Genomic DNA, 64,596 nt, shown 5'->3' on the forward strand with positions numbered 1-64,596 from the left:
AAGGACACGTCTGAGAACTGGCAAAGGCTCCTTCTCAACCCACTTCCACGCACAACACTTCTGCTTTAGCCAAAAGCCCTAATGAGCACGATCAGGTGATGGAAGGAACAAAAGAGGCAAACACAGCCAGCACGTTCGGCATCTCTCTTGAGCAGGGCTTTCCAAAGGGGATGAAGTACTCCTCCCCAATGCAGAGGGAACCGAGGCAGGAGAAATACATCTCCAGACTGTAGGTCATAAGGGAACCATTTGACATGAATGGATCCAGGGAAGCAGGCTAGGAGGTGGAAAACACAATCCTCACAGTGCCAGTCTTGTAGGATTTCAGAGGACTGCAAGCAGCGGGAAGCTTTACTGCTTTGTTCTATTAATCCAGCTGGGAGGTCAGCTGCAAGGAGACCCAGGACATTAGCTGACCTCACTTTGTCCCAGCACTAACTGAACCATTTGTCTGCAGCACTGGCATGTCCAGGCCCAAGGTGCAAGCATGTGGCAAAAGCAGCAGCAAAGGGAAAGGAGACCAGACATCATTGATCCAGAAGAAACTCATTGCCCCATCCAGAACAGCTACCTCCAAAAACCAGGAAATGTCATCATCTCCCCAGGAAAAGTCTTTGTTATCCTTGTGCTCTTCTGCTGCTGCTGGCAAGACCCCTAACAAAAGACGTAAGAGGCATGTCATTACTCTGAGGGCTTATTTCACTCTGCTTTCTCCCCAGCCATGTCACCCCAGAGAACTTTACAAAGGTAACCATTTAGTCCCTCTGAAATTACCTTTGCCATGCTCCACTGCAACAGAGTGCGCATCCAAACTCTTGCCCACTGCAGCACGAAGTGTCAAGTTGGTCGACACTTTCCCTTGACCTTTGGAATCAGTCTGCGTAATTTAAAAGACACGTCGGAGAACTGGCAAAGGCTCCTTCTCAACCCACTTCCACGCACAGCACTTCAGCTTCAGCCAACAGGCCTAACGAGCGGGATCAGGTGGAGGAAGCCACAAAACGGGAAACACAGCCAGCACATTCGGCATCTCTCTTGAGCAGGGCTTTCCAAAGGGGATGAAGTACTCCTGCCCAATGCAGAGAGAACCTAGGCAGGAGAAATACATCTCCAGACTGTAGGTCGTAAGGGAACCATTTGAAATGAATGGATCCAGGGAAGCAGGCTAGGAGGTGGAAAACACAATCCTCACAGTGCCAGTCTTGGAGGATTTCAGAGGACTGCAAGCAGCAAGAAGCTTTACTGCATTGTTCTAGAAATCCAGTTGGGAGGTCAGCTGCCAGGAGACCCAGGTCATTAGCTTGACCTCACTTTGTCCCAGCATTAACTGAACACTTTGTCTGCAGCACTGGCATGTCCAGGTCCAAGGTGCAAGCGTGTGGCAAAAACAGCAGCAAAGGGAAAGGAGCTCAGACGCCATTGATTCAGCGGGACCTCACTGCCTCCTCCAGAGAAGGTACCTTAGTATCCCAGGGGGAGTCATTGTCTTCCTTCTGCTCTTCTGCTGCTGGCAAGGCCCCTATACAAAAGGTAACAGGCATGTCTTTGAGTGCTTATTTCACTCTGCTTTCTCCCCAGCCATGTCACCCCAGAGAAGTTCTCAAAGGTAGCCATTTAGTCCCTCTGAAATTACCTTTGCCGCTCCGTACTAACACAGCACGCGCGTCCAATCTATTGCCGAATGCAGCAGGAAGCAGCACATTTTTCGACACATCCCAGGGACCGTCAGAATCAGTCTGTGTAATTTAAAAGACACGTCGGAGAACTGGCAAAGGCTCCTTCTCAACCCACTTCCACGCACAGCACTTCAGCTTCAGTCAACAGGCCTAACGAGCGGGATCAGGTGGAGGAAGCCACAAAACGGGAAACACAGCCAGCACATTCGGCATCTCTCTTGAGCAGGGCTTTCCAAAGGGGATGAAGTACTCCTGCCCAATGCAGAGAGAACTGAGGCAGGAGAAATACATCTCCAGACTGGAGGTTATTTGACATGAATGGATCCAGGGAAGCAGGCTAGGAGGTGGAAAACACAATCCTCACAGTGCCAGTCTTGTAGGATTTCAGAGGACTGCAAGCAGCAAGAAGCTTTACTGCTTTGTTCTACAAATCCAGCTGGGAGGTCAGCTGCAAGGAGACCCAGGACATTAGCTTGACCTCACTTTGTCCCAGCACTAACTGAACACTTTGTCTGCAGCACTGGCATGTCCAGGTCCAAGGTGCAAGCGTGGGGCAAAAGCAGCAGCAAAGGGAAAGGAGCCCAGAAGCCATTGATCCAGCGGGACCTCACTGCCACCTCCAGAGCAGGTACCTCAGAATCCCAGGGGGAGTCATTGTCTTCCTTCTGCTCTTCTCCTGCTGCTGGCAAGACCCCTAACAAAAGATAACAGGTTGGTCATTACTCTGAGGGCTTATTTCACTCTGCTTTCTCCCCAGCCATGTCACCCCAGAGAACTTTACAAAGGTAACCATTTAGTCCCTCTGAAATTACCTTTGCCGTGCTCCACTGCAACAGAGCGCGCATCCAAACTCTTGCCCACTGCAGCACAAAGTGTCAAATTGGGCAACACTTTCCCTTGACCTTTGGAATCAGTCTGTGTAATTTAAAGGACACGTCTGAGAACTGGCAAAGGCGCCTTCTCAACCCACTTCCACGCACAACACTTCTGCTTTAGCCAAAAGCCCTAATGAGCACGATCAGGTGATGGAAGGAACAAAAGAGGCAAACACAGCCAGCACGTTCGGCATCTCTCTTGAGCAGGGCTTTCCAAAGGGGATGAAGTACTCCTCCCCAATGCAGAGGGAACCGAGGCAGGAGAAATACATCTCCAGACTGTAGGTCATAAGGGAACCATTTGACATGAATGGATCCAGGGAAGCAGGCTAGGAGGTGGAAAACACAATCCTCACAGTGCCAGTCTTGTAGGATTTCAGAGGACTGCAAGCAGCGGGAAGCTTTACTGCTTTGTTCTATTAATCCAGCTGGGAGGTCAGCTGCAAGGAGACCCAGGACATTAGCTGACCTCACTTTGTCCCAGCACTAACTGAACCGTTTGTCTGCAGCACTGGCATGTCCAGGTCCAAGGTGCAAGCATGTGGCAAAAGCAGCAGCAAAGGGAAAGGAGCCCAGACATCATTGATCCAGAAGAAACTCATTGCCCCTCCAGAACAGCTACCTCCAAAAGCCAGGAAATGTCATCATCTCCCCAGGAAAAGTCTTTGTTATCCTTCTGCTCTTCTTCTGCTGCTGGCAAGACCCCTAACAAAAGACGTAAGAGGCATGTCATTACTCTGAGGGCTTATTTCACTCTGCTTTCTCCCCAGCCATGTCACCCCAGAGAACTTTACAAAGGTAACCATTTAGTCCCTCTGAAATTACCTTTGCCGTGCTCCACTGCAACAGAGCGCGCATCCAAACTCTTGCCCACTGCAGCACGAAGTGTCAAGTTGGGCAACACTTTCCCTTGACCTTTGGAATCAGTCTGCGTAATTTAAAAGACACGTCTGAGAACTGGCAAAGGCTCCTTCTCAACCCACTTCCACGCACAGCACTTCAGCTTCAGTCAACAGGCCTAACGAGCGGGATCAGGTGGAGGAAGCCACAAAACGGGAAACACAGCCAGCACATTCGGCATCTCTCTTGAGCAGGGCTTTCCAAAGGGGATGAAGTACTCCTGCCCAATGCAGAGAGAATTGAGGCAGGAGAAATACATCTCCAGACTGGAGGTTATTTGACATGAATGGATCCAGGGAAGCAGGCTAGGAGGTGGAAAACACAATCCTCACAGTGCCAGTCTTGGAGGATTTCAGAGGACTGCAAGCAGCAAGAAGCTTTACTGCATTGTTCTAGAAATCCAGTTGGGAGGTCAGCTGCAGAGGACATTAGCTTGACCTCACTTTGTCCCAGCACTAACTGAACACTTTGTCTGCAGCACTGGCATGTCCAGGTCCAAGGTGCAAGCGTGTGGCAAAAACAGCAGCAAAGGGAAAGGAGCTCAGACGCCATGGATCCAGATCAATGCCCCCTCCAGAGACAGCTACCTCCTCCAGAAAAAGTATCCTCCCAGGGGGAGTCATTGTTTCCTTCTGCTCTTCTCCTGCTGCTGGCAAGGCCCCTATACAAAAGGTAACAGGCATGTCTTTGAGGGCTTATTTCACTCTGCTTTCTCCCCAGCCATGTCACCCCAGAGAAGTTTACAAAGGTAGCCATTTAGTCCCTCTGAAATTACCTTTGCCATGCTCCACTGCAACAGAGCGCGTATCCAAACTCTTGCCCACTGCAGCAGGAAGCACATTTTTCGACACTTTCCCAGGGACCTTCAGAATCAGTCTGTGTAATTTAAAAGACACGTCTGAGAACTGGCAAAGGCTCCTTCTCAACCCACTTCCACGCACAACACTTCTGCTTTAGCCAAAAGACCTAACAAGCGGGATCAGGTGATGGAAGCAACAAAACAGGCAAACACAGCCAGCATGTTCGGCATCTCTCTTGAGCAGGGCTTTCCAAAGGGGATGAAGTACTCCTGCCCAATCCATAGAGAATGCAGGCAGAAGAAAGAAGTCTCTAGACTGTGAGTCATATGGGAACCAATTGACAGTGACTGGAGTGGAAGATGTTTGCGGTATGATAGAAAATCAACAATCTTCACCAAGCCAGTCTTCTAACAGAAACTTTACTGCTTTGTCCTTTTTTAGAAATCCAGCTTGGAGGTCAGCTGCAAGGAGAACCAGCTGAACCTCACTTTGTCCCAGTCCTAACGGAACAGTTTGTCTGCAGCACTGGCATGTCAAGGTCTGACTTACAAGCATTTGGCAAAAGCAGCTGCAGACAGTAATGATCCCAGAAGCCAGTGATTCAGAGGGACCCCACTGCCTCCTCTAGAGAAGGTACCTCAGAATCCCAGGAGGAGTCTTTGTCTTTCTTCTGCTCTTCTCTCACTCCTGGCAAGACACCTAACAAATATGAGAAGAGTCGCATCACTCCTTGGAGTGCTGATTTTCCTCTGCTTTGGCACCTCCCTCAAGACATGCATCACACTGGTGGGTTATCATTCTCCTACAGGCCACATTGATTTTTCCTTCTTACCTCCTTGATAGCGAAGAGTCTTACATGATTCTGGCAATGCAGGTGTATTTGAGAGAATGTCAGCAGTTGTCCCAGAGCAAGAGCTGTTAATTTCTTCTGTGCCTCTGGCAGAACATTGTCCCTTCCTTTCAGAGCATTCATATTCCTCTCCTTCATTAGCAATACTAAAGATAGAAAGGGAGGAAATGCAATAGGTAAAAATGCCCCCAGACTTTCCTGCACTTTCCACGGGAAGAGCAACAGCCATGCATGTGCCATTCTAACCGTATTCATAGACAGCTGCTAAAGAGTCACACACACACAAAACATACTGCAGTCCTAGAGTAGTGGAGACTAAATCCTCACTACAGGCATGCTCATGCTACAGGTGCCTATTCTATCTGTGGAGTAACTCACCCCTGCTGGCTACTGTCTCATCTGATAGACCCCCTCTCCATTTCAAGGACCAGGGAGATTAACTGGCCCCTGGCCCCCAAAGCCTCTTCCTCAGCTGGATGTTATACTACCGACCCGCCGCTGAGCAGGGCCGAGTCCATTGGGGAGGGTGTAGCTGGGATAACATAGGAAGGGGGGGGGGGGGAACAGCGCACAACAGCAACTGCAGACGGAGAGAGAAGTGAGAATATGTGACAGAAACAGCCCTGAAGACCCCAAGGTCAGTGAAGAAGGAGGGGAAGGAGTTGCTCAGGCAACGGAGCAGAGATTCCCCTGCAGCCCGTGGTGCAGATCATGGTGGGACAGCTGTGCCCCTGCAGCCCAGGGAAGCTCATGGTACAGGAGAGCTCCACCTGCAGCCCATGGAGGACCCCACGCTGGAGCAGATGGATGCCTGAAAGGAGACTGTGACCTCGTGGGAGGCTCGTGCTGCAGTAGGCTCCCAGCAGGAGCCTGGAGCAGATTTGCTAGCAGGAATTGTGGCCCCGGTAGGGACCCAGACTGGAGCTGTGGCCCGTGGGAGGGACTCAGGTTGGAGGACTGGAGTTCGTGGAGGACTGTCTCCCGTGGGAGGAACCCCACACTGGAGCAGGGGAAGAGCCTGTAGTATCAAAATCACAACATATGAGTCATCTTGAAATTTCGTCTTTTTGAGAAAGTCTGAAGTACATGCTACAATAATCAAGAATGTTCGCCCAGATGAAAAAAATAAATAACATAACTAATGTACAGCTGTTTCCCAGGAGACTGTGTTTTACCCTCGTATGGACAGTGTTTTGGAGATAATCTGTTCCTGTTTCCTCTAAGGCAAGGGCAGGCTTTGAATAGGAGGCAGGCTGGAAGTCTCCCATGGTTTACCATATCCTAATCCCAGCAATCATTAGTAATTAACTGTATTTCTAACCTCTTCAATCCACTGCTTATTTTATGTTTAGTGACTACCTTTGAACACCAGAGTTAGACTCTTTAAGTTCCTTTTAAATACATCAATATGGGAGATAAAATTCCTATTGGTTTGGGCAGTCTTTAAAAGGAGTAATTTAGAAAATGAGTTTTCAGTGGTTCCATTCAAGCAATTGGCAACAGCTCAAAAAATAAGCTCAGCTTCAGTTGAGGCTATAAATGCTTTTGTAGAAACACTAAACAGATTTTCAAGGGAATTCAGCACCCCAAATTCCCAGCCTTTCTGAAAATCTGCCTCCTTTCTTGACACTAAAATACCTGCTGAGCGCTTACTTCAGAGGCGCAAATTCTGAGTCATCTACCACAAGCAAGAGGGCACATATGCATAGCCAAAGAGGAAACAAACAATTTCCTGAAAACAAAGCCCCTTTTAAGGAATGATTTTGCATTTCCTCCTTCTATTTATATAGGAAAAAAGGTGGAAGGCAGGTGGAAGAAAACTGCAAGGAAAGAAAATAACTCTTCAGGGAAATGCCAATACGTAACATGTGCATTGATTTTTTTTTTTTTCACATAAAAGGCTGTTGTGTAGACCGTAATAATATAAATTAAAGATTTAGTGTCTTGATTAGTTTAATACCTAAGTGCTAAATCCCATTAGTTTGCTTTTTTTTAAATTTACACTGCTAACCCTTTCCATGCTTGATTTTCAAATGATATGGTAAAAGTCCATCACATGCAAGGATCCCCACTGAGAGAGGTGGATGAGTCAGGCCACATATTTTTTATGAAATAATTCCCTGATAACTCACCATCAAGGAACAATTAACGTTCACAAATAATAGGGAGCCAATTTTTTACTACCTAAATAAAAGTCAGAGCCTGCTAAAACTGGGAAGTATTCTTTTGTGCCTCAAAGGAAGGCATGGGCTTTGGATGCCGGCTTCCAAAAAGCTTGTAAAAGAGACAAAACCATAGTGTCTTTTCCTTCTATGGATTAATCCTTCACCAGTTATACCAGTGGAAGGAAGTTGTTCTAGTTGATGTGAAAGAACCACTTGTAGGGATTGTATCAGCAAGCAGAATGGAGAAACACACCCTATTGCACTTCTGTGTCCCTCAGAGACACCCTGCCTGAGCTGGTGTCACCCAAATATAGTCATGTTTCACTGAACACCCTAATCAGTGCTACTATAATTATCCAGATTGTAGGCAATTCCATTCAATCTAGCATTTCGTTCACACAGCCTAGTCTAAAGCACATCTCTGCAAATGCTGTGTTCAATGCTATCCCAGCAGGTCATCCAGCCAGCATTCAGAATTAAGCATGCTAGTTGTAATAACAGGTGAAAAACCCAATTACTCTTAATGCCTCCTGATGATTTCTGTGGGTCATATTGTGCTTCCCTACTGCAATTAATTGGCTGGTTGCAGGGAGATTGACACCTGAAACGGCACAAGGCATTCCACTTGATTGTTAGCACACTGTTCATTACCATGACTTAAAAGCATTTAGATATGCAAGCAACAAGATATTGCTATCAAAACCCCAGCATAGTCAGTGGTTATTGTGTAAGAACATCTGAGCTTTTATATTTAGCATGTGGCAAAAAAAAATCTGCTCACACTATATATAATATATACTATATATAATGTTCCCTGATTCTAACTGTTCATCCCATCACCAGTGTTTGCCAGTGTTCACTGGTGTAGCTCGAAGAAAACAGGAGGATTTTCTATGAGGGGAACTCCCAGTTGTCACCTGAGTCTTCTATTGATTATCGTTAGATTTTATCCTGCTTGTTGAACAAATTATCTGGAATTACTCGATACTTTTAATCTGAGAATTTATTCATTATTCTCAGAGCATCAGAAGTAACCAATCCTATGAATTTTTGCCCTTTTATCCCTTATAATCCTTCTTCACCTCATTCCAGAAGTATGTTTCCTTCTGAAATTTGCACTAAACCCTTACAGTTCTACTGGGATCATCAACAGAGTACTAAGCTAGTAAGGGCAGCACAGTCAGCCCTGATATTTTTCTTTACTGTAGAAAAAAAAAAGCTGACTGCTTAGTTTCTTTCATAACTTGCATACCACTCGAGTATCTGTTCTTGTGTCTTAGTCCTTGAGTGATTTTATCTGCCTTCTTTATTCATGTTCTGTCCCATGCTTTTGAATTATCTGACAATAAAAACTGTGCAGGCTGGGGTTGCTCCATTCTGGGCCTCCCTGGGACGCACAAGGATTGGGAGATGCTTGCTCTCAGGACATTGCCTGTTGCATATTCCTTCATGCAACTCCTTAGCTGCTAGCTACATCTTGTCTCTTCCAACAACTTCTATCTGCAAGGGAACTTCGATCACTAATGTTGTTGGTGGGATAAATACTGCTATTGCCTTTCAGCCAGAAACAGTCCAAAGAAGAAAAGCTCGCAGAGGTTTGTAGAGAGGGAGGTTACAGACCTCCTCAGGGTCAGGTCACAGTCTCATAGTGTTTCCCTTGCACAAGAAAAAAATCATTTTGGAGAGGAAGTGTCATCCCCACAAGACACTTCTAATTGGGGTCCTATCTGCCTATAGACAACCCTTTGTCTTTTTCTAAACCCCCCTAAAGAAAACACTCAAGTAAAGTTAGGATACAAAGTTATTTAGGTAAAACTGGCAGCACTGAGCTGCTGTAGGAGGCCAGAGGAACAGTTGACTGGCTCAAAACAACCAGGTGGGAAAGTGGTGGGGGAACAGGGTGAGCTCTACGTAGGTGGGGCAGTGCACTGCTCCCCCCACCCCTTGAGCCTTCCTGCACTGTGCTGCGTAGTGCACGTACATTTAAAAAGTCGGCCCGAGGTCCGTGGTGATGGGCCAGTTGATCACCTGGGGCTGCTGCAAGGTCCAGAATGGTTCCAGGAACATTCTGGCTCTGTGTAAAGCACAGGAGTGTAATTTTGGTGCTGGAATTAACATGGCCTTGCCTGGGGAGGGCCTTGGGCGACCAGAACCAATAAAAGGACAGAAACGTGTGTGTGCTGCGTGGAGCACTCTGTTACACTGGATTTAAAAGCTGCTGAGACCATACTGGATCCTACAATGGTGACTATCTATCTCTCTCCCTCCTTTTTCTTTCTCTTTCTTCTCCTACCTTCGTCTTCTCAAAATATATTGTAAGCCGGGCCAAAAAATCCAGTCAATGTCTTGCTGAGTATCTTGTTCTGTCTGTATGTTTTAAAGTTGGCTAAGTGAAATTTTGCCAAGTGCCGTATTCTATCTGGATGTCCTAAAATTTGCAGGTAAAAAGTTGTTTGTTATTGAACCTCCTGAGAATATTGTTAATTCTCCCATATACTGCCCAGAGAAAATCAAACTACCTTCCCCTAAACCTGCCAAGCGGGCCAGGGCATTACAGCTGCTGAGTTATTAAACATGAAATACTTCTAGGCTTTTCCCTATCCTGTATTTCATCTTGAACTAGAGGTATATACATAAAAGATGTTTGAATTCCTACAATAAATGTCCATGAAAACATACAGAAGCATGAATTTCAACATTTAGCTACTCCAACCGAAAACTCCTACAGACTGTGGGTTATTCATCCCAAAGACTGCACCCTTACACGCAGATTTATCTGAACTCATCATAAGCCTAAGTCCTTCTTCTCCTTTCCTCTGCAATTCCCTCACCCAAAACCCATTAAATCCCTTTGACTGTGGTACCCATCATACTGCTGTAACTCAGCAGCATTTTCCAGAGGATTAAGTGTGATATTGTCAGACAAGGTTGACTTTTGAATTGTAGTCTTACCTTTGTTACCGACTTCTTGTGCAGCCCGTACAATTTGCTTGGGACTGGACCTTTATGCTTTGCTTATCAAATTGGAGCATCTTGAATGCAATGAGCTGTGAAGGCTCAGCCTATGTTCATGGATCAGGAGCCTCAGCGTGTGAGGTGGGATGCAAATGAGGACATGTAAGGCTGGCTTCCTTCAACCTCTTCTCTCTCACTTAAATCCAACTGCAGTGTGACAAAAGAACAGGTGTGAGCTTGTTACTTTGGAGATAATGACTCTATGAATAAAGGCCAACAGAACACATAATTTTTTGAGCAATACAGTGTTTAATGAAGTCATGGCAGTTCCAGCTGTTGTAGGTTTAACCGAAGAGCTTAAAGGACAGGTATTGCTTAAACTGGATACCTGTCCAAAACCACATGTTATCTTGAAGATGTAAGTATTAAATTTAACTCAACAAAAGGGAAGGTGTTCAGAATGAGGCAGCCTGCGAGGATGTGTGTGGCCGCTCACACTCCTCCTGATCAGGTTTTGGCTAGCACTTTGCTCATGCTAAGGCCTGATGTATGCTAGGACCATTAGGTCAAACTGAGAGCAACACATAGGCAGGACATGATGACCGGGACAAAAGGTCATTTTGAAGCCACTGTCACCTACAGCTCACAGTATCCTGCAGCCATCATCCCTGCATATTTAATGTTTGGCAGTTTCTTCATAATCCACCAACTCATGGAAATAGTATAGATCAAACTTCCAAACTGAAAGGTAGAATGACATGAGCTCACCCAAAAAGCTTTTCAAGCAGACAGTTTTCAACAGCAGTTGGACTGCTGAGGCATTCCTGCTTCCCAGTGTGATACAAGGGACAGTCACACCATGATAGAGAGGAAGAAGGAGCACTCTTGCTGTCAGCCCAGTAACTATTTTACTCACAGCCGTATGTAAAAACCCAGGTTCGAGCTACAAGCATAGCAAAGGGGTTTTACTTTAAAAATATACGAGGCTCCAAAAATTCACCCACCAAGTTTATTAAAGGGGCCTTGAGTTCTTTTAATACCTTGAGAGAGTGCACGAGAGAAGATGCTGCACACGTTTCTCAGGAGGTCAAATAACACACTTTTACTGGCAAACTTCAGAAAATAAGGGAACTTGGCAAAAGTTTGAAGGGCAACATTCAACCAAAATAAAGCATTTCACAAAGCATTGACTTAGCGCATGCTAACCCTTACAATTTAGCATAATCCAACCCATCCAGCTTTAAGTTACCCAGATATCAAGAAAGGAAATTAGGAGAAGTAAAGAAAGAGAAAGAAAAAGAGAGAATTATAGCTACCACCCAAAGTCGCATGCAAGTCCAGCTTCTACATGTCCAGATGGTAGGGTGCGACCATGCGATGGCTGCATCGTGTTGATTTGATCTGCTTTGGCCACCCTCCCCCCTAGGTGGGACTTCCAGTGCACCAACCATTCTGAGGCTGGGTTGGGGGCTCCAGGGAGTGTGGTGTGGGGGAGGGCTCCCTGTGTGCCAGTGACTGACAGCTGCTCCGGGGCTGCCCAAGGAGGCTCCAAGGGGCTGGGGTACGGAGCAGGGCTCTATTTCACCTTCACGACATTTGACCTGTTCCCCCCCCACACACACACACACACATTTGAGTTGGTCTGAGCCAGTAACTAATATAATAATCCAGTGTCTCACGGCATATGAGCTAAGGTTTGCATTGAATACGAATTAGAGATCTTGTGAGTTAGAAACCTCACAAATTAAGTGATGAATTAGTGAATTCACATTAGACTGGGCTGTACAAAGGGAACTGAGCCCTTGTTAGATGTATTTATTTCCAAATGAGCTCATAAAACAAAATTTAGTGTACAGAATATATTGTCCTGTAAGTTTGAGAGATCCAAACAGACCATGACGTATGCCTTATAGGGGTTACATATTTAAAATTAAATCCTAAAGTTAACTATGTGTTGCTATAAATTTGTGCCGCCTCACCACTTAATAATACTTGGAACAGGTACTTTGGGACTTTGTGCATATCTGCTGTAGATTACTATCTGCATGTAAGCTAAATTTAATGAGAAAGAAGGAAGTCCACAGACAATTATACCCAAAGAGGCATGCAGAATTCTGCATATCTCCTGTTATTCATAATAGCTCTACTTTAGCCTCAACAAGGATTAAAAAAGTCATTAAACCACCCAATATTTATATCATTTGTTGTGCAGTACTGAAACTGATGCTTGCAAAATACTTATGGAGATATGGATCATGAAATCCATTTTGGTTTGGGGGATTTAAGAGAAATCAGAGTTGTGAATTTTTGTAAGACTGTGCAGGAACTGCTTAAACGTTGCTAAAACATTATGTGTAAAAAACATAATTTAAATACTTCTATTTGGCCATATATTTTTTAAATGTTTATTTATCTAAGTTCTGCTGTAAAGGTTTAGCCTCATATGATTTAAGACAATTGTCTTTGCTGGGCCATCCATGGAAGTCTCTTGGCAATTCCCAGTGTTTTGTCATGACCTGACATCAATACTCCATCTCAAAACCTGTCATCAACAGGATGATGCTTGCCACAACCCTGCAATCAGGGTCTTGACACAGTTGAGGTCTCGTGCAGCAGTGCCACTTTATTAAAGGAAACAGGGACTTATATAGGGTAGGTTCAGGGGGTGGACCCAGAACTGGGGAGGAGCATGAGATGGGCAGCTCAGGGAAGGCAGGGATTGGAAGATAGGGGAAAGGTGGGTGGAACTCCTGTGTAACTAAGGGAATGGGCCAATGGGAGCTCCCTCTGCACTGCAGCAAACTGTGGCCAATCAGGTGCAGAGGAGCAGGAAAGCAGGGAAGGACAAGGGAGTAAACAAGTTTAGGCGGGAAAATGTGAGGGAAGAAGGGGACAATAAGGAGGATATAAAATTTTCAACAATAAACTGGGGTACATAGAACTTCACAACAATATAACAATAAACTGGGGTGAAACTGGAGAAAAACTGTCCATCTGGTGAGTGTCCAGTCCAGCATGAGAATGTCCATTTAGTTTTCATATATTTTTCTCCACGCCTGGTATTTCTCCCACTCTGATTCTTCCTCCGCCACAGATGCTGAATCATCACTGCTCAATAATACATGTTGTGGGTCCTTCTGGGCTAACCCATGAAAGATGAGAGGCATGCAAGCAGCATCACCCTTCAGCTCAGCGCATCACTCTTATACCAGCAACAGCCAAGGCCAGACCTATCATTTAGCTGTGGTGCATCCAGAATGATTGCTGCCAGATCCTTTGTGCTCTGCTTTGGGCTATCTGAGCGTGAAAGGTCTCTACAGCCTTCCAAAGCTTTACACAAAATGTGCAGTTCTTTTGCATTTCTTACTGCCTCTTGCTGCTATTTAGGCAATATGGAATGTGGTGACTTGGTACTTCATTTCCTCACACTGTAGACAAATTAGTCTGTTCTAGGAGTAGGGGTGTTCTAGGGGTGGGAGTGTTCTAGGGGTGAGGGTGGACTCAGTCCCTGCTGGTGCCATCCATGCTGAGTCAGAGCTGTCCCTGAGCCACAGCTCCACTGCTTCCCACTTGAGAGTAAGGGACTCTCTCTGCCCTAGGATCCAGGTCTTAATGGGTAGGAGAGCTCGTCTTGCTCCCTTGGCATGATTCTCAGCTCCAGAGCACCCCTCTCCGTGTAGTTTGCCTCGGAGTCTTCGCTGAAATGGCCCAAGCACTGCTGGGTTAATTACACTGGAGAGATCTGGATCCCTTTCCCCCTTGTGGGGAGGGGCGCACCAGTTCTAGTTCCATTTCCATTTGAGGAACCATTTCCGACGGTTTAATGTGGATGTGGGGGGGGGGGGGACTCCAGCGCCAGGGGTTTCTTCAGGTCCTGAGCCTGGAGAGGAGAGGTGCTCTCCCCTCCCCACACTGTCCCATGGCAGGCATAGAGACAGCACACTGGCGTGGAGAGGAGGCAAGAGAGAGTTATTGTTGGGGATGTTACATTTATAGGGTTAGGAAGATTCACAGGGTAACCAATTATAGGTCGCAGGAAGGGGTTAACAACCAATAGGAAGGGGTTAAAAGGGGCCAATGAGAACACCTCAGGATATCTTCTCAGGACATTCCTGCATGGGATAACACTTGTTGTGGGGGGTCTTGGGAAGAAGAAAGCACGAGCCAGCAAAGAGACTACAAAAAGCCATTTTGAAGCATGTTTAAACCACAGTTACTGCCACAGAGAGATGGCTGTCTTTCTTATGGCAGCTTGGGCCTTGCTCCTCTGTCAATGATGGAACACTTGCATGTCTGTGGGAGAGAAAGAGTTGGCAGCAGCTGTGAGGGTGGACAGGATAGCAAGAATAGAAAATATTCCCTTGCAACTGCCCCCTGTGTTCTGTAAAACGTGGAGGGTGGCTGGAGCAGTTATGTGCCAAGAAAGTCTCCTGCATGGAGAAAAGGTCCAACTGCCCTCTGGCTGAAGAACCTTTTCCTAACATCTGAAGTAAACCTCCCCTGACACAGCTTCATGCCATTCCTCCAGGAAGAAGTGCTCGGCATCACCAGAGCCCATGGAAAGCCCACAAGCAAAGGTACCAAATCCCTCTACTGTAGGACTGTCTGAACTGCTGTCTGAGGCCTCAACCTCCTGACTGGTCTAAAGCAGAAAACACCGAAACCTGGTAATGCACTAATACTTAAGTGCATTACTGTCAACCCCTAACACAGACAGCAATAAGTAGGATTTGGTTTAGTCTCACGGCACAACTCAAAATGCCAGGAAGCTGGGGAACAGACAGGACTTTCAGGGCAGTCTACAGTCAGTAGAAAGAGGAACTGATCTCTCCTAGACTCTCTCTAGGGAAAGCTCATCGTAAAATTTCCCCACCTGAATATGGAACTAGGCTCCGTGGGTCATGAAAGGGAAGGCCCCGAGTACCTTTTGGGCTTGCCTGAACTTCTCAATTATTGCAATGGTTTGGGCTTGTTGCTGGACTGTGGCTTCCAGCCTGGCGTACTCAACTTCAAGACTGAAAAAGAAGTACAGGCCTTATGACAGAAGTCCACAAGAGCACAGATCCCAAAGGAACAGTGTGAAAGAACCTCATCTAAAATAAAAGCATCTTTGAAAATCATGTAGTAGTATCTTGCTGGGATACAAGCAAGTCCCGTTGTTTTTACAAAATCACAAAAAGTGAAGCTTTGCTCCACTGTCTTACCAGTGAATGCGTTCTCGCAGCTGGCCGATAGCTGCAGGTAAAGACATGTTGCATGAAGGAGGAAGGCCTTGCAGGTTCCTGGAAGTTGTTATTTCCTTCTCCTTTGGGGCACTCTTTAATGACGCAGCAAAACATTCCTTCTGGATATGATGCTCTTTAGGTTCCTGCAGATGCCAAACCCCAACAAGAATCCTCACGCCCTCAAGCCTAGACGGCTTACGTTTGTTCAAAACAAGTGGGCTGCTTTGACACTGATGAAAACTCTCAAAACCTGTGTTACTTCTTCCTCTTTTATACTGGGCCCTCTCCTATGTCTACACTGATTTCTTAGAGCATTTCCTGTGGGCTGCCACAACATTTCTCTCCTTTCTCAAGGACTCCAAACACAAGTTGTAGTGCGTTGGTGGTGTCGTGGTTTAGGAATGGTACTCCCCAGTTTAGTGCTCCCATTGAGACTCTCCAAGCCACAGTGCTGCTCACTGGCTCGCCATTCTCCCTCCCCCCTGTGGCAGGATGGAGAACCGGAGGCACAAAAGGGAAAGATTATGGCTACTTCTTTTCCAGCTACATCATCTCCCTTCTTTTCCGGTCTGTTATAATATGTTGATTTCAGAGGAGCAAAATGTAGCTTCTGATTGGGCCCTACACCAAGAACACCACCCCCTCGGGGGTTACCACTTTTCTAACTCCCGGGCAAAACACTTTTTTACCCCACGACAACAACTTCAAGGCTGTGTTCTCTCCCTGTCCTTCTATGGACTTCTTCTCTCCCCTGGCAGGGGCCCCACAACATGTCTGTCAGAATGTGTTACCTCTTCTTGCAACAGTGGAGTTAGCTTCTTAAACAGACAGGCAGAGAAATACAGACAGTGCTTTTCATGGGAAATAATCTCCCCCCACGCTGGGCCTTTCCTAGCAGCCAAAACTTCCCTGAGCAAAAATTCTTTTATCCTCCTCGAGTAAATCTTCCGCATATAATTTTTTGGTCCCTGCGCCACCTTAGTGCAGCCCTCCACTGTCACTTCAAGTCGTGCCAACAGGCAGACACCAAAGGCAGCAGTGCTGTTCCTTCCCATCACAGCTAGCTGCACACTGAACCACCCTGTGTTCTTCTCAAGGAAGAATCACTTCCCTGCTCTAGTGCGCTACAAAGAAGGCCTTGAGCCCTGCCAAGAGACAGGCTTTCCCATACCTTAGCTTCAGACCTCTCCAGTTTCTCCTGCATCAGCGGTTTCTCTTCCTTCAGGTCCTTGCTGTGGGTCTTCATAGCTCCAAGTGAAGGTTCTGCCAGGGAGTTCTTTTTGAGAACTTCATCAGGCTTCTCCAGCAGCTGCCTGACCAATGGCTAAAGACATAGTGTTCCATGAGCATGGAGAAATCGGTAAGAACATGACAACACAAGAGATGCTTCTACTGATGGGATTATATAACTAGATTGGTCATCAGGCTGGCCAGCAGGTCAAGGGAGGCAATTCTCCCTTTCTACTCTGATCTCATGAGACTCCACTTGGAGTCCTGCATCCAGCTCCACGGCCACCAGCACAAGCAAGACATGAACGGAGGAATGCCACAAAGATGTTTGGAGGGCTGGAACAGCTCTCCCATGAAAAAGGCTGAGAGACTTGGAATTTTTCAGCCTGAGAAAAGCAGGCTCTGGGCAGAACTTACTGCTGTCTTTCAGTGTAAATAGAGGGAGAGATATTTTTACCAAGGCCTGTAGCGACAGAAGAAGAGGCAATCATTTAAAATGAAAAGAGGGTAGACTTAGATGGGACATAAGGGGTAAATTGTTTGCAAGGACTGTGGTGGGACACTGGACCCGGTTGTGGAAGTGTTCAAAGTGAAGCTGGATGGGACTTGGAGCAAGGCTTATTCCAGCCCTTCTGCTTCAGAATGCAAACAAAATGAGGTCCGAAGTATAGCACAGGTCCAGACTCAATCACCTCCTCTCAGCAGTTTTTCAAAATGAATTCCGAAGTCAGAACACCTCTGCTTACACTGACAGGCTCTATTTAGGGATATCTGCTTCTGCCTCTATTAGAGTCACCTGTCTGTCCAGCTGAGAATCTGTTTGACTTGAAGAATCAGATCTTAGCTGAAGATCTTCTGCCTCCAGTGTAGGAACCTAAATAAGCAAGAAAACAGAGACACAGTGGAGAAACGAATGCTCACCAAGACTGCAGCATCACACTACATCTGACTTCAGCCAAAGGCCATGCAATCCATCTGGAACAGAGCTAAGTACCTTATTCTTAGAAGAAGGGTCAAAATATTCCTTCTGCTCTGCTCCTGCTGCTGGCACGATACCTAGAAAAAAGGGAAACAGTGTGTTGTTACTCTGAGTACTTATTTCACTCTGCTTCTCCCCAGCCATGTCACTCCAAAGAAGTTCACAAAGGTAACCATTTAGTCCCTCTGAAATTACCTTTGCCGTGCTCCACTCCAACAGAGCGCGCATCCAAACTCTTGCCCACTGCAGCACGAAGTGTCAAGTTGGTCGACGCTTTCCCTTGACCTTTGGAATCAGTCTGTGTAATTTAAAAGACACGTCTGAGAACTGGCAAAGGCTCCTTCTCAACCCACTTCCACGCACAACACTTCTGCATTAGCCAAAAGCCCTAATGAGCACGATCAGGTGACGGAAGCAACAAAACAGGCAAACACAGCCAGCACGTTCAGTATCTCTCTTGAGCAGAGCTTTCCAAAAGGGATGAAGTGCTCCTGCCTAATGCAGAGAGAACCTAGACAGGAGAAATACATCTCCAGACTGTAGGTCATAACGAAACCATTTCACATTAATGGATCCAGGGAAGCAGGTTATGAGGTGGAAAACACAATCCTCACAGTGCCAGTCTTGTAGGATTTCAGAGGACTGCAAGCAGCGGGAAAATTTACTGCTTTGTTCTAGAAATCCAGATGGGAGGTCAGCTGCAAGGACATTAGCTGACCTCCCTTTGTCCCAGCATTAACTGAACAGTTTGTCTGCAGCACTGACATGTCCAGGCCCAAGGTGCAAGCATGTGGCAAAAGCAGCAGCAAAGGGAAAGGAGCCCAGACGCCATTGATCCAGCGGGACCTCATTGCCCCCTCCAGAACAGCTACCTCCAAAAGCCAGAAAAAGTCATCATCTTCCCAGGAAAAGTCTTTGTTATCCTTCTGCTCTTCTGCTGCTGCTGGCAAGACCCCTAACAAAAGACGTAAGAGGCATGTCATTACTCTGAGGGCTTATTTCACTCTGCTTTCTCCCCAGCCATGTCACCCCACTTTACAAAGAGAGAACTGTACAAAGGTAACCATTTAGTCCCTCTGAAATTACCTTTGCCGTGCTCCACTGCAACAGAGCGCGCATCCAAACTCTTGCCCACTGCAGCAGGAAGTGTCAAGTTGGGCGACACTTTCCCTTGGCCTTTGGAATCAGTCTGTGTAATTTAAAAGACACGTCTGAGAACTGGCAAAGGCTCCTTCTCAACCCACTTCCACGCACAACACTTCTGCTTTAGCCAAAAGGCCTAACGAGCAGGATCAGGTGGTAGAAGCAACAAAAGAGGCAAACACAGCCAGCACGTTCGGCATCTCTCTTGAGCAGGGCTTTCCAAAGGGGATGAAGTACTCCTGCCCAATGCAGAGAGAACCTAGACAGGAGAAATACATCTCCAGACTGGAGGTCGTAAGGGAACCAGTTGACATTAATGGATGCAGGGAAGCAGGCTAGGAGGTGGAAAACACAATCCTCACAGTGCCAGTCTTGTAGGATTTCAGAGGACTGCAAGCAGCAAGAAGCTTTACTGCTTAGTTCTAGAAATCCAGCTTGGAGGTCAGCTGCAAGGACAGTAGCTTGTCCTCCCTTTGTCCCAGCACTAACTGAACAGTTTGTCTGCAGCACCGGCATGTCCAGGTCCAAGGTGCAAGCATGTGGCACAAGCAGCAGCAAAGGGAAAGGAGCCCAGACGCCATGGATCCAGAAGAAACTCATTGCCCCCTCCAGAACAGCTACCTCCAAAAGCCAGGAAATGTCATCATCTCCCCAGGAAAAGTCATTGTCTTCTTTCTGGTCTTCTGCTGCTGCTGGCAAGACCCCTAACAAAAGAGGTAAGAGGCATGTCATTACTCTGAGGGCTTATTTCACTCTGCTTTCTCCCCAGCCATGTCACCCCACTTTACAAAGAGAGAACTTTACAAAGGTAACCATTTAGTCCCTCTGAAATTACCTTTGCCGTGCTCCACTGTAACGGAGCGCACATCCAAACTCTTGCCCACTGCAGCAGGAAGCAGCACACTTTCTGCTGGACCTTCAGAATCAGTCTGTGGAATTGAAAAGACACGTCTGAGAACTGGCAAAGGCTCCTTCTCAACCCACTTCCACGCACAACACTTCTGCTTTAGCCAAAAGGCCTAATGAGCACGATCAGGTGACGGAAGCAACAAAACAGGCAAACACAGCCAGCACGTTCAGCATCTCTCTTGAGCAGAGCTTTCCAAAGGGGATGAAGTACTCCTGCCCAATGCAGAGGGAACCAAGGCAGGAGAAATACATCTCTACACAGTAGGTTATTTGACATTAATGGATCCAGGGAAGCAGGCTAGGAGGTGGAAAACAGCAATCCTCATAGTGCCAGTCTTGGAGGATTTCAGAGGACTGCAAGCAGCAAGAAGCTTTACTGCTTTGTTCTACAAATGCAGCTGGGAGGTCAGCTGCAAGGAGACCCAGGACATTTGCTTGACCTCACTTTGTCCCAGCATTAACTGAACACTTTGTCTGCAGCACTGGCATGTCCAGGTCCAAGGTGCAAGCATGTGGCAAAAGCAGCAGCAAAGGGAAAGGAGCCCAAAAGCCATTGATCCAGCGGGACCTCACTGCCTCCTCCAGAGCAGGTACCTCAGAATCCCAGGGGGAGTCACTGTCTTCCTTCTGCTCTTCTCCTGCTGCTGGCAAGACCCCTAACAAAAGATAACAGGTTGGTCATTACTCTGATGGCTTATTTCACTCTGCTTTCTCCCCAGCCATGTCACCCCAGAGAACTTTACAAAGGTAACCATTTAGTCCCTCTGAAATTACCTTTGCCGTGCTCCACTCCAACAGAGCGCGTATCCAAACTCTTGCCCACTGCAGCACGAAGTGTCAAGTTGGGCAACACTTTCCCTTGGCCTTTGGAATCAGTCTGTGTAATTTAAAAGACACGTCTGAGAACTGGCAAAGGCTCCTTCTCAACCCACTTCCACGCACAACACTTCTGCTTTAGCCAAAAGGCCTAATGAGCACGATCAGGTGACGGAAGCAACAAAACAGGCAAACACAGCCAGCACGTTCAGCATCTCTCTTGAGCAGAGCTTTCCAAAGGGGATGAAGTACTCCTGCCTAATGCAGAGAGAACCTAGACAGGAGAAATACATCTCCAGACTGTAGGTCATAACGAAACCATTTGACATTAATGGATCCAGGGAAGCAGGCTAGGAGGTGGAAAACACAATCCTCACAATGCCATTCTTATAGGATTTCAGAGGACTGCAAGCAGCAAGAAGTTATACTGCTTTGTTCTAGAAATCCAGCTTGCAGGTCAGCTGCAAGGACATTAGCTTGACCTCCCTTTGTCCCAGCATTAACTGAACAGTTTGTCTGCAGCACTGGCATGTCCAGGTCCAAGGTGCAAGTGTGTGGCAAAAGCAGCAGCAAAGGGAAAGGAGCCCAGACGCCATTGATCCACTGGGACCTCACTGCCACCTCCAGAGCAGGTACCTCAGAATCCCAGGGGGAGTCATTGTCTTCCTTCTGCTCTTCTGCTGCTGTCAAGGCCCCTAACAAAAGATAACAGGTTTGTCATTACTCTGACGGCTTATTTCACTCTGCTTTCTCCCCAGCCATGTCATCCCACTTTACAAAGAGAGAACTTTACAAAGGTAACCATTTAGTCCCTCTGAAATTACCTTTGCCGTGCTCCACTGCAACAGAGCGCGCATCCAAAGTCTTGCCCACTGCAGCAGGAAGTGTCAAGTTGGTCGACACTTTCCCTTGGCCTTTGGAATCAGTCTGTGTAATTTAAAAGACACGTCTGAGAACTGGCAAAGGCTCCTTCTCAACCCACTTCCACGCACAACACTTCTGCTTTAGCCAAAAGCCCTAATGAGCACGATCAGGTGGTAGAAGCAACAAAAGAGGCAAACACAGCCAGCACGTTCAGCATCTCTCTTGAGCAGGGCTTTCCAAAGGGGATGAACTACTCCTGCCTAATGCAGAGAGAACCTAGGCAGGAGAAATACATCTCCAGACTGGAGGTCGTAAGGGAACCAGTTGACATGAATGGATCCAGGGAAGCAGGCTAGGAGGTGGAAAACACAATCCTCACAGTGCCAGTCTTGTAGGATTTCAGAGGACTGCAAGCAGCAAGAAGCTTTACTGCTTTGTTCTACAAATCCAGCTGGGAGGTCAGCTGCAGGGACATTAGTTTGACCTCACTTTGTCCCAGCACTAACTGAACCGTTTGTCTGCAGCACCGGCATGTCCAGGTCCAAGGTGCAAGCATGTGGCACAAGCAGCAGCAAAGGGAAAGGAGCCCAGACGCCATGGATCCAGAAGAAACTCATTGCCCCCTCCAGAACAGCTACCTCCAAAAGCCAGGAAATGTCATCATCTCCCCAGGAAAAGTCATTGTCTTCTTTCTGGTCTTCTGCTGCTGCTGGCAAGACCCCTAACAAAAGAGGTAAGAGGCATGTCATTACTCTGAGGGCTTATTTCACTCTGCTTTCTCCCCAGCCATGTCACCCCACTTTACAAAGAGAGAACTTTACAAAGGTAACCATTTAGTCCCTCTGAAATTACCTTTGCCGTGCTCCACTGTAACGGAGCGCACATCCAAACTCTTGCCCACTGCAGCAGGAAGCAGCACACTTTCTGCTGGACCTTCAGAATCAGTCTGTGGAATTGAAAAGACACGTCTGAGAACTGGCAAAGGCTCCTTCTCAACCCACTTCCACGCACAACACTTCTGCTTTAGCCAAAAGGCCTAATGAGCACGATCAGGTGACGGAAGCAACAAAACAGGCAAACACAGCCAGCACGTTCAGCATCTCTCTTGAGCAGAGCTTTCCAAAGGGGATGAAGTACTCCTGCCCAATGCAGAGGGAACCAAGGCAGGAGAAATACATCTCTACACAGTAGGTTATTTGACATTAATGGATCCAGGGAAGCAGGCTAGGAGGTGGAAAACAGCAATCCTCATAGTGCCAGTCTTGGAGGATTTCAGAGGACTGCAAGCAGCAAGAAGCTTTACTGCTTTGTTCTACAAATGCAGCTGGGAGGTCAGCTGCAAGGAGACCCAGGACATTTGCTTGACCTCACTTTGTCCCAGCATTAACTGAACACTTTGTCTGCAGCACTGGCATGTCCAGGTCCAAGGTGCAAGCATGTGGCAAAAGCAGCAGCAAAGGGAAAGGAGCCCAAAAGCCATTGATCCAGCGGGACCTCACTGCCTCCTCCAGAGCAGGTACCTCAGAATCCCAGGGGGAGTCACTGTCTTCCTTCTGCTCTTCTCCTGCTGCTGGCAAGACCCCTAACAAAAGATAACAGGTTGGTCATTACTCTGATGGCTTATTTCACTCTGCTTTCTCCCCAGCCATGTCACCCCAGAGAACTTTACAAAGGTAACCATTTAGTCCCTCTGAAATTACCTTTGCCGTGCTCCACTCCAACAGAGCGCGTATCCAAACTCTTGCCCACTGCAGCACGAAGTGTCAAGTTGGGCAACACTTTCCCTTGGCCTTTGGAATCAGTCTGTGTAATTTAAAAGACACGTCTGAGAACTGGCAAAGGCTCCTTCTCAACCCACTTCCACGCACAACACTTCTGCTTTAGCCAAAAGGCCTAATGAGCACGATCAGGTGACGGAAGCAACAAAACAGGCAAACACAGCCAGCACGTTCAGCATCTCTCTTGAGCAGAGCTTTCCAAAGGGGATGAAGTACTCCTGCCTAATGCAGAGAGAACCTAGACAGGAGAAATACATCTCCAGACTGTAGGTCATAACGAAACCATTTGACATTAATGGATCCAGGGAAGCAGGCTATGAGGTGGAAAACACAATCCTCACAATGCCATTCTTATAGGATTTCAGAGGACTGCAAGCAGCAAGAAGTTATACTGCTTTGTTCTAGAAATCCAGCTTGCAGGTCAGCTGCAAGGACATTAGCTTGACCTCCCTTTGTCCCAGCATTAACTGAACAGTTTGTCTGCAGCACTGGCATGTCCAGGTCCAAGGTGCAAGCGTGGGGCAAAAGCAGCAGCAAAGGGAAAGGAGCCCAGACGCCATTGATCCACTGGGACCTCACTGCCACCTCCAGAGCAGGTACCTCAGAATCCCAGGGGGAGTCATTGTCTTCCTTCTGCTCTTCTGCTGCTGTCAAGGCCCCTAACAAAAGATAACAGGTTGGTCATTACTCTGACGGCTTATTTCACTCTGCTTTCTCCCCAGCCATGTCACCCCACTTTACAAAGAGAGAACTTTACAAAGGTAACCATTTAGTCCCTCTAAAACTACCTTTGCCGTGCTCCACTGCAACAGAGCGCGCATCCAAAGTCTTGCCCACTGCAGCAGGAAGCAGCACACTTTCTGCTGGACCTTCAGAATCGGTCTGTGGAATTGAAAAGACACGTCTGAGAACTGGCAAAGGCTCCTTCTCAACCCACTTCCACGCACAGCACTTCAGCTTCAGCCAACAGGCCTAACGAGCGGGATCAGGTGGCTGAAGCAACAAAATGGGCAAACACAGCCAGCACGTTCGGCATCTCTCTTGAGCAGGGCTTTCCAAAGGGGATGAAGTACTCCTGCCCAATGCAGAGAGAACCGAGGCAGGAGAAATACATCTCCAGACTGTAGGTTATTTGACATTAATGGATCCAGGGAAGCAGGCTAGGAGGTGGAAAACAGCAATCCTCACAGTGCCAGTCTTGGAGGATTTCAGAGGACTGCAAGCAGCAAGAAGCTTTACTGCTTTCTTCTACAAATGCAGCTGGGAGGTCAGCTGCAAGGAGACCCAGGACATTAGCTTGACCTCACTTTGTCCCAGCACTAACTGAACACTTTGTCTGCAGCACTGGCATGTCCAGGTCCAAGGTGCAAGCGTGGGGCAAAAGCAGCAGCAAAGGGAAAGGAGCCCAGAAGCCATTGATCCAGCGGGACCTCACTGCCACCTCCAGAGCAGGTACCTCAGAATCCCAGGGGGAGTCATTGTCTTCCTTCTGCTCTTCTCCTGCTGCTGGCAAGAGCCCTAACAAAAGACGTAAGAGGCATGTCATTACTCTGAGGGCTTATTTCACTCTGCTTTCTCCCCAGCCATGTCACCCCAGAGAACTTTACAAAGGTAACCATTTAGTCCCTCTGAAATTACCTTTGCCGTGCTCCACTGCAACAGAGCGCGCATCCAAACTCTTGCCCACTGCAGCAGGAAGTGTCAAGTTGGGCAACACTTTCCCTTGACCTTTGGAATCAGTCTGTGGAATTTAAAAGACACGTCTGAGAACTGGCAAAGGCTCCTTCTCAATCCACTTCCACGCACAACACTTCTGCTTTAGCCAAAAGGCCTAAAGAGCACGATCAGGTGACGGAAGCAACAAAACAGGCAAACACAGCCAGCACGTTCGGCATCTCTCTTGAGCAGGGCTTTCCAAAGGGGATGAAGTACTCCTGCCCAATGCAGAGAGAACCTAGGCAGGAGAAATACATCTCCAGACTGCAGGTCGTAAGGGAACCATTTGACATTAATGGATCCAGGGAAGCAGGCTAGGAGGTGGAAAACACAATCCTCACAATGCCAGTCTTGGAGGATTTCAGAGGACTGCAAGCAGCGGGAAGCTTTACTGCTTTGTTCTATTAATCCAGCTGGGAGGTCAGCTGCAAGGAGACCCAGGACATTAGCTGACCTCACTTTGTCCCAGCACTAACTGAACCGTTTGTCTGCAGCACTGGCATGTCCAGGCCCAAGGTGCAAGCATGTTGCCCAAGCAGCAGCAAAGGGAAAGGAGCCCAGACGCCATGGATCCAGAAGAAACTCATTGCCCCCTCCAGAACAGCTACCTCCAAAAGCCAGGAAAAGTCATCATCTCCCCAGGAAAACTCATTGTCTTCTTTCTGGTCTTCTGCTGCTGGCAAGAACCCTAACAAAAGATAACAGGTTGGTCATTACTCTGAGGGCTTATTTCACTCTGCTTTCTCCCCAGCCATGTCACCCCAGAGAAATTCACAAAGGTAACCATTTAGTCCCTCTGAAATTACCTTTGCCGTGCTCCACTGCAACAGAGTGAGCATCCAAACTCTTGCCCACTGCAGCAGGAAGTGTCAGGTTGGTTGACACTTTCCCTTGACCTTTGGAATCAGTCTGTGTAATTGAAAAGACACGTCTGAGAACTGGCAAAGGCTCCTTCTCAACCCGCTTCCACGCACAACACTTCTGCTTTAGCCAAAAGGCCTAAAGAGCACGATCAGGTGACGGAAGGAACAAAAGAGGCAAACACAGCCAGCACGTTCAGCATCTCTCTTGAGCAGGGCTTTCCAAAGGGGATGAAGTACTCCTGCCCAATGCAAAGAGAACCGAGGCAGGAGAAATACAACTCCAGATTGTACGTCGTAAGGGAACCATTTGACATTAATGGATCCAGGGAAGCAGGCTAGGAGGTGGAAAACAGCAATCCTCACAGTGCCAGTCTTGTAGGATTTCAGAGGACTGCAAGCAGCAAGAAGCTTTACTGCTTTGTTCTACAAATCCAGCTGGGAGGTCAGCTGCAAGGAGACCCAGGACAGTAGCTGACCTCACTTTGTCCCAGCACTAACTGAACACTTTACAGCAATGGCATGTCCAGGTCCAAGGTGCAAGCGTGTGACAAAAGCAGCAGCAAAGGGAAAGGAGCCCAGACGCCATTGATCCAGCGGGACCTCACTGCCTCCTCCAGAGAAGGTACCTTAGTATCCCGGGGGGAGTCACTGTCTTCCTTCTGCTCTTCTGCTGCTGGCAAGGCTCCTATACAAAAGGTAACAGGCATGTTTTTGAGTGCTTATTTCACTCTGCTTCTCCCCAGCCATGTCACCCCAGAGAAGTTCACAAAGGTAACCATTTAGTCTCTCTGAAATTACCTTTGCCGCTCCGTACTAACACAGCACGCGCGTCCAATCTATTGCCGAATGCAGCAGGAAACAGCACATTTTTCGACACATCCCAGGGACCGTCAGAATCAGTCTGTGTAATTTAAAAGACACGTCGGAGAACTGGCAAAGGCTCCTTCTCAACCCACTTCCACGCACAACACTTCTGCTTCAGGCAACAGGCCTAATGAGCAGGATCCGCTGGCAGAAGCAACAAAAGAGGCAAACACAGCCAGCACATTCGGCATCTCTCTTGAGCAGGGCTTTCCAAAGGGGATGAAGTACTCCTGCCCAATGCAGAGAGAACCTAGGCAGAAGAAACACATCTCCAGACTGGAGGTCATAACAGTCATCCATATGACATTAATGGATCCAGGGAAGGAGGCTTTGGGGTCGAAAACAGCAATCCTCACTATACGAGTTTTCTAGGATTTTAGGAGATTGTAAGCAGCAAGAAGCTTTACTGCTTTGTTCTAGAAATCCAGCTTGCAGGTCAGCTGCAAGGAGACCCAGGACATTAGCTTGACCTCACTTTGTCCCAGCACTAACTGAACACTTGGTCTGCAGCACTGGCATGTCCAGGTCCAAGGTGCAAGCATGTGGCAAAAGCAGCAGCAAAGGGAAAGGAGCCCACACGCCATGGATCCAGCGGGACCTCACTGCCTCCTCCAAAGTAGGTACCTCAGAATCCCAGGGAGAGTCACTGTCTTCCTTCTGCTCTTCTGCTGCTGACAAGGCCCCTAACAAAAGATAACAGGTTTGTCATTACTCTGAGGGCTTATTTCACTCTGCTTTCTCCCCAGCCATGTCACCCCACTTTACAAAGGTAACCATTTAGTCCCTCTGAAATTACCTTTGCCGTGCTCCACCGCAACAGAGCGCGTATCCAAACTCTTGCCCACTGCAGCAGGAAGCGTTGGGTCAGCGGACACTTTCCCTTGACCTTTGGAATCAGTCTGTGAAATTGAAAAGACACGTCTGAGAACTGGCAAAGGCTCCTTCTCAACCCACTTCCACGCACAACACTTCTGCTTTAGCCAAAAGACCTAACAAGCGGGATCAGGTGATGGAAGCAACAAAAGAGGCAAACACAGCCAGCACGTTCAGCATCTCTCTTGAGCAGGGCTTTCCAAAGGGGATGAAGTACTCCTGTCCAATCCAGAGAGAATGCAGGCAGAAGAAAGAAGTCTCTAGACTGTGAGTCATATGGGAACCAATTGACAGTGACTGGAGTGGAAGATGTTTGCGGTATGATAGAAAATCAACAATCTTCACCAAGCCAGTCTTCTAACAGAAACTTTACTGCTTTGTCCTTTTTTAGAAATCCAGCTTGGAGGTCAGCTGCAAGGAGAACCAGCTGAACCTCACTTTGTCCCAGTCCTAACGGAACAGTTTGTCTGCAGCACTGGCATGTCAAGGTCTGACTTACAAGCATTTGGCAAAAGCAGCTGCAGACAGTAATGATCCCAGAAGCCAGTGATTCAGAGGGACCCCACTGCCTCCTCTAGAGAAGGTACCTCAGAATCCCAGGAGGAGTCTTTGTCTTTCTTCTGCTCTTCTCTCACTTCTGGTAAGACACCTAACAAATATGAGAAGAGTCGCATCACTCCTTGGAGTGCTGATTTTCCTCTGCTTTGGCACCTCCCTCAAGACATGCATCACACTGGTGGGTTATCATTCTCCTACAGGCCACATTGATTTTTCCTTCTTACCTCCTTGATAGTGAAGAGTCTTACATAATTCTGGCAATGCAGGTGTATTTGAGAGAATGTCAGCAGTTGTCCCAGAGCAAGAGCTGTTAATTTCTTCTGTGCCTCTGGCAGAACATTGTCCCTTCCTTTCAGAGCATTCATATTCCTCTCCTTCATTAGCAATACTAAACATAGAAAGGGAGGAAATGCAATAGGTAAAAATGCCCCCAGACTTTCCTGCACTCTCCACGGGAAGAGCAACAGCCATGCATGTGCCATTCTAACCCTATTCCTAGACAACCGCTAAAGGGTCACACACACACAAAACATACTGCAGTCCTAGAGTAGTGGAGACTGAAATCCTCACTACAGGCATGCTCATGCTACAGGTGCCTATTCTATCTGTGGAGTAACTCACCCCTGCTGGCTACTGTCTCATCTGATAGACCCCCTCTCCATTTCAAGGACCAGGGAGATTAACTAGGCCCCTGGCAGGCTGACATCTCCAAAGCCTCTTCCTCAGCTGGATGTTATACTAATGTCTCAACACTAAGATGGAGCAACGTCTCCTCAACCCCAGTCCTCACTTTGAAGGGCTTCAGAAATTCCCATGGTTCCTCTGAAGACCTGAAGTTCAGAGGGCTCCTAAGTCGGATATTAAGAGGCCAACAAATACTGCACTTGCATTCTGAGACCTGTGTCACATTCTAACAACCTTGGGTCAGTTGGAGGTCAGGTTTGTTTCATGAGCAGGAATACAAAACAAAAAAACCCCAATCAAACAACAAAAGAAATTAAACACATTCTCCAGACCAAGGCTGCTCTGCAGAATGGTGCATTAGCACAACAGAAGCCTGGAGGGGAGGAATGAATACCTTGTTTTGTTAGAGCAATCCTCAAACATGCTTTAGTCCTAAAGGGGTTTTTACTCCACAGTTTACCCAGGCTCCCTTCTCTCCTGCTTCCCATCAAGACAGGCTAACAGAAGGGGCAGGGGGAGAGGAAATTGAGATCCAGTGACAAGAGTTCACAGGCAGTTGTTTATGGCTAGGCAAGGCATGCTCATAGGCATAATGCAATTCATTCACACATCCCTTGGCTACCATCACTACGATAGAGGGCTTTTTTCCTCAGTCTAGTTAAGCACACATAGCCACCTTGGCCAGTGAATGGCCAGAGGTGCAAAGCTATCCACGGGAAGAGGAAAAGCACTGAAGAGTTTTAATTAGGGGATATCAGTTAGATCCCCTCTGAAACAAAAGGCAGGTAGTTGCTGCTAGGGAGTAGAATAGAACTTGGAAGCACACAGGTGAATTCTCAAAGAGAACTGGGTTTGGTGGGGAGGAGGGATGTTTTCCTCAATTCCCAAATCTACCCTTTACATGGAAAGAGATGCATCAGAAGGTGTCACACTTCGATAAAGCTCTCAGCACCTCATTTAACCCTGCTGCTGTTACCAAAAAGGGCTGTACATCAGCACGGACATTCTGAGAATGCAGTTGCTCTAACAAGGATGTAAAACACTTACAGCTCATCTCGAAATAGTCTTTCAAAAGCTCGAACTCCAAACAGTCCAGTGTCTTCTTTATTGATAACACCGCCATTGCGAAGAAGAACTTCTACTGCATCCTTATCCTGAAGAATAGCAGCAACTTCCATAGGGGTCCTAGGGCATCCAGGAGATAAGAGTAAATACATCAGCTTCTGCAGGCATTACATATCATTACTTTAATCCCTCTTTGCTTCTCAGACAATTCATTTCCCCTCTCCTACTGGCAGAAGGAAAGCACAGCCAAACACCTGGAAGTGTTGGAGAATTCAGGTTGGTGGGACCTCAGGAGGTCTCCAGGCCAGCCACCCACCCAGAGCAGACTCAGGTCGCGTGTGTGTGCCTGCGCGCGCGCGTGTGCATGTGGGACCGCAGACAACGCTTTCTTGCAGTCCTCAGTGTGGAAATCATCCCCTGAAGTAAGCAAGCAGCAGAGCGCAGGTCTGCTTTCACAAGTCACACTGAAGGAGCTCCTTCTGGGTGGTTCCTGACCCTTTTTCAAAGCTCATTCTTATGCCTCCCATCAATCCAACTTAAACAATGCTAAGGAGTCCCACACGTGCTTTTACCAAATCCTTCACCTTTTATGATTATCTGTAGCATTCACGTCAGCTCCTTTTTGAAGAAGGAACTCGATCATCCCTTTGCAACGCTCGGTGATCGCAAGAGTAAGTGGAGTGTATCCCAGCTGAAAGGAAAAATCATCTCTCTTAGAATAACAGAGAAAAGTCAAGCAAGTTGACTTGGGAAGAGGAGGTTTACCTAAAGTCCAAGCTTACTTCATTCTTAACATCAATATCTGCGCCATGCTCTAGTAACAGCTCCACTAGAGATTTGTTAGACATCAGAACAGCAAAGTGAAGGGCGGTGTTACCAGTAGCAGCTCTGTGGGCACGGTTGGCACCATGCTCCAGCAGAGTAGCCACACAATCTCTGTGCTGGTGCTGTACTGCCTGGAAACAAGACACAAAGGAGGAATAACTTCCAACATCTACACTGTTCTCTGTCAGAACTCCTGCGTCTTCCCAACACTGGAAAGTTCAAGCATCTTCAATCATAAGACAACATATGCCCCTTTCACATACCAGCATCAGTGGTGATCTCTTATATTTGTCACCAGGATTTAGCTTGCAATTCTTGCCTACTAGAAACCGAACAATATCTGCATGGCCATTTATGCAAGCAAGATGCAGAGGTGTCCTAGAAATTAAACATACACAATTGTCCCGGTTTAAGCCCAGCTGACAATTAAGCCCCACACAGCTACTTGCTCACACCCTCTCCCTCCCCACCCCAGTGAAACAGGGAGGAGAATCAAAAGTAAAACCTTTAATAACAGTTAAAATAGAGTAATAATTAAAACAAAAGAAATAAAATAAGTAATACTAAGGGATGCTAGATGCTGTCTGTTCCACTGATGGTATCCTTTGTTGCTGCTTAGGCTTGAAAGTACACAAAGTACATCCATCAAAAAACCACCCTGACTTCAGATAATTTTGACAAATTCCACGTTTTGCAAAAGGTGGAGGCTTTGCTGTTTGTCCTTACAGCTTGTCAGCGTTGCGCCTGTTGATGAAGAATTTCTTCAGCCACCAGTGCCGCCGCAGCTGGTCCAGGTCGCCGCGGGCGGCCGCGCTGTGCAGGTCGACCCAGGCCATCTCTCGGCGTTCGGCGGCCTCGGCCTGGGTTCAACAGACACAGGAGATGCCCGGCAGACTCTGCCGAGTCCCGGGCGGAGAGGGGGAGGGGGTGTGGGGAGAGGATGGGCAAATCTGAAAGGCGAGATCCGCGTGGAAGCTGCGCTTCGCAGCCCCCGACGGTCCAAGCCCGAGAAGCGCTGCTGATCCCGTCGCGGCGGAGTCAGCAATGACGGCCAGCAAGGGTCTGGCGCCGGGACAGCAGCCGTGGAGCGCCGAGACATCACAGAGGGGGCTTGTGACGCGCCACCACAGCCGGTTCCGAGACCGACCCGCCGCTGAGCAGGGCCGAGTCCATTGGGGTGTAGCTGGGATAACTTAGGAAGGGGGGGGGAAACAGCGCACAACAGCAACTGCAGACGGAGAGAGAAGTGAGAATATGTGAAACAGCCCTGAAGACCCCAAGGTCAGTGAAGAAGGAGGGGAAGGAGGTGCTCAGGCAACGGAGCAGAGATTCCCCTGCAGCCCGTGGTGCAGATCATGGTGGGACAGCTGTGCCCCTGCAGCCCAGGGAAGCTCATGGTGCAGGAGAGCTCCACCTGCAGCCCATGGAGGACCCCACGCTGGAGCAGATGGATGCCTGAAAGGAGGCTGTGACCTCGTGGGAGGCTCGTGCTGCAGTAGGCTCCCAGCAGGAGCCTGGAGCAGATTTGCTAGCAGGAATTGTGGCCCCGGTAGGGGACCAGAACAGGTGTGAACTTGTGACTTTGGAGATAATGACTTGGTCAGCTGGGCTTGAATAATTTTGTCACCCCAAGATGCCCTCTGGAGAGCAGAAGGTGCAATTCTGCTGAAAGGACAGACTTTCTACCCCTTCTACCTGACGATGAGCAGGCTGAGGGTTCGTAGGTTGCAAATATATATAATAAATATATACAACAAAAATATATAATAAATATAATAAATATGTAAAACATAAAAATACCCACCTTCAAAGACAAAGAAAAAAAGAAGTGCTGTAGTGCTCCACTGCAAGACCCATCACCAACAAGTAACAGAAGTGCTATATAGATATTAAGACTCAGGGCTGTCTAACAGATTTCTGTGAAACATAATCCCTACGGTGACAAGAGCAATAAAACTCAAAGCTCTTCCCCTGCTCCTGATGATTTTACTGTGAGTTTTGAAACCTCGGCAAACAGACCTAGGACACTGTGCTTTGTGAAATGTTTCTGTTACTTGAATAAAATCCCCTGTTTCCTGAAAAGTGTGTTTATTTTCTTTCACACCAAGGATTGCACTGCAAGGTCCCACAGCATCTGCGTTGGATGGGATGAACTGCACCCTGAAAAATCCAACCCTTTCTCTCTCCTTTAACTATAAAGAAAGCAATGAATTACTAGCTCAGCTATAGATGTCTCAATTCAGCACAATTTTACGGTCCGTCTGGATGATCTTAATTTTTTTTTCCAACCTAAATGATTCTGGGAGAATAATTCTATGATAAAGTTATATTCACTAGGGATAATCACACGAACCCCACTAAATAGTCACAAGCCCTTTGTGAGCTGTGCTCCCTGTCATCTGCATTTTGTCTTCCCTCTTCCTTGGTTGGTTGTTTGAGATGAAGTGACCCACCACTGAACACCTTGGAATATCTTTGACAGACAGAAATAGGATTGTCGAAAGCTAACAATTTGAAATTACAGGAAGAGTAGGTTTACCTGTCTAATCCGATTTATTAGTGTTCCCCTGCCAACTAATTTGGGTGAGATACCAGCCACATGATCATATATGCTTGGTCTCTTACAGACATTTAAGAAGAAATGGTCCTTTCTTATGGATTTTATAAGATGTGACAAACACAGTGAATTCACTCTCTTTCTTTCTTTTTACAAAGTTCTTCCTTAACAAATGGAGCACATAGTTAATTTGGGAGATCTGAATGTAATAAGTAAGCAATGGTAAAATTTACTCGTCAAAATATATATATTGTATTTTCTGTATATTATAGCTAATGCCTGGTTGGGACTAGGGAGTTGTAAACTGCGGAATAGTTAACTGCTGTATTATTATTATAAGTTGACTGTCCTGCAACTGGCAGTTCCTAAGTTGGCAAAGATAAAGTATTCTACTTTACTGAGCACGTATATGATATCCTGCTTTTCTAAAAATATTGTCTTAGTTACTCATTAGAAAAGAAGAAAAGAACGAGGATCAGAGGGTCAAGGATGGAAATGATAAAGAAGAGCCAAGGAGAACATCTGGACCATCTGGATACCTTCCCATATTCAGCTCCAAGGACACTGGGCTAATTAAAGCTATTGATGGAAAAGTCCCTGGCAATTGAAATGGGCCTACAACAGAACCAACCAGAACAAAGCCCGCGAACCCAAGCCCAATCAAGAGCTAACAAGTGACTATGGGAGGGGGAGTTGAAAAAGTATAAAAGTTGCTGTTTGTTTTTATTGGGCCTGTGGGCCGGTGGGGAGCAGGGGTCTCCTCAGGCCACCTAGCGCGCTGATTTGCTTATCTGCACTTTATATAAATCTCACAATAAATTTTACTGCTAAATTTTGATTTGGTTTATTTACCTATAACATGAAGAACAAGGAGAAACACCGGTTTGAGTCAACTTATCTCTGAAAAAAATTAATTTTTTCTTCTCTGGAATTATGTCTGATTAAAATGTCTTATAAAGAAAATTCAAAACACACCCAGAGGTGGCTACTCAAAGGGTGGGCAGGATGTGCCTTCAAACATCCCTGATTAATGGCTGGATGTTGCACAGGGGGAATGGACTGCAGACTACCAGTTATTACAACGCAAACCTGTACTATAGTATTGCCATTGTCACTAAGAAGCTTTGTACTGAGCTTTGTAGGCCTCAGGGGAAGGCTTGCTCCAGCTGAGCTTTCCTTGATCTCTACAAGCTGCATAAGGTGAACAAGCAGGTGCTAGCCAAAAGTGGCTTTAGGGGCAATAGAGAGAAAAAAGAACAAGTATTTCTAACACATTTAAAATGCACCATATATCATAAATTCAAATGTAATGTGGAGCTGAAGAGCAATGAAAAAAGAAGAAGGTGTAAAAGTGTGTTAGTAAATATGTAAATGCGACCCCATGTGGGTCCTAAAATGAGGGAGAGGAAAACACCATCAAGAACCTTGTACTCCTCCAGCAAATAACTCCAGATGCTGGCAATGGGCCAAAACTCCCCCTCAACAGGAATCCCCAAAATGAAACCATCAACCTTAGGAGGAGCATGGAAAGAGTGAGGCAGAAAGGATCTAGAAGCTAAACAGGGTGAAAATAATTGTAACCGCATCCTTTTCATTATTATATTACTATTGAAGCTTTTACTGCATTGAAATATTCTTTCTCTTTCTTCCATAATTATTAGATTTGAACTATTATTGATGCTTGGATTAGACTGCTAATATTTCAATCATACTAGCAGAAAATTCTTTTTTTATATATGTTTCTTCTGAAATTCCCTACGTCCAACACACTCCCTATCCTTTCCTTATCATTTGCTCCCCCAGCTGCACCCTCCAGAGTGGTGGCCACACTGAAAGTGAACCGATGTCAAATACAGGATATTCCCAGTGATTTGTTCTGGGAGGTGTGAGACACTGAATCAGTAAAAATATTGTTGGGTTGGAACCACCTCGGAGGGGTGTGGGTGTGTGTGTGTGTGTGTGGAGGGGAAGGAATGGGTCGAACCTCACGGAGGTGAGATGGTGACGTATCCCTCATGGCAGGCCCCTGGAGCCCCCGGAGCAGCTGTCAGTCAAAGGCAGTCCAGGAATGCTTCAACACACCACAGCTCCTGCAGCCCCTAACCCAGCCTCATGTTGGCAGGGACAGTGAGAACACTGCCCCTCACCCTGGAACCCCAGAATGGCCAGTGGGCCTCAAGTCCCAGCTAGGGAGGTGGCCATGAGGACTAGAGCAGATAAAAGCAAAGGCATATGCTTTGTTTTGATAGTATGACACCCTTTGGATGCCAAGTTGTCTTATTTTTTCCCCTAAAATTATCAGTAAAAGTAGTCTTGAGGAAAAGTGTGTGGCCTCTTCTCTTTACAGTATCTCGAGATAGTAAAGAACCCTGTGTATGTTTTGAAAAGTAAAACTTGTGGCTGAACTTGCAGCTCTGGGGCAGGAATGTTACAGCAGGATAGATAAACTCTGCAAATGCATCAGAGTGAAGGGAAGATTACTATCTGCTTCGTAAATGCTGGGGCCCTTCTCAGTTTTACTATCTGAACATTATAATTTCAAAACTATCTCATTACAACAGGATGAATGTAAAATGCAATAATAACTGCCTGTGAAATTTCTATGGCTGTGTCCAGACAGCAGTACAGCAGCAGTGTTTTTTCCCTACTCTTACTTAGTCCGTCTTATTATTTTAATTATAGAACTAGCCACATTTCAGAAAACAATAATTTTAATGCTGATTATATCTGGAGCAGGACTGTGATCGAAATAAAAATTGTATTTTCAATGTAGACTTTCTTAAAAATACCAATCTCTTTGTTTTCATACCTCAATGCTTATAGCAGCGTGGAGAGTAAATACCACATGTGCAGAAACCTAGAATTAATCCTTAAAGACTTTTTACCTTATCTAAAGCATATTTCTACAGCAGATCATACAAGCTAATTCTAGCCCGATTTACACCTATGCAATACTACCTTTCTTGATGTGTGTGTACAGAAAGGAAAGCTGAAGGATGTAGGAAATCTAACAAGATAACTTATGAGGTGATTTGCAATAAGTTATTCATTTAGCAAAAAATTTAAGAGACATGTTGTCTGAAATACCTGTGCAGGGTAATTTTTAAAAACATCTACCTCACAACAAGGAAAGAATTAAAGGTGTGCAAGCTACAGCTGTGCACTCCTGTGGGAAGAGATGATATTTTTGTCCTTTGCTTACTCAGAAATTAGAGAGGTCAACCAATTAAAGTCTACTTATAATCACAGTCACCAGGGGTCCAGCAGGTATTATATATTTCTGTGTCCTTTAGTCCACACTTATCCTGAGGTTTTGGTTTATTCTGCATTGAAGAAGTCTGCCGCCTTGCACAGGATGCCAGAGATTATCCCAAAGCATACAGTCATGTTGAAGCTTCATAGCTCTGTAGTATGTAACCTGTAACCAATGCAGATGAATGCTGCATACAAGCCAAGATATTTATGTCAAAATTTCCAACACTTTAACGCATTCATTCCTTCCTTCTGTAACATTTCAAAGGTTTGTGCTCAGTCTGGAATTAGATTTTCTGGAAAAAAACCCCAAAACGAAAAGACCATCCCAAATGTTTTGGCTGTCCTTTCCTTCTCAGTAACTTCTGTATTGGCAAAGTTTAGGGATTGGGCATGTAAAGCATCCCTTAGGGAAGGTGCTGGAGTTTCAGGAAAAGGGCAAGAAATCATGATTTGTCAAAGTCATATGTTTTTATAAATATATTTTGTCTCTGGCTCTCAGTGTTAATTGTCGTATTTCCTATGGCTCACCAGCACTTGGCTGGTTCTGAACACCCCAAGTATTGCTCAAGAAAATGGGAGGGCAAGGGTAGTGCAAGTTCTTCACCTGACCCCAATTCAACTTCATAGCAAATTAGCGTATTTCCTGAGAAGGCAGGGAAAGTTTAGGCATCTAAAAGCTGTTTCAGATTGATTTCAGTCTTCTAATCTGTCAAGAAGGACAAAATGGGAATTCTGTACTTCCCCAGTAAGAAGTGATCTCATTGTTATCACTTATTTCTGCAATCACATGTAGCTCATTCTTTTATGAGGCACTGAGTATTGAAGTACTTTTAGTGAGTTAAGAGTTTTTTTGAAGCTTGATGAAAGCTTCATTCAAGAAGATTCTTGCATTGGGGACCAATCCCTCTATGAATAAAGGCCAACAGAACACATAATTGTTTGAGCAATACAGTGTTTAATGAAGTCATGGCAGTTCCAGCTGTTGTAGGTTTAACCGAAGAGCTTAAAGGACAGGTATTGCTTAAACTGGATACCTGTCCAAAACCACATGTTATCTTGAAGATGTAAGTATTAAATTTAACTCAACAAAAGGGAAGGTGTTCAGAATGAGGCAGCCTGCGAGGATGTGTGTGGCTGCTCACACTCCTCCTGATCAGGTTTTGGCTAGCACTTTGCTTATGCTAAGGCCTGATGTATGCTAGGACCATTAGGTCAAACTGAGAGCAACACATAGGCAGGACATGATGACCGGGACAAAGGTCATTTTGAAGCAACTGTCACCTACAGCTCACAGTATCCTGCAGCCATCATCCCTGCATATTTAATGTTTGGCAGTTTCTTCATAATCCACCAACTCATGGAAATAGTATAGATCAAACTTCCAAACTGGAAGGTAGAATGACATGAGCTCACCCAAAAAGCTTTTCAAGCAGACAGTTTTCAACAGCAGTTGGACTGCTGAGGCATTCCTGCTTCCCAGTGCGATACAAGGGACAGCCACACCATGATAGAGAGGAAGAAGGAGTAGTCTTGCTGTCAGCCCAGTAACTATTTTACTCACAGCCGTATGTAAAAACCCAGGTTCGAGCTACAAGCATATCAAAGGGGTTTTACTTTAAAAATATACGAGGCTCCAAAAATTCACCCACCAAGTTTATTAAAGGGGCCTTGAGTTCTTTTAATACCTTGAGAGTGTGCACGAGAGAAGATGCTGCACACGTTTCTCAGGAGGTCAAATAACACACTTTTACCGGCAAACTTCAGAAAATAAGGGAACTTGGCAAAAGTTTGAAGGGCAACATTCAACCAAAATAAAGCATTTCACAAAGCATTGACTTAGCGCATGCTAACCCTTACAATTTAGCATAATCCAACCCATCCAGCTTTAAGTTACCCAGATATCAAGAAAGGAAATTAGGAGAAGTAAAGAAAGAGAAAGAAAAAGAGAGAATTATAGCTACCACCCAAAGTCGCACGCAAGTCCAGCTTCTACATGTCCAGATGGTAGGGTGCGACCATGCGATGGCTGCATCGTGTTGATTTGATCTGCTTTGGCCACCCTCCCCCCTAGGTGGGACTTCCAGTGCGCCAACCATTCTGAGGTTGGGTTGGGATCATGAAATCCATTTTGTTTTGGGGGATTTAAGAGAAATCAGAGTTGTGAATTTTTGTAAGACTGTGCAGGAACTGCTTAAACGTTGCTAAAACATTATGTGTAAAAAACATAATTTAAATACTTCTATTTGGCCATATATTTTTTAAATGTTTATTTATCTAAGTTCTGCTGTAAAGGTTTAGCCTCATATGATTTAAGACAATTGTCTTTTCTGGGCCATCCATGGAAGTCTCTTGGCAATTCCCAGTGTTTCGTCACGACCTGGCCTCAATACTCCATCTCAAAACCTGTCATCAACAGGTGATGCTGAATCATCACTGCTCAATAATACATGTTGTGGGTCCTTCTGGGCTAACCCATGAAAGATGAGAGGCATGCAAGCAGCATCACCCTTCAGCTCGGCGCATCACTCTTATACCAGCAACAGCCAAGGCCAGATCTATCATTTAGCTGTGGTGCATCCAGAATGATTGCTGCCAGATCCTTTGTGCTCTGCTTTGGACTATCTGAGCATGAAAGGTCTCTACAGCCTTCCAAAGCTTTACACAAAATGTGCAGTTCTTTTGCATTTCTTACTGCCTCTTGCTGCTATTTAGGCAATATGGAATGTGGTGACTTGGTACTTCATTTCCTCACATTATAGACAAATTAGTCTGTTCTAGGAGTAGGGGTGTTCTAGGGGTGGGAATGTTCTAGGGGTGAGGGTGGACTCAGTCCCTGCTGGTGCCATCCATGCTGAGTCAGAGCTGTCCCTGAGCCACAGCTCCACTGTTTCCCACTTGAGAGTAAGGGACTCTCTCTGCCCTAGGATCCAGGTCTTAATGGGTAGGAGAGCTCGTCTTGCTCCCTTGGCATGATTCTCAGCTCCAGAGTACCCCTCTCCGTGTAGTTTGCCTCGGAGTCTTCGCTGAAATGGCCCAAGGACTGCTGGGTTAATTACACTGGAGAGATCTGGATCCCTTTCCCCCTATGGAGAGGGGCGCACCAGTTCTAGTTCCATTTCCATCTGAGGAACCATTTCCGACGGTTTAATGTGGATAGGGGAGGGGACTCCAGAGTCAGGGGTTTCTTCAGGTCCTGAGCCTGGAGGGGAGAGGTGCTCTCTCCTCCCCCCACTCAAGTGGTCCCATGGAGGCACAGAGACAGCACACCAGCGTGGGGAGGAGGCAAGAGAGAGTTTATTGTTGGGGATGTTACATTTATAGGGTTAGGAAGATTCACAGGGTAACCAATTACAGGTCGCAGGAAGGGGTTAACAACCAATAGGAAGGGGTTAAAAGGGGCCAATGAGAACACCTCAGGATATCTTTTCAGGACATTCCTGCATGGGATAACACTTGTCGTGGGGGGTCTTGGGAAGAAGAAAGCACGAGTGTAAGGGGGGTACTTTTGAATTAGATGATCAATGGAGCATAGAGGCGTGAGAACGGAATCATATTAGGATGTGAAACCAGCTAGAGTATGGTACAATGTAACTTCATGGCACAAGCGAATTGTAAGGTCCATTGTGCTTTTTAGCAAGTCAGCTTGATATCCCCTATTATCAGAGCTGAGTTCTTCCTTGGTTTTGCTACATATTGCAAGATAGATACATCTACCCTTGAAACACAATGGTAGAGGTCATACATAGGGGTGAGAAAGATGATGATGGGAGGAAGATTCTGTGGGCAGGGGTCGCTCGCCCCTTGCCCTACAAGTAGGGCATGCGCAGACTGTTGCCATTAGGTGATGATTAGGCGGGGTTTGGCTGCCACTCAGGCATCACCTTATACTGTGTACTGGTCCTACGTAGTGTAATGTGGAACTGATAAAAATGGGGTGTCGGGTCTGCTGAGTTGAGCGATCCTCATCCTACCACCGAGACTGTGTTGCTCCGCGGGGATGCCCGCTAAGCACGGGCACTGACCAGCTGCTGCAGATCCTGACAGCCCTGGCCTGTCTGTGTGGGTAAGCACAGTTTTTTGATAGAAAGCAACTGAGAGAACAAACTTTTTAATATCCTTTTAGTGTTCCTTTAATTCCCCTTTTATGTTTATAGTATCTTTCCTTTAGTTTCCCTTTTTACTAACCAATATCTTGTTATCCCTAATATTGTGTTAAGATCCTTTTTTGGTATCCCTTTTCACTAGTTAATACTGTATTAAATGCTGTTTGTAGCATTTGTTTTAATGCCACCCGATAAGGTAGTTATTTTGTATCCTTTTTTAGTTTTTAATTCCTCTTGCTAAGTTTATTACTATTATTATTATTCTCACTGTAATAAAAGATATTTTGTGTGTTTGAGTATTTCTGGCACTTGTCTTTATTCCGGACATGTATCCAAACGAACTGCTACAGTGAGCCAGCAAAGAGACTACAAAAAGCCATTTTGAAGCATGTTTAAACCACAGTTACTGCCACAGAGAGATGGCTGTCTTTCTTATGGCAGCTTGGGCCTCGCTCCTCTGTGAATGATGGATCACTTGCATGTCTGTGGGAGAGAAAGAGTTGGCAGCAGCTGTGAGGGTGGACAGGATAGCAAGAATAGAAAATATTCCCTTGCAACTGCCCCCTGTGCTCCGTAAAACAGGGAGGGTGGGTGGAGCAGTTATGTGCCAAGAAAGTCTCCTGCATGGAGAAAAGGTCCAACTGCCCTCTGGCTGAAGAACCTTTTCCTAACATCTGAAGCAAACCTCCCCTGACACAGCTTCATGCCATTCCTCCAGGAAGAAGTGCTCGGCATCACCAGAGCCCATGGAAAGCCCACAAGCAAAGGTACCAAATCCCTCTACTGTAGGACTGTCTGAACTGCTGTCTGAGGCCTCAACCTCCCGACTGGTCTAAAGCAGAAAACACCGAAACCTGGTAATGCACTAATACTTAAGTGCATTACTGTCAACCCCTAACACAGACAGCAATAAGTAGGATTTGGTTTAGTCTCACGGCACAACTCAAAATGCCAGGAAGCTGGGGAACAGACAGGACTTTCAGGGCAGTCTACAGTCAGTAGAAAGAGGAACTGATCTCTCCTAGACTCTCTCTAGGGAAAGCTCATCGTAAAATTTCCCCACCTGAATACGGAACTAGGCTCCGTGGGTCATGAAAGGGAAGGCCCCGAGTACCTTTTGGGCTTGCCTGAACTTCTCAATTATTTCAATGGTTTGGGCTTGTTGCTGGACTGTGGCTTCCAGCCTGGCGTACTCAACTTCGAGACTGAAAAAGAAGTACCGGCCTTATGACAGAAGTCCACAAGAGCACAAATCCCAAAGGAACAGTGTGAAAGAACCTCATCTAAAATAAAAGCATCTTTGAAAATCATGTAGTAGTATCTCGCTGGGATACAAGTAAGTCCCGTTGTTTTTACACAATCACAAAAAGTGAAGCTTTGCTCCACTGTCTTACCAGTGAATGCGGTCTCGCAGCTGGCCGATAGCTGCAGGTAAAGACATGCTGCATGAAGGAGGAAGGCCTTGCAGGTTCCTGGAAGTTGTTATTTCCTTCTCCATTGGGGCATTCTTCAATGACGCAGCAAAACATTCCTTCTGGATATGATGCTCCTTCGGTTCCTGCAGATGCCAAACCCCAACAAGAATCCTCAGCAGACGGCTTACGTTTGTTCAAAACAAGTGGGCTGCTTTGACACTGATGAAAACTCTCAAAACCTGTTACCTCTTCCTCTTTTATACTGGGCCCTCTCCTATGCCTACACTGATTTCTTAGAGCATTTCCTGTGGGCTGCCACAACATTTCTCTCCTTTCTCAAGGACTCCAAACACAAGTTGTAGTGCGTTGGTGGTGTCGTGGTTTAGGAATGGTACTCCCCAGTTTAGTGCTCCCATTGAGACTCTCCAAGCCACAGTGCTGCTCACTGGCTCGCCACTCTCCCTCCCCCCTGCGGCAGGATGGAGAACTGGAGGCACAAAAGGGAAAGATTATGGCTACTTCTTTTCCAGCTACATCATCTCCCTTCTTTTCCGGTCTGTTATAATATGTTGATTTCAAAGGAGCAAAATGTAGCTTCTGATTGGGCCCTACACCAAGAACACCACCCCCTCGGGGGTTACCACTTTTCTAACTCCCGGGCAAAACACTTTTTTACCCCACGACAACAACTTCAAGGCTGTGTTCTCTCCCTGTCCTTCTATGGACTTCTTCTCTCCCCTGGCAGGGGCCCCACAACATGTCTGTCAGAATGTGTTACCTCTTCTTGCAACAGTGGAGTTAGCTTCTTAAACAGACAGGCAGAGAAATACAGACAGTGCTTTTCATGGGAAATAATCTCCCCCCACGCTGGGCCTTTCCTAGCAGCCAAAACTTCCCTGAGCAAAAATTCTTTTATCCTCCTCGAGTAAATCTTCCGCATATAATTTTTTGGTCCCTGCGCCACCTTAGTGCAGCCCTCCACTGTCACTTCAAGTCGTGCCAACAGGCAGACACCAAAGGCAGCAGTGCTGTTCCTTCCCATCACAGCTAGCTGCACACTGAACCACCCTGTGTTCTTCTCAAGGAAGAATCACTTCCCTGCTCTAGTGCGCTACAAAGAAGGCCTTGAGCCCTGCCAAGAGACAGGCTTTCCCATACCTTAGCTTCAGACCTCTCCAGTTTCTCCTGCATCAGCGGTTTCTCTTCCTTCAGGTCCTTGCTGTGGGTCTTCATAGCTCCAAGTGAAGGTTCTGCCAGGGAGTTCTTTTTGAGAACTTCATCAGGCTTCTCCAGCAGCTGCCTGACCAATGGCTAAAGACATAGTGTTCCATGAGCATGGAGAAATCGGTAAGAACATGACAACATGACAACACAAGAGATGCTTTTACTGATGGGATTATATAACTAGATTGGTCATCAGGCTGGCCAGCAGGTCGAGCGAGGCAATTCTCCCTTTCTACTCTGATCTCATGAGACTCCACTTGGAGTCCTGCATCCAGCTCCACAGCCACCAGCACAAGCAAGACATGGATGGAGGAATGCCACAAAGATGTTTGGAGGGCTGGAACAGCTCTCCCATGAAAAAGGCTGAGAGACTTGGGATTTTCAGCCTGAGAAAAGCAGGCTCTGGGCAGAACTTACTGCTGTCTTTCAGTGTAAATAGAGGGAGAGATATTTTTACCAAGGCCTGTAGCGACAGAAGAAGAGGCAATCATTTAAAATGAAAAGAGGGTAGACTTAGATGGGACATAAGGGGTAAATTGTTTGCAAGGACTGTGGTGGGACACTGGACCCGGTTGTGGAAGTGTTCAAAGTGAAGCTGGATGGGACTTGGAGCAAGGCTTATTCCAGCCCTTCTGCTTCAGAATGCAAACAAAATGAGGTCTGAAGTAAAGCACAGGTCCAGACTCAATCACCTCCTCTCAGCAGTTTTTCAAAATGAATTCCGAAGTCAGAACACCTCTGCTTACACTGACAGGCTCTATTTAGGGATATCTGCTTCTGCCTCTATTAGAGTCACCTGTCTGTCCAGCTGAGAATCTGTTTGACTTGAAGAATCAGATCTTAGCTGAAGATCTTCTGCCTCCAGCGTAGGAACCTAAATGAGCAAGAAAACAGAGACACAGTGGAGAAACGAATGCTCATCAAGACTGCAGCATCACACTACATCTGACTTCAGCCAAAGGCAATGCAATTCATCTGGAACAGAGCTAAGGACCTTATTCTTAGAAGAAGGGTCAAAATATTCCTTCTGCTCTGCTCCTGCTGCTGGCACGATACCTAGAAAAAAGGGAAAAAGTGTGTTGTTACTCTGAGTACTTATTTCACTCTGCTTTCTCCCCAGCCATGTCACCCCAGAGAACTTTACAAAGGTAACCATTTAGTCCCTCTGAAATTACCTTTGCCGTGCTCCACTGCAACAGAGCGCGCATCCAAACTCTTGCCCACTGCAGCAGGAAGTGTCAAGTTGGTCGACACTTTCCCTTGACCTTTGGAATCAGTCTGCGTAATTTAAAAGACACGTCTGAGAACTGGCAAAGGCCCCTTCTCAACCCACTTCCACGCACAGCACTTCAGCTTCAGTCAACAGGCCTAACGAGCGGGATCAGGTGGAGGAAGCCACAAAACGGGAAACACAGCCAGCACATTCGGCATCTCTCTTGAGCAGGGCTTTCCAAAGGGGATGAAGTACTCCTGCACAATGCAGAGAGAACCTAGACAGGAGAAATACATCTCCAGACTGTAGGTCATAAGGGAACCATTTGAAATGAATGGATCCAGGGAAGCAGGCTAGGAGGTGGAAAACACAATCCTCACAGTGCCAGTCTTGTAGGATTTCAGAGGACTGCAAGCAGCGGGAAGCTTTACTGCATTGTTCTAGAAATCCAGTTGGGAGGTCAGCTGCCAGGAGACCCAGGTCATTAGCTTGACCTCACTTTGTCCCAGCACTAACTGAACACTTTGTCTGCAGCACTGGCATGTCCAGGTCCAAGGTGCAAGCGTGTGGCAAAAACAGCAGCAAAGGGAAAGGAGCTCAGACGCCATTGATTCAGCGGGACCTCACTGCCTCCTCCAGAGAAGGTACCTTAGTATCCCAGGGGGAGTCATTGTCTTCCTTCTGCTCTTCTGCTGCTGGCAAGGCCCCTATACAAAAGGTAACAGGCATGTCTTTGAGTGCTTATTTCACTCTGCTTTCTCCCCAGCCATGTCACCCCAGAGAAGTTCTCAAAGGTAGCCATTTAGTCCCTCTGAAATTACCTTTGCCGCTCCGTACTAACACAGCACGCGCGTCCAATCTATTGCCGAATGCAGCAGGAAGCAGCACATTTTTCGACACATCCCAGGGACCGTCAGAATCAGTCTGTGTAATTTAAAAGACACGTCGGAGAACTGGCAAAGGCTCCTTCTCAACCCACTTCCACGCACAGCACTTCAGCTTCAGTCAACAGGCCTAACGAGCGGGATCAGGTGGAGGAAGCCACAAAACGGGAAACACAGCCAGCACATTCGGCATCTCTCTTGAGCAGGGCTTTCCAAAGGGGATGAAGTACTCCTGCACAATGCAGAGAGAACCTAGACAGGAGAAATACATCTCCAGACTGGAGGTTATTTGACATGAATGGATCCAGGGAAGCAGGCTAGGAGGTGGAAAACACAATCCTCACAGTGCCAGTCTTGTAGGATTTCAGAGGACTGCAAGCAGCAAGAAGCTTTACGGCTTTGTTCTACAAATCCAGCTGGGAGGTCAGCTGCAAGGAGACCCAGGACATTAGCTTGACCTCACTTTGTCCCAGCACTAACTGAACCGTTTGTCTGCAGCACTGGCATGTCCAGGTCCAAGGTGCAAGCGTGGGGCAAAAGCAGCAGCAAAGGGAAAGGAGCCCAGAAGCCATTGATCCAGCGGGACCTCACTGCCACCTCCAGAGCAGGTACCTCAGAATCCCAGGGGGAGTCATTGTCTTCCTTCTGCTCTTCTCCTGCTGCTGGCAAGACCCCTAACAAAAGACGTAAGAGGCATGTCATTACTCTGAGGGCTTATTTCACTCTGCTTTCTCCCCAGCCATGTCACCCCAGAGAACTTTACAAAGGTAACCATTTAGTCCCTCTGAAATTACCTTTGCCGTGCTCCACTGCAACAGAGCGCGCATCCAAACTCTTGCCCACTGCAGCAGGAAGTGTCAAATTGGTCGACACTTTCCCTTGACCTTTGGAATCAGTCTGTGGAATTTAAAAGACACGTCTGAGAACTGGCAAAGGCTCCTTCTCAACCTACTTCCACGCACAACACTTCTGCTTTAGCCAAAAGCCCTAAAGAGCACGATCAGGTGACGGAAGGAACAAAAGAGGCAAACACAGCCAGCACGTTCGGCATCTCTCTTGAGCAGGGCTTTCCAAAGGGGATGAAGTACTCCTCCCCAATGCAGAGGGAACCGAGGCAGGAGAAATACATCTCCAGACTGTAGGTCATAAGGGAACCATTTGACATGAATGGATCCAGGGAAGCAGGCTAGGAGGTGGAAAACACAATCCTCACAGTGCCAGTCTTGTAGGATTTCAGAGGACTGCAAGCAGCGGGAAGCTTTACTGCTTTGTTCTATTAATCCAGCTGGGAGGTCAGCTGCAAGGAGACCCAGGACATTAGCTGACCTCACTTTGTCCCAGCACTAACTGAACCGTTTGTCTGCAGCACTGGCATGTCCAGGCCCAAGGTGCAAGCATGTGGCAAAAGCAGCAGCAAAGGGAAAGGAGCCCAGACATCATTGATCCAGAAGAAACTCATTGCCCCCTCCAGAACAGCTACCTCCAAAAGCCAGGAAATGTCATCATCTCCCCAGGAAAAGTCTTTGTTATCCTTCTGCTCTTCTTCTGCTGCTGGCAAGACCCCTAACAAAAGACGTAAGAGGCATGTCATTACTCTGAGGGCTTATTTCACTCTGCTTTCTCCCCAGCCATGTCACCCCAGAGAACTTTACAAAGGTAACCATTTAGTCCCTCTGAAATTACCTTTGCCATGCTCCACTGCAACAGAGCGCGCATCCAAACTCTTGCCCACTGCAGCACGAAGTGTCAAGTTGGGCAACACTTTCCCTTGACCTTTGGAATCAGTCTGCGTAATTTAAAAGACACGTCGGAGAACTGGCAAAGGCTCCTTCTCAACCCACTTCCACGCACAGCACTTCAGCTTCAGCCAACAGGCCTAACGAGCGGGATCAGGTGGAGGAAGCCACAAAACGGGAAACACAGCCAGCACATTCGGCATCTCTCTTGAGCAGGGCTTTCCAAAGGGGATGAAGTACTCCTGCCCAATGCAGAGAGAACCTAGGCAGGAGAAATACATCTCCAGACTGTAGGTCATAAGGGAACCATTTGAAATGAATGGATCCAGGGAAGCAGGCTAGGAGGTGGAAAACACAATCCTCACAGTGCCAGTCTTGGAGGATTTCAGAGGACTGCAAGCAGCAAGAAGCTTTACTGCATTGTTCTAGAAATCCAGTTGGGAGGTCAGCTGCCAGGAGACCCAGGTCATTAGCTTGACCTCACTTTGTCCCAGCACTAACTGAACACTTTGTCTGCAGCACTGGCATGTCCAGGTCCAAGGTGCAAGCGTGTGGCAAAAACAGCAGCAAAGGGAAAGGAGCTCAGACGCCATTGATTCAGCGGGACCTCACTGCCTCCTCCAGAGAAGGTACCTTAGTATCCCAGGGGGAGTCATTGTCTTCCTTCTGCTCTTCTGCTGCTGGCAAGGCCCCTATACAAAAGGTAACAGGCATGTCTTTGAGTGCTTATTTCACTCTGCTTTCTCCCCAGCCATGTCACCCCAGAGAAGTTCTCAAAGGTAGCCATTTAGTCCCTCTGAAATTACCTTTGCCGCTCCGTACTAACACAGCACGCGCGTCCAATCTATTGCCGAATGCAGCAGGAAGCAGCACATTTTTCGACACATCCCAGGGACCGTCAGAATCAGTCTGTGTAATTTAAAAGACACGTCGGAGAACTGGCAAAGGCTCCTTCTCAACCCACTTCCACGCACAGCACTTCAGCTTCAGTCAACAGGCCTAACGAGCGGGATCAGGTGGAGGAAGCCACAAAACGGGAAACACAGCCAGCACATTCGGCATCTCTCTTGAGCAGGGCTTTCCAAAGGGGATGAAGTACTCCTGCCCAATGCAGAGAGAACTGAGGCAGGAGAAATACATCTCCAGACTGGAGGTTATTTGACATGAATGGATCCAGGGAAGCAGGCTAGGAGGTGGAAAACACAATCCTCACAGTGCCAGTCTTGTAGGATTTCAGAGGACTGCAAGCAGCAAGAAGCTTTACTGCTTTGTTCTACAAATCCAGCTGGGAGGTCAGCTGCAAGGAGACCCAGGACATTAGCTTGACCTCACTTTGTCCCAGCACTAACTGAACACTTTGTCTGCAGCACTGGCATGTCCAGGTCCAAGGTGCAAGCGTGGGGCAAAAGCAGCAGCAAAGGGAAAGGAGCCCAGAAGCCATTGATCCAGCGGGACCTCACTGCCACCTCCAGAGCAGGTACCTCAGAATCCCAGGGGGAGTCATTGTCTTCCTTCTGCTCTTCTCCTGCTGCTGGCAAGACCCCTAACAAAAGATAACAGGTTGGTCATTACTCTGAGGGCTTATTTCACTCTGCTTTCTCCCCAGTCATGTCACCCCAGAGAACTTTACAAAGGTAACCATTTAGTCCCTCTGAAATTACCTTTGCCGTGCTCCACTGCAACAGAGCGCGCATCCAAACTCTTGCCCACTGCAGCAGGAAGTGTCAAATTGGGCAACACTTTCCCTTGACCTTTGGAATCAGTCTGTGTAATTTAAAAGACACGTCTGAGAACTGGCAAAGGCTCCTTCTCAACCCACTTCCACGCACAACACTTCTGCTTTAGCCAAAAGCCCTAATGAGCACGATCAGGTGACGGAAGGAACAAAAGAGGCAAACACAGCCAGCACGTTCGGCATCTCTCTTGAGCAGGGCTTTCCAAAGGGGATGAAGTACTCCTCCCCAATGCAGAGAGAACCGAGGCAGGAGAAATACATCTCCAGACTGTAGGTCATAAGGGAACCATTTGACATGAATGGATCCAGGGAAGCAGGCTAGGAGGTGGAAAACACAATCCTCACAGTGCCAGTCTTGTAGGATTTCAGAGGACTGCAAGCAGCGGGAAGCTTTACTGCTTTGTTCTATTAATCCAGCTGGGAGGTCAGCTGCAAGGAGACCCAGGACATTAGCTGACCTCACTTTGTCCCAGCACTAACTGAACCGTTTGTCTGCAGCACTGGCATGTCCAGGCCCAAGGTGCAAGCATGTGGCAAAAGCAGCAGCAAAGGGAAAGGAGCCCAGACATCATTGATCCAGAAGAAACTCATTGCCCCCTCCAGAACAGCTACCTCCAAAAGCCAGGAAATGTCATCATCTCCCCAGGAAAAGTCTTTGTTATCCTTCTGCTCTTCTTCTGCTGCTGGCAAGACCCCTAACAAAAGACGTAAGAGGCATGTCATTACTCTGAGGGCTTATTTCACTCTGCTTTCTCCCCAGCCATGTCACCCCAGAGAACTTTACAAAGGTAACCATTTAGTCCCTCTGAAATTACCTTTGCCATGCTCCACTGCAACAGAGCGCGCATCCAAACTCTTGCCCACTGCAGCACGAAGTGTCAAGTTGGTCGACACTTTCCCTTGACCTTTGGAATCAGTCTGCGTAATTTAAAAGACACGTCTGAGAACTGGCAAAGGCTCCTTCTCAACCCACTTCCACGCACAGCACTTCAGCTTCAGTCAACAGGCCTAACGAGCGGGATCAGGTGGAGGAAGCCACAAAACGGGAAACACAGCCAGCACATTCGGCATCTCTCTTGAGCAGGGCTTTCCAAAGGGGATGAAGTACTCCTGCACAATGCAGAGAGAACCTAGGCAGGAGAAATACATCTCCAGACTGTAGGTCATAAGGGAACCATTTGAAATGAATGGATCCAGGGAAGCAGGCTAGGAGGTGGAAAACACAATCCTCACAGTGCCAGTCTTGTAGGATTTCAGAGGACTGCAAGCAGCAAGAAGCTTTACTGCATTGTTCTAGAAATCCAGTTGGGAGGTCAGCTGCCAGGAGACCCAGGTCATTAGCTTGACCTCACTTTGTCCCAGCACTAACTGAACACTTTGTCTGCAGCACTGGCATGTCCAGGTCCAAGGTGCAAGCGTGTGGCAAAAACAGCAGCAAAGGGAAAGGAGCTCAGACGCCATTGATTCAGCGGGACCTCACTGCCTCCTCCAGAGAAGGTACCTTAGTATCCCAGGGGGAGTCATTGTCTTCCTTCTGCTCTTCTGCTGCTGGCAAGGCCCCTATACAAAAGGTAACAGGCATGTCTTTGAGTGCTTATTTCACTCTGCTTTCTCCCCAGCCATGTCACCCCAGAGAAGTTCTCAAAGGTAGCCATTTAGTCCCTCTGAAATTACCTTTGCCGCTCCGTACTAACACAGCACGCGCATCCAATCTATTGCCGAATGCAGCAGGAAGCAGCACATTTTTCGACACATCCCAGGGACCGTCAGAATCAGTCTGTGTAATTTAAAAGACACGTCGGAGAACTGGCAAAGGCTCCTTCTCAACCCACTTCCACGCACAGCACTTCAGCTTCAGTCAACAGGCCTAACGAGCGGGATCAGGTGGAGGAAGCCACAAAACGGGAAACACAGCCAGCACATTCGGCATCTCTCTTGAGCAGGGCTTTCCAAAGGGGATGAAGTACTCCTGCCCAATGCAGAGAGAACTGAGGCAGGAGAAATACATCTCCAGACTGGAGGTTATTTGACATGAATGGATCCAGGGAAGCAGGCTAGGAGGTGGAAAACACAATCCTCACAGTGCCAGTCTTGTAGGATTTCAGAGGACTGCAAGCAGCAAGAAGCTTTACTGCTTTGTTCTACAAATCCAGCTGGGAGGTCAGCTGCAAGGAGACCCAGGACATTAGCTTGACCTCACTTTGTCCCAGCACTAACTGAACACTTTGTCTGCAGCACTGGCATGTCCAGGTCCAAGGTGCAAGCGTGGGGCAAAAGCAGCAGCAAAGGGAAAGGAGCCCAGAAGCCATTGATCCAGCGGGACCTCACTGCCACCTCCAGAGCAGGTACCTCAGAATCCCAGGGGGAGTCATTGTCTTCCTTCTGCTCTTCTCCTGCTGCTGGCAAGACCCCTAACAAAAGATAACAGGTTGGTCATTACTCTGAGGGCTTATTTCACTCTGCTTTCTCCCCAGTCCATGTCACCCCAGAGAACTTTACAAAGGTAACCATTTAGTCCCTCTGAAATTACCTTTGCCGTGCTCCACTGCAACAGAGCGCGCATCCAAACTCTTGCCCACTGCAGCAGGAAGTGTCAAATTGGTCGACACTTTCCCATGACCTTTGGAATCAGTCTGTGGAATTTAAAAGACACGTCTGAGAACTGGCAAAGGCCCCTTCTCAACCTACTTCCACGCACAACACTTCTGCTTTAGCCAAAAGCCCTAAAGAGCACGATCAGGTGACGGAAGGAACAAAAGAGGCAAACACAGCCAGCACGTTCGGCATCTCTCTTGAGCAGGGCTTTCCAAAGGGGATGAAGTACTCCTGCACAATGCAGAGAGAACCTAGACCGGAGGGAAATACATCTCCAGACTGTAGGTCATAAGGGAACCATTTGACATGAATGGATCCAGGGAAGCAGGCTAGGAGGTGGAAAACACAATCCTCACAGTGCCAGTCTTGTAGGATTTCAGAGGACTGCAAGCAGCGGGAAGCTTTACTGCTTTGTTCTATTAATCCAGCTGGGAGGTCAGCTGCAAGGAGACCCAGGACATTAGCTGACCTCACTTTGTCCCAGCACTAACTGAACCGTTTGTCTGCAGCACTGGCATGTCCAGGCCCAAGGTGCAAGCATGTGGCAAAAGCAGCAGCAAAGGGAAAGGAGCCCAGACATCATTGATCCAGAAGAAACTCATTGCCCCCTCCAGAACAGCTACCTCCAAAAGCCAGGAAATGTCATCATCTCCCCAGGAAAAGTCTTTGTTATCCTTCTGCTCTTCTGCTGCTGCTGGCAAGACCCCTAACAAAAGACATAAGAGGCATGTCATTACTCTGAGGGCTTATTTCACTCTGCTTTCTCCCCAGCCATGTCACCCCAGAGAACTTTACAAAGGTAACCATTTAGTCCCTCTGAAATTACCTTTGCCGTGCTCCACTGCAACAGAGCGCGCATCCAAACTCTTGCCCACTGCAGCACGAAGTGTCAAGTTGGTCGACACTTTCCCTTGACCTTTGGAATCAGTCTGCGTAATTTAAAAGACACGTCTGAGAACTGGCAAAGGCTCCTTCTCAACCCACTTCCACGCACAGCACTTCAGCTTCAGTCAACAGGCCTAACGAGCGGGATCAGGTGGAGGAAGCCACAAAACGGGAAACACAGCCAGCACATTCGGCATCTCTCTTGAGCAGGGCTTTCCAAAGGGGATGAAGTACTTCTGCCCAATGCAGAGAGAACCTAGGCAGGAGAAATACATCTCCAGACTGTAGGTCATAAGGGAACCATTTGAAATGAATGGATCCAGGGAAGCAGGCTAGGAGGTGGAAAACACAATCCTCACAGTGCCAGTCTTGGAGGATTTCAGAGGACTGCAAGCAGCAAGAAGCTTTACTGCATTGTTCTAGAAATCCAGTTGGGAGGTCAGCTGCCAGGAGACCCAGGTCATTAGCTTGACCTCACTTTGTCCCAGCACTAACTGAACACTTTGTCTGCAGCACTGGCATGTCCAGGTCCAAGGTGCAAGCGTGTGGCAAAAACAGCAGCAAAGGGAAAGGAGCTCAGACGCCATTGATTCAGCGGGACCTCACTGCCTCCTCCAGAGAAGGTACCTTAGTATCCCAGGGGGAGTCATTGTCTTCCTTCTGCTCTTCTGCTGCTGGCAAGGCCCCTATACAAAAGGTAACAGGCATGTCTTTGAGGGCTTATTTCACTCTGCTTTCTCCCCAGCCATGTCACCCCAGAGAAGTTCTCAAAGGTAGCCATTTAGTCCCTCTGAAATTACCTTTGCCGCTCCGTACTAACACAGCACGCGCGTCCAATCTATTGCCGAATGCAGCAGGAAGCAGCACATTTTTCGACACATCCCAGGGACCGTCAGAATCAGTCTGTGTAATTTAAAAGACACGTCGGAGAACTGGCAAAGGCTCCTTCTCAACCCACTTCCACGCACAGCACTTCAGCTTCAGTCAACAGGCCTAACGAGCGGGATCAGGTGGAGGAAGCCACAAAACGGGAAACACAGCCAGCACATTCGGCATCTCTCTTGAGCAGGGCTTTCCAAAGGGGATGAAGTACTCCTGCCCAATGCAGAGAGAATTGAGGCAGGAGAAATACATCTCCAGACTGGAGGTTATTTGACATGAATGGATCCAGGGAAGCAGGCTAGGAGGTGGAAAACACAATCCTCACAGTGCCAGTCTTGTAGGATTTCAGAGGACTGCAAGCAGCAAGAAGCTTTACTGCTTTGTTCTACAAATCCAGCTGGGAGGTCAGCTGCAGGAGACCCAGGACATTAGCTTGACCTCACTTTGTCCCAGCACTAACTGAACACTTTGTCTGCAGCACTGGCATGTCCAGGTCCAAGGAGCAAGCGTGGGGCAAAAGCAGCAGCAAAGGGAAAGGAGCCCAGAAGCCATTGATCCAGCGGGACCTCACTGCCACCTCCAGAGCAGGTACCTCAGAATCCCAGGGGGAGTCATTGTCTTCCTTCTGCTCTTCTCCTGCTGCTGGCAAGACCCCTAACAAAAGATAACACAGGTTTGTCATTACTCTGAGGGCTTATTTCACTCTGCTTTCTCCCCAGCCATGTCACCCCAGAGAACTTTACAAAGGTAACCATTTAGTCCCTCTGAAATTACCTTTGCCGTGCTCCACTGCAACAGAGCGCGCATCCAAACTCTTGCCCACTGCAGCAGGAAGTGTCAAATTGGGCAACACTTTCCCTTGACCGTCAGAATCAGTCTGCGTAATTTAAAAGACACGTCTGAGAACTGGCAAAGGCTCCTTCTCAACCCACTTCCACGCACAACTCTTCTGCTTCAGCCAACAGGCCTAACGAGCAGGATCAGGTGGCGGAAGCCACAAAATGGGCAAACACAGCCAGCACGTTCGGCATCTCTCTTGAGCAGGGCTTTCCAAAGGGGATGAAGTACTCCTGTCCAGTGCAGAGAGAATCTAGGCAGGAGAAGTACATCTCCAGACTGGAGGTTATTTGACATGAATGGATCCAGGGAAGCAGGCTAGGAGGTGGAAAACACAATCCTCACAGTGCCAGTCTTGTAGGATTTCAGAGGACTGCAAGCAGCAAGAAGCTTTACTGCTTTGTTCTACAAATCCAGCTGGGAGGTCAGCTGCAAGGAGACCCAGGACATTAGCTTGACCTCACTTTGTCCCAGCACTAACTGAACACTTTGTCTGCAGCACTGGCATGTCCAGGTCCAAGGAGCAAGCGTGGGGCAAAAGCAGCAGCAAAGGGAAAGGAGCCCAGAAGCCATTGATCCAGCGGGACCTCACTGCCACCTCCAGAGCAGGTACCTCAGAATCCCAGGGGGAGTCATTGTCTTCCTTCTGCTCTTCTCCTGCTGCTGGCAAGACCCCTAACAAAAGACGTAAGAGGCATGTCATTACTCTGAGGGCTTATTTCACTCTGCTTTCTCCCCAGCCATGTCACCCCAGAGAACTTTACAAAGGTAACCATTTAGTCCCTCTGAAATTACCTTTGCCGTGCTCCACTGCAACAGAGTGCACATCCAAACTCTTGCCCACTGCAGCAGGAAGTGTCAAATTGGTCGACACTTTCCCTTGACCTTTGGAATCAGTCTGTGGAATTTAAAAGACACATCTGAGAACTGGCAAAGGCTCCTTCTCAACCTACTTCCACGCACAACACTTCTGCTTTAGCCAAAAGCCCTAAAGAGCACGATCAGGTGACGGAAGGAACAAAAGAGGCAAACACAGCCAGCACGTTCGGCATCTCTCTTGAGCAGGGCTTTCCAAAGGGGATGAAGTACTCCTGCACAATGCAGAGAGAACCTAGACAGGAGAAATACATCTCCAGACTGTAGGTCATAAGGGAACCATTTGAAATGAATGGATCCAGGGAAGCAGGCTAGGAGGTGGAAAACACAATCCTCACAGTGCCAGTCTTGTAGGATTTCAGAGGACTGCAAGCAGCAAGAAGCTTTACTGCATTGTTCTAGAAATCCAGTTGGGAGGTCAGCTGCCAGGAGACCCAGGTCATTAGCTTGACCTCACTTTGTCCCAGCACTAACTGAACACTTTGTCTGCAGCACTGGCATGTCCAGGTCCAAGGTGCAAGCGTGTGGCAAAAACAGCAGCAAAGGGAAAGGAGCTCAGACGCCATTGATTCAGCGGGACCTCACTGCCTCCTCCAGAGAAGGTACCTTAGTATCCCAGGGGGAGTCATTGTCTTCCTTCTGCTCTTCTGCTGCTGGCAAGGCCCCTATACAAAAGGTAACAGGCATGTCTTTGAGTGCTTATTTCACTCTGCTTTCTCCCCAGCCATGTCACCCCAGAGAAGTTCTCAAAGGTAGCCATTTAGTCCCTCTGAAATTACCTTTGCCGCTCCGTACTAACACAGCACGCGCACGTCCAATCTATTGCCGAATGCAGCAGGAAGCAGCACATTTTTCGACACATCCCAGGGACCGTCAGAATCAGTCTGTGTAATTTAAAAGACACGTCGGAGAACTGGCAAAGGCTCCTTCTCAACCCACTTCCACGCACAGCACTTCAGCTTCAGTCAACAGGCCTAACGAGCGGGATCAGGTGGAGGAAGCCACAAAACGGGAAACACAGCCAGCACATTCGGCATCTCTCTTGAGCAGGGCTTTCCAAAGGGGATGAAGTACTCCTGCCCAATGCAGAGAGAACTGAGGCAGGAGAAATACATCTCCAGACTGGAGGTTATTTGACATGAATGGATCCAGGGAAGCAGGCTAGGAGGTGGAAAACACAATCCTCACAGTGCCAGTCTTGTAGGATTTCAGAGGACTGCAAGCAGCAAGAAGCTTTACTGCTTTGTTCTACAAATCCAGCTGGGAGGTCAGCTGCAAGGAGACCCAGGACATTAGCTTGACCTCACTTTGTCCCAGCACTAACTGAACACTTTGTCTGCAGCACTGGCATGTCCAGGTCCAAGGAGCAAGCGTGGGGCAAAAGCAGCAGCAAAGGGAAAGGAGCCCAGAAGCCATTGATCCAGCGGGACCTCACTGCCACCTCCAGAGCAGGTACCTCAGAATCCCAGGGGGAGTCATTGTCTTCCTTCTGCTCTTCTCCTGCTGCTGGCAAGACCCCTAACAAAAGATAACAGGTTGTCATTACTCTGAGGGCTTATTTCACTCTGCTTTCTCCCCAGCCATGTCACCCCAGAGAACTTTACAAAGGTAACCATTTAGTCCCTCTGAAATTACCTTTGCCGTGCTCCACTGCAACAGAGCGCGCATCCAAACTCTTGCCCACTGCAGCAGGAAGTGTCAAATTGGCAACACTTTCCCTTGACCGTCAGAATCAGTCTGCGTAATTTAAAAGACACGTCTGAGAACTGGCAAAGGCTCCTTCTCAACCCACTTCCACGCACAACTCTTCTGCTTCAGCCAACAGGCCTAACGAGCAGGATCAGGTGGCGGAAGCCACAAAATGGGCAAACACAGCCAGCACGTTCGGCATCTCTCTTGAGCAGGGCTTTCCAAAGGGGATGAAGTACTCCTGTCCAGTGCAGAGAGAATCTAGGCAGGAGAAGTACATCTCCAGACTGGAGGTTATTTGACATGAATGGATCCAGAGAAGCAGGCTAGGAGGTGGAAAACACAATCCTCACAGTGCCAGTCTTGTAGGATTTCAGAGGACTGCAAGCAGCAAGAAGCTTTACTGCTTTGTTCTACAAATCCAGCTGGGAGGTCAGCTGCAAGGACATTAGCTTGACCTCACTTTGTCCCAGCACTAACTGAACACTTTGTCTGCAGCACTGGCATGTCCAGGTCCAAGGTGCAAGCGTGGGACAAAAGCAGCAGCAAAGGGAAAGGAGCCCAGAAGCCATTGATCCAGCGGGACCTCACTGCCACCTCCAGAGCAGGTACCTCAGAATCCCAGGGGGAGTCATTGTCTTCCTTCTGCTCTTCTCCTGCTGCTGGCAAGACCCCTAACAAAAGATAACAGGTTTGTCATTACTCTGAGGGCTTATTTCACTCTGCTTTCTCCCCAGCCATGTCACCCCAGAGAACTTTACAAAGGTAACCATTTAGTCCCTCTGAAATTACCTTTGCCGTGCTCCACTGTAACGGAGCGCACATCCAAACTCTTGCCCACTGCAGCAGGAAGCAGCACACTTTCTGCTGGACCTTCAGAATCAGTCTGTGGAATTGAAAAGACACGTCTGAGAACTGGCAAAGGCTCCTTCTCAACCCACTTCCACGCACAACACTTCTGCTTTAGCCAAAAGGCCTAATGAGCACGATCAGGTGACGGAAGCAACAAAACAGGCAAACACAGCCAGCACGTTCGGCATCTCTCTTGAGCAGGGCTTTCCAAAGGGGATGAAGTACTCCTCCCAATGCAGAGGGAACCGAGGCAGGAGAAATACATCTCCAGACTGTAGGTCATAAGGGAACCATTTGACATGAATGGATCCAGGGAAGCAGGCTAGGAGGTGGAAAACACAATCCTCACAATGCCAGTCTTGTAGGATTTCAGAGGACTGCAAGCAGCGGGAAGCTTTACTGCTTTGTTCTATTAATCCAGCTGGGAGGTCAGCTGCAAGGAGACCCAGGACATTAGCTGACCTCACTTTGTCCCAGCACTAACTGAACCGTTTGTCTCCAGCACTGGCATGTCCAGGTCCAAGGTGCAAGCATGTGGCAAAAGCAGCAGCAAAGGGAAAGGAGCCCAGACATCATTGATCCAGAAGAAACTCATTGCCCCATCCAGAACAGCTACCTCCAAAAGCCAGGAAATGTCATCATCTCCCCAGGAAAAGTCTTTGTTATCCTTCTGCTCTTCTTCTGCTGCTGGCAAGACCCCTAACAAAAGACGTAAGAGGCATGTCATTACTCTGAGGGCTTATTTCACTCTGCTTTCTCCCCAGCCATGTCACCCCAGAGAACTTTACAAAGGTAACCATTTAGTCCCTCTGAAATTACCTTTGCCATGCTCCACTGCAACAGAGCGCGCATCCAAACTCTTGCCCACTGCAGCACGAAGTGTCAAGTTGGTCGACACTTTCCCTTGACCTTTGGAATCAGTCTGTGTAATTTAAAGGACACGTCTGAGAACTGGCAAAGGCTCCTTCTCAACCCACTTCCACGCACAACACTTCTGCTTTAGCCAAAAGCCCTAATGAGCACGATCAGGTGACGGAAGCAACAAAACAGGCAAACACAGCCAGCACATTCGGCATCTCTCTTGAGCAGGGCTTTCCAAAGGGGATGAAGTACTCCTGCACAATGCAGAGAGAACCTAGGCAGGAGAAATACATCTCCAGACTGTAGGTCATAAGGGAACCATTTGAAATGAATGGATCCAGGGAAGCAGGCTAGGAGGTGGAAAACACAAGCCTCACAGTGCCAGTCTTGTAGGATTTCAGAGGACTGCAAGCAGCGGGAAGCTTTACTGCATTGTTCTAGAAATCCAGTTGGGAGGTCAGCTGCCAGGAGACCCAGGTCATTAGCTTGACCTCACTTTGTCCCAGCACTAACTGAACACTTTGTCTGCAGCACTGGCATGTCCAGGTCCAAGGTGCAAGCGTGTGGCAAAAACAGCAGCAAAGGGAAAGGAGCTCAGACGCCATTGATTCAGCGGGACCTCACTGCCTCCTCCAGAGAAGGTACCTTAGTATCCCAGGGGGAGTCATTGTCTTCCTTCTGCTCTTCTGCTGCTGGCAAGGCCCCTATACAAAAGGTAACAGGCATGTCTTTGAGTGCTTATTTCACTCTACTTTCTCCCCAGCCATGTCACCCCAGAGAAGTTCTCAAAGGTAGCCATTTAGTCCCTCTGAAATTACCTTTGCCGCTCCGTACTAACACAGCACGCGCGTCCAATCTATTGCCGAATGCAGCAGGAAACAGCACATTTTTCGACACATCCCAGGGACCGTCAGAATCAGTCTGTGTAATTTAAAAGACACGTCGGAGAACTGGCAAAGGCTCCTTCTCAACCCACTTCCACGCACAGCACTTCAGCTTCAGTCAACAGGCCTAACGAGCGGGATCAGGTGGAGGAAGCCACAAGACGGGAAACACAGCCAGCACATTCGGCATCTCTCTTGAGCAGGGCTTTCCAAAGGGGATGAAGTACTCCTGCCCAATGCAGAGAGAACTGAGGCAGGAGAAATACATCTCCAGACTGGAGGTTATTTGACATGAATGGATCCAGGGAAGCAGGCTAGGAGGTGGAAAACACAATCCTCACAGTGCCAGTCTTGTAGGATTTCAGAGGACTGCAAGCAGCAAGAAGCTTTACTGCTTTGTTCTACAAATCCAGCTGGGAGGTCAGCTGCAAGGAGACTCAGGACATTAGCTGACCTCACTTTGTCCCAGCACTAACTGAACCGTTTGTCTGCAGCACTGGCATGTCCAGGCCCAAGGTGCAAGCATGTGGCAAAAGCAGCAGCAAAGGGAAAGGAGCCCAGACATCATTGATCCAGAAGAAACTCATTGCCCCATCCAGAACAGCTACCTCCAAAAGCCAGGAAATGTCATCATCTCCCCAGGAAAAGTCTTTGTTATCCTTCTGCTCTTCTGCTGCTGCTGGCAAGACCCCTAACAAAAGACATAAGAGGCATGTCATTACTCTGAGGGCTTATTTCACTCTGCTTTCTCCCCAGCCATGTCACCCCAGAGAACTTTACAAAGGTAACCATTTAGTCCCTCTGAAATTACCTTTGCCGTGCTCCACTGCAACAGAGCGCGCATCCAAACTCTTGCCCACTGCAGCACGAAGTGTCAAATTGGTCGACACTTTCCCATGACCTTTGGAATCAGTCTGTGGAATTTAAAAGACACGTCTGAGAACTGGCAAAGGCCCCTTCTCAACCTACTTCCATGCACAACACTTCAGCTTTAGCCAAAAGCCCTAAAGAGCACGATCAGGTGACGGAAGGAACAAAAGAGGCAAACACAGCCAGCACGTTCGGCATCTCTCTTGAGCAGGGCTTTCCAAAGGGGATGAAGTACTCCTGCACAATGCAGAGAGAACCTAGACAGGAGAAATACATCTCCAGACTGTAGGTCATAAGGGAACCATTTGACATGAATGGATCCAGGGAAGCAGGCTAGGAGGTGGAAAACACAATCCTCACAGTGCCAGTCTTGTAGGATTTCAGAGGACTGCAAGCAGCGGGAAGCTTTACTGCTTTGTTCTATTAATCCAGCTGGGAGGTCAGCTGCAAGGAGACCCAGGACATTAGCTGACCTCACTTTGTCCCAGCACTAACTGAACCGTTTGTCTGCATGTGGTGGTTTCAGTCTAGGCCTTCCTGGAAACCAGCTTGTAACCAGGAAGGAACTAGGAAGGTGACCAAGGAAGTATTCCATGCTATTCCTTTACGTAACCTAGGGTATAAATAAGGCATGGATAAGATAGTTCGCTCTCTTCCTTTCCGGCGAGGTTCGAGAACGGTGGGTCCCTGTTTCGGTCGGGCTTATCTGGAGCCGAGGCCTACAGTGACTGCTGTTATCTGCCACCCGTGAGGGGAGAGCCAAGGGCCGTGTCCAGCCATCCTGCCTGTTCGAAGGGAAGTGGTGAGATTTTTGCTAATTTGCCTTCGGCTGGTTGTTTGACTTGTGCGGTCCTTGCCCCTTTTTGTCCTTCTCCCTTCCCTTCCCCCCTTCCCCCCCCCCCCAGTGTGTGGTATTCTCCTTTTGTGTATCTGTCTCATATATAAAACATATATATATATATATATATACATATTTTTGCTATAGCTTTGGCTGCTTGTTTCTTTTTTCTCTTTTCCCTCTCTGGGAGGCGGGTCCTCGTTGTCGAGTTTCGGGGGACTTGGCGGGAAGCCAGCTCGAAACTTGCACACTGCAGCACTGGCATGTCCAGGCCCAAGGTGCAAGCATGTGGCAAAAGCAGCAGCAAAGGGAAAGGAGACCAGACATCATTGATCCAGAAGAAACTCATTGCCCCATCCAGAACAGCTACCTCCAAAAACCAGGAAATGTCATCATCTCCCCAGGAAAAGTCTTTGTTATCCTTGTGCTCTTCTGCTGCTGCTGGCAAGACCCCTAACAAAAGACGTAAGAGGCATGTCATTACTCTGAGGGCTTATTTCACTCTGCTTTCTCCCCAGCCATGTCACCCCAGAGAACTTTACAAAGGTAACCATTTAGTCCCTCTGAAATTACCTTTGCCGTGCTCCACTGCAACAGAGCGCGCATCCAAACTCTTGCCCACTGCAGCAGGAAGTGTCAAATTGGTCGACACTTTCCCATGACCTTTGGAATCAGTCTGTGGAATTTAAAAGACACGTCGGAGAACTGGCAAAGGCCCCTTCTCAACCTACTTCCACGCACAACACTTCTGCTTTAGCCAAAAGCCCTAAAGAGCACGATCAGGTGACGGAAGGAACAAAAGAGGCAAACACAGCCAGCACGTTCGGCATCTCTCTTGAGCAGGGCTTTCCAAAGGGGATGAAGTACTCCTGCACAATGCAGAGAGAACCTAGACAGGAGAAATACATCTCCAGACTGGAGGTTATTTGACATGAATGGATCCAGGGAAGCAGGCTAGGAGGTGGAAAACACAATCCTCACAGTGCCAGTCTTGTAGGATTTCAGAGGACTGCAAGCAGCGGGAAGCTTTACTGCTTTGTTCTATTAATCCAGCTGGGAGGTCAGCTGCAAGGAGACCCAGGACATTAGCTGACCTCACTTTGTCCCAGCACTAACTGAACCGTTTGTCTGCAGCACTGGCATGTCCAGGCCCAAGGTGCAAGCATGTGGCAAAAGCAGCAGCAAAGGGAAAGGAGACCAGACATCATTGATCCAGAAGAAACTCATTGCCCCATCCAGAACAGCTACCTCCAAAAACCAGGAAATGTCATCATCTCCCCAGGAAAAGTCTTTGTTATCCTTGTGCTCTTCTGCTGCTGCTGGCAAGACCCCTAACAAAAGACGTAAGAGGCATGTCATTACTCTGAGGGCTTATTTCACTCTGCTTTCTCCCCAGCCATGTCACCCCAGAGAACTTTACAAAGGTAACCATTTAGTCCCTCTGAAATTACCTTTGCCATGCTCCACTGCAACAGAGTGCGCATCCAAACTCTTGCCCACTGCAGCACGAAGTGTCAAGTTGGTCGACACTTTCCCTTGACCTTTGGAATCAGTCTGCGTAATTTAAAAGACACGTCGGAGAACTGGCAAAGGCTCCTTCTCAACCCACTTCCACGCACAGCACTTCAGCTTCAGCCAACAGGCCTAACGAGCGGGATCAGGTGGAGGAAGCCACAAAACGGGAAACACAGCCAGCACATTCGGCATCTCTCTTGAGCAGGGCTTTCCAAAGGGGATGAAGTACTCCTGCCCAATGCAGAGAGAACCTAGGCAGGAGAAATACATCTCCAGACTGTAGGTCGTAAGGGAACCATTTGAAATGAATGGATCCAGGGAAGCAGGCTAGGAGGTGGAAAACACAATCCTCACAGTGCCAGTCTTGGAGGATTTCAGAGGACTGCAAGCAGCAAGAAGCTTTACTGCATTGTTCTAGAAATCCAGTTGGGAGGTCAGCTGCCAGGAGACCCAGGTCATTAGCTTGACCTCACTTTGTCCCAGCATTAACTGAACACTTTGTCTGCAGCACTGGCATGTCCAGGTCCAAGGTGCAAGCGTGTGGCAAAAACAGCAGCAAAGGGAAAGGAGCTCAGACGCCATTGATTCAGCGGGACCTCACTGCCTCCTCCAGAGAAGGTACCTTAGTATCCCAGGGGGAGTCATTGTCTTCCTTCTGCTCTTCTGCTGCTGGCAAGGCCCCTATACAAAAGGTAACAGGCATGTCTTTGAGTGCTTATTTCACTCTGCTTTCTCCCCAGCCATGTCACCCCAGAGAAGTTCTCAAAGGTAGCCATTTAGTCCCTCTGAAATTACCTTTGCCGCTCCGTACTAACACAGCACGCGCGTCCAATCTATTGCCGAATGCAGCAGGAAGCAGCACATTTTTCGACACATCCCAGGGACCGTCAGAATCAGTCTGTGTAATTTAAAAGACACGTCGGAGAACTGGCAAAGGCTCCTTCTCAACCCACTTCCACGCACAGCACTTCAGCTTCAGTCAACAGGCCTAACGAGCGGGATCAGGTGGAGGAAGCCACAAAACGGGAAACACAGCCAGCACATTCGGCATCTCTCTTGAGCAGGGCTTTCCAAAGGGGATGAAGTACTCCTGCCCAATGCAGAGAGAACTGAGGCAGGAGAAATACATCTCCAGACTGGAGGTTATTTGACATGAATGGATCCAGGGAAGCAGGCTAGGAGGTGGAAAACACAATCCTCACAGTGCCAGTCTTGTAGGATTTCAGAGGACTGCAAGCAGCAAGAAGCTTTACTGCTTTGTTCTAGAAATCCAGCTGGGAGGTCAGCTGCAAGGACATTAGCTTGACCTCACTTTGTCCCAGCACTAACTGAACACTTTGTCTGCAGCACTGGCATGTCCAGGTCCAAGGTGCAAGCGTGGGGCAAAAGCAGCAGCAAAGGGAAAGGAGCCCAGAAGCCATTGATCCAGCGGGACCTCACTGCCACCTCCAGAGCAGGTACCTCAGAATCCCAGGGGGAGTCGTTGTCTTCCTTCTGCTCTTCTCCTGCTGCTGGCAAGACCCCTAACAAAAGATAACAGGTTGGTCATTACTCTGACGGCTTATTTCACTCTGCTTTCTCCCCAGCCATGTCACCCCAGAGAACTTTACAAAGGTAACCATTTAGTCCCTCTGAAATTACCTTTGCCGTGCTCCACTGCAACAGAGCGCGCATCCAAACTCTTGCCCACTGCAGCACAAAGTGTCAAATTGGGCAACACTTTCCCTTGACCTTTGGAATCAGTCTGTGTAATTTAAAGGACACGTCTGAGAACTGGCAAAGGCTCCTTCTCAACCCACTTCCACGCACAACACTTCTGCTTTAGCCAAAAGCCCTAATGAGCACGATCAGGTGATGGAAGGAACAAAAGAGGCAAACACAGCCAGCACGTTCGGCATCTCTCTTGAGCAGGGCTTTCCAAAGGGGATGAAGTACTCCTCCCCAATGCAGAGGGAACCGAGGCAGGAGAAATACATCTCCAGACTGTAGGTCATAAGGGAACCATTTGACATGAATGGATCCAGGGAAGCAGGCTAGGAGGTGGAAAACACAATCCTCACAATGCCAGTCTTGTAGGATTTCAGAGGACTGCAAGCAGCGGGAAGCTTTACTGCATTGTTCTAGAAATCCAGTTGGGAGGTCAGCTGCCAGGAGACCCAGGTCATTAGCTTGACCTCACTTTGTCCCAGCACTAACTGAACACTTTGTCTGCAGCACTGGCATGTCCAGGTCCAAGGTGCAAGCGTGTGGCAAAAACAGCAGCAAAGGGAAAGGAGC

At 47.7% G+C, this 64,596-nt stretch overlaps 3 protein-coding genes and 1 long non-coding RNA gene across 5 annotated transcripts; all 4 read right to left on the bottom strand.

Moving 5' to 3' along the window:
- Window positions 1–660: 660 nt before the first annotated feature.
- Window positions 661–5,619, bottom strand: LOC113998039. Its single transcript, XM_039390708.1, has 8 exons — window positions 5,594–5,619; window positions 5,084–5,247; window positions 4,889–4,950; window positions 3,377–3,479; window positions 2,309–2,370; window positions 1,634–1,736; window positions 1,461–1,519; window positions 661–877 (listed from the first exon to the last, which is right to left on the bottom strand). The coding sequence occupies exons 1-8, from the start codon at window positions 5,617–5,619 to the stop codon at window positions 740–742; spliced, it is 717 nt and encodes a 238-aa protein (XP_039246642.1). The 3' UTR covers window positions 661–739.
- A 7,205-nt stretch (window positions 5,620–12,824) lies between these two features.
- Window positions 12,825–60,164, bottom strand: LOC114002941. Its single transcript, XM_039390709.1, has 53 exons — window positions 60,156–60,164; window positions 59,908–60,010; window positions 59,705–59,787; window positions 58,171–58,273; window positions 57,968–58,050; window positions 54,730–54,832; window positions 54,548–54,609; window positions 53,016–53,118; window positions 52,843–52,901; window positions 52,157–52,259; window positions 51,085–51,146; window positions 50,410–50,512; window positions 50,237–50,295; window positions 49,551–49,653; window positions 49,348–49,430; window positions 48,662–48,764; window positions 48,482–48,543; window positions 46,948–47,050; window positions 46,745–46,827; window positions 46,059–46,161; window positions 45,877–45,938; window positions 45,202–45,304; window positions 45,029–45,087; window positions 27,405–27,507; window positions 27,233–27,291; window positions 26,543–26,645; window positions 26,371–26,429; window positions 25,688–25,790; window positions 25,490–25,569; window positions 24,804–24,906; window positions 24,622–24,683; window positions 23,954–24,047; window positions 23,766–23,824; window positions 23,088–23,190; window positions 22,908–22,969; window positions 22,240–22,333; window positions 22,026–22,108; window positions 21,348–21,450; window positions 21,160–21,218; window positions 20,482–20,584; window positions 20,302–20,363; window positions 19,634–19,727; window positions 19,420–19,502; window positions 18,742–18,844; window positions 18,528–18,610; window positions 17,851–17,953; window positions 17,671–17,732; window positions 17,473–17,550; window positions 16,618–16,770; window positions 15,426–15,589; window positions 15,146–15,236; window positions 14,453–14,514; window positions 12,825–13,963 (listed from the first exon to the last, which is right to left on the bottom strand). Exons 1-52 carry the CDS (start codon window positions 60,162–60,164, stop codon window positions 14,464–14,466), a joined length of 4,458 nt encoding a protein of 1,485 aa, XP_039246643.1. The 3' UTR covers window positions 12,825–13,963; window positions 14,453–14,463.
- On the bottom strand, window positions 30,796–31,513 carry LOC114002940 (ankyrin repeat domain-containing protein 7-like). The gene is made up of 2 exons (XM_027749381.2): window positions 31,340–31,513; window positions 30,796–30,991 (listed from the first exon to the last, which is right to left on the bottom strand). The coding sequence occupies exons 1-2, from the start codon at window positions 31,447–31,449 to the stop codon at window positions 30,832–30,834; spliced, it is 270 nt and encodes an 89-aa protein (XP_027605182.2). The 5' UTR covers window positions 31,450–31,513; the 3' UTR covers window positions 30,796–30,831.
- A 1,977-nt stretch (window positions 60,165–62,141) lies between the features above and the next one.
- On the bottom strand, window positions 62,142–63,800 carry LOC120325161. Of its 2 annotated transcripts, XR_005567042.1 has the most exons (4): window positions 63,781–63,800; window positions 63,115–63,217; window positions 62,942–63,000; window positions 62,142–62,358 (listed from the first exon to the last, which is right to left on the bottom strand). It is a non-coding gene; the product is annotated as an uncharacterized LOC120325161 (long non-coding RNA). The 2 variants fall into 2 exon arrangements; XR_005567041.1 differs by lacking the exon at window positions 63,781–63,800 and having other exon boundaries at window positions 63,115–63,577.
- Window positions 63,801–64,596: the final 796 nt, after the last annotated feature.

The sequence above is a fragment of the Pipra filicauda genome, unplaced genomic scaffold (assembly GCF_003945595.2).
Source record: "Pipra filicauda isolate LSUMZ 115617 unplaced genomic scaffold, ASM394559v2 scaffold862_size64592_pilon, whole genome shotgun sequence".
Taxonomy (NCBI): Eukaryota; Metazoa; Chordata; class Aves; order Passeriformes; family Pipridae; genus Pipra; species Pipra filicauda.

Coding starts and splice junctions, on each gene's coding strand:
- LOC113998039 (XM_039390708.1), bottom strand. CDS start 5,619: ATGGACTCGGCCCTGCTCAGCGGCGG. Junction 5,248..5,593: donor TCGGCCCTGCTCAGCGGCGG/GTCGGTAGTATA, acceptor TTCTATCTTTAG/TATTGCTAATGAAGGAGAGG. Junction 3,480..4,888: donor ACTCCTCCTGGGATTCTGAG/GTACCTTCTCTA, acceptor TAAATTACGCAG/ACTGATTCCAAAGGTCAAGG.
- LOC114002940 (XM_027749381.2), bottom strand. CDS start 31,449: ATGGCCTGGGTCGACCTGCACAGCGCGGCCGCCCGCGGCGACCTGGAC. Junction 30,992..31,339: donor AGGCGCAACGCTGACAAGCT/GTAAGGACAAAC, acceptor TTTAATTTCTAG/GACACCTCTGCATCTTGCTT.
- LOC114002941 (XM_039390709.1), bottom strand. Junction 22,109..22,239: donor TACAGTGGAGCACGGCAAAG/GTAATTTCAGAG, acceptor CTCTTTTGTTAG/GGGTCTTGCCAGCAGCAGCA. Junction 20,364..20,481: donor TGGAGTGGAGCACGGCAAAG/GTAATTTCAGAG, acceptor ATCTTTTGTTAG/GGGTCTTGCCAGCAGCAGGA.